This window comes from Cornus florida, unplaced genomic scaffold (assembly GCF_030987335.1).
Source record: "Cornus florida cultivar Cherokee Brave unplaced genomic scaffold, ASM3098733v1 CherokeeBrave_3.0.0_Hap2_Chr08, whole genome shotgun sequence".
NCBI lineage: Eukaryota > Viridiplantae > Streptophyta > Magnoliopsida > Cornales > Cornaceae > Cornus > Cornus florida.
The window spans coordinates 1,782,660-1,843,607 of record NW_026775578.1 but is presented as its reverse complement, the minus strand read 5'-3'; the positions used below and the strand labels follow the sequence as shown (position 1 = coordinate 1,843,607).

The 60,948-nt window shown below is 35.0% G+C and overlaps 6 protein-coding genes across 6 annotated transcripts; 3 read left to right on the top strand and 3 right to left on the bottom strand.

Annotated features, from left to right (window-relative positions):
- Positions 1-3,816: 3,816 nt before the first annotated feature.
- Positions 3,817-17,300, bottom strand: LOC132268824 (uncharacterized protein C57A7.06). Its single transcript, XM_059769675.1, has 12 exons — positions 17,084-17,300; positions 16,434-16,873; positions 12,817-12,982; positions 11,962-12,440; positions 6,891-7,112; positions 6,454-6,780; positions 5,798-6,151; positions 5,636-5,716; positions 5,441-5,557; positions 4,956-5,327; positions 4,305-4,436; positions 3,817-4,063 (listed from the first exon to the last, which is right to left on the bottom strand). Exons 2-12 carry the CDS (start codon positions 16,755-16,757, stop codon positions 3,944-3,946), a joined length of 2,694 nt encoding a protein of 897 aa, XP_059625658.1. The 5' UTR covers positions 16,758-16,873; positions 17,084-17,300; the 3' UTR covers positions 3,817-3,943.
- Positions 17,301-18,093: 793 nt separating this feature from the next.
- On the top strand, positions 18,094-26,680 carry LOC132268823 (poly [ADP-ribose] polymerase 2). Its single transcript, XM_059769674.1, has 18 exons — positions 18,094-18,316; positions 18,392-18,656; positions 18,743-18,867; positions 19,145-19,226; positions 19,617-19,852; positions 20,229-20,355; positions 20,703-20,758; positions 22,044-22,117; positions 22,392-22,438; positions 22,633-22,682; positions 22,943-23,005; positions 23,840-23,920; positions 24,129-24,239; positions 24,381-24,456; positions 24,547-24,689; positions 24,990-25,063; positions 25,931-26,036; positions 26,198-26,680. The coding sequence occupies exons 1-18, from the start codon at positions 18,233-18,235 to the stop codon at positions 26,288-26,290; spliced, it is 1,893 nt and encodes a 630-aa protein (XP_059625657.1). The 5' UTR covers positions 18,094-18,232; the 3' UTR covers positions 26,291-26,680.
- A 799-nt stretch (positions 26,681-27,479) lies between these two features.
- On the top strand, positions 27,480-34,078 carry LOC132268822 (mediator of RNA polymerase II transcription subunit 28-like). Its single transcript, XM_059769673.1, has 4 exons — positions 27,480-27,650; positions 29,962-30,227; positions 33,571-33,683; positions 33,800-34,078. Exons 2-4 carry the CDS (start codon positions 30,050-30,052, stop codon positions 33,932-33,934), a joined length of 426 nt encoding a protein of 141 aa, XP_059625656.1. The 5' UTR covers positions 27,480-27,650; positions 29,962-30,049; the 3' UTR covers positions 33,935-34,078.
- Positions 34,079-35,983: 1,905 nt separating this feature from the next.
- LOC132268821 (U1 small nuclear ribonucleoprotein A) lies at positions 35,984-46,804 on the bottom strand. Its single transcript, XM_059769672.1, has 5 exons — positions 46,626-46,804; positions 46,293-46,465; positions 44,878-44,971; positions 38,410-38,498; positions 35,984-36,598 (listed from the first exon to the last, which is right to left on the bottom strand). Exons 1-5 carry the CDS (start codon positions 46,708-46,710, stop codon positions 36,317-36,319), a joined length of 723 nt encoding a protein of 240 aa, XP_059625655.1. The 5' UTR covers positions 46,711-46,804; the 3' UTR covers positions 35,984-36,316.
- A 1,464-nt stretch (positions 46,805-48,268) lies between these two features.
- LOC132268820 (late embryogenesis abundant protein Lea5-like) lies at positions 48,269-49,159 on the top strand. The gene is made up of 2 exons (XM_059769670.1): positions 48,269-48,533; positions 48,712-49,159. Exons 1-2 carry the CDS (start codon positions 48,460-48,462, stop codon positions 48,902-48,904), a joined length of 267 nt encoding a protein of 88 aa, XP_059625653.1. The 5' UTR covers positions 48,269-48,459; the 3' UTR covers positions 48,905-49,159.
- Positions 49,160-55,956: 6,797 nt separating this feature from the next.
- On the bottom strand, positions 55,957-56,612 carry LOC132268331 (uncharacterized protein At5g01610-like). The gene has a single exon (XM_059769188.1). It carries the CDS (start codon positions 56,567-56,569, stop codon positions 56,072-56,074), a length of 498 nt encoding a protein of 165 aa, XP_059625171.1. The 5' UTR covers positions 56,570-56,612; the 3' UTR covers positions 55,957-56,071.
- Between the last annotated feature and the right edge of the window lie 4,336 nt (positions 56,613-60,948).

Below are 60,948 nucleotides of genomic sequence, written 5' to 3'. Positions count from 1 at the left end.
AATGGTTTGATTGGTCCTTCCATGGGTACACATGCCTACAAATAGTTTCTGCAGTCATAAATAAATAAATAAATAAATAAACAAAAATAAATAAAAATAGTAAGTGTATGATTGGATGCCCCTAAGGGTATAGCGGTGTTGGCAGAGATTCGGGAGGTAAGTCCTTAAGGTCTCATTTTCGATAACTTGATGGTCCGTGTGTTGTGGAGCCGATACACGTACTCAAAAAAAAAAATGTGTATGAATGGACATGAACATATATATATATATTCAATCAAACTCAGCTTAGCCTTGTTAGTTATATAGCAAAAGTGGAAAAAACCAATTATTATTAGGGCTAAATTCATAAAACTCTCACTATTTTTAAATTTTGATCATAAACCCCCTACACTTAAAAAAGTGATCAAATTGCCCCAATATCAGTGTCTGACCCATTAACCCTGTTGTGAAATTACAGGTTTAACCTTACTATTTAATGTTAAATTTAAAACTAAAAATATATATTTTTAAATTACAAGAATACCCTTTAATTATCTTCTTCACCACCCCCCTCTTTCAAACTCGCCTCTCTCTAAATTATTTTTTAAATTAAAAAAAATAGTTTTAAATTTAACATTAAATAGTAAGGTTAAATTTGTCATTTCACAATCGGGTTAACGGGTCAGACACGAATATTGAGACAATTTGATCACTTTTTGAAGTGTAGGAGTTTTCTGAAATAGGTTGGGGGTTTATGATCAAAATTTAAAAGTAGTGGGAGTTTTATGAATTAGCTCTTATTATTATTGTTGTTTTTATTATTATTATTATTATTATTATTACTATAAGATGTCCTTGAAGGGTATTATGGGTATTTACATCTATGATATTTTATAAGTTTTATATAAATTAATAAGTTGAGGTATTTAAGTAATTTTCACCATCTGGTTGCCGAAAAATGAGGCAATTTGTAACGTTCTAATAGTTTAGGATTCAATTTGCAACCAAGAATAGTTTAGAAGTGTTTGTTGTAAATTTAAAATAGGCCGAATTTTTTTTTTTTGCATTTTTGCCTTCTAATTAAATTTATCTATTGCAAATTACCAAAATAAACTCAAATCAATGCATGATTCACCAAATATCCATCGTGAACTATAATCCAATAGATCTTCCAACAAAAGTTCATATCCAATCTATTTTAAATCTGAATCAAAATTAAAATCCAAAATCCTTAAAAATTATCTTCAAATGGGATTGAATCTAAAAACCAAACTCACTCTGTTTTACGTCCTAATATACACACACACATAAAAAAAAAAAAAAAAAACTTATTGTATTTATTATCTTAATAAATTAAATTTTCTATTTTCAAATTAATAAATTCATCATCGTTAATGAGAAAAAATCATTATTAATTTTTATTCTACCATACAAGGCATGACTTGGACCTTCAACCACATTGTTTTGAGAGAATTAGAAATTTTATTTCGAACAAATTAAAACATGAATATGGCCCTTTATGGGAAAACTTACTAATATCAGAAAGTCTTTTGTTAAAGCTTCATAAAAGAAATTTTGGTAGACCGAAAAATGACCCCAAAAAAAAAAAAAATTTGCTAATATTTACTAACCGCTGTTTTAAAAAATGAAGTGACATGTAATGATATAATCTTAGACATGTACGAATATATTCTATGTTTGCAATTCAAGTTCAGTAATAAGGATTCCAAGTTATCTTCTTCAATTTTTCTTTTTTTCTCAATGTGATCCAAAACCTAAAGAACCACAATCTAGAGAGTGACTTCAAGATCAATCATCCCATTACTCGATTTGATGAAGTTATCTGAACAGTGTCTCTTCTACTTCGAGACCATTAGAAACTTTTTTGACTTGTTAACTTGAAAAACGTTTATTGATTGTAAGTTGATTTTCAATTTTATGAACTCTGTCCGACTTGTAAAGTTTAGATTTGGTAATTGCATTTTTTAAAAATACTTTAACTTTAATTTATTTTTTACTGACAAAATTATCTTTTATCCTTGACAACTATTGCAAGACTCTAATAAAAAGTGCCAAAAAATGCTTCGTGGTCGTTGTATTCCAAGTTTTCCTCATTGGACCAGAACAATAACAAACATAATTCCTTCCTCAAATTTTACTTAAAAAAGGAATGATATAGTGATCGTGTTGATTTATTGGCAAAATGTGTAAATGGTTTCACTCAACTTCATGTTATTTACTTATTGAAATGGTTTCACTCAACTTCCTGTTCTCTCTTATTCATACGGAGTGTATATCAAAAATCTCAACTCAAGCTCCATAAATGGAGTGGGACTAGGATGTTGTTCTCTCTCAGTTGCTTGAACTTCCAATATATATATATATATATAGAGTGGGACTAAGCTAGGGCCTCGGCTTCTTCCTTTAAACCCAAGCGAAGTTAATGCTTGTACCGTATCATAACACCTAAAAGAATTGATCCCTGTGAAAAAATAATAATAATAAATAAAATTAATCCCCAACCCAACTCAACTAAGCTAAGGAACAACAAATGATTTAAAACTACAAAAGAATTAAAGTTTTCTAACATAAAAGAAAGAGAGAGAGAAACGGAGAGAAAATATATAAAGTCGATTATAAATACATATTGACGAGAGAATGTAAAATTGGTTGTCGATTATGATTTTCTTAGTTATCAGAGATTGCCAATATCTTCGCCATTGGTAGAAATAGTAAATGGTAGTATCAAATCTGAAATGTGACATTCGAATCTTCTTAGACTTCTTAACAAAAAGATTCTCAATAATTACCCAAAACTTTTGGGACAAGAAAACTACACGAGTCCAACAATAAATTATAGGATAAAATATAATAAACTCTCCTAAACTATGTTTAAATTTACAAATAACCCCCTTAAAGTATATTTTATACATAATACCCCTTGAACTATCACATTTTGTTGCAAAATGTCCCAATGCTTATACTATTTTTTAATAAATGACCATAAATCCCCTTGTTATTGAATTACACTTGATATATTTTTCTTATTGAAATAAATTATGAAAAAAAAGTCATACCAATTGCATAAATTTATACACTTGATATATTTTTCTTATTTGATGACATATTCTCCATTAAATTTGCATAAATTTTCCTTTAATTTTTGAAATAAAAATCTTAAGTAGAAAATTTTAAAACAATTTAAGTGATTTCTTAAATTTTAACGAATATATTGCATGAAAAATAAGGTATTTTTTATTTATATAATTTATTAAATTTTAATGGATATATTATATGAAAAAGAAGGTATTTATTTACAGTAAAAAAGCTTAAATTGAGTACAATAAGTTTTATTATAAGTAGTAAAATTCTATTAAGTTAATCATTTTAAAAAATGGTAGTTTCAAAATTTTTTAAACAATAGTTCTATTTTTTTTTTTTTTTTTGCACTTAACCGTAAATTATATATTCCCGTTTAACCCTTAAAAGACTAAGGGTGGATGACATAAAGAATGAATAATGAAACTAATGAAAGAAAGACCAAGTACCCAGAGAGAAAATCGGACAAGTCAATATTATAAAAAGTATATGGACAAATGAGTAAAATAAAATGATTACGTGAAAAGAAAATTTGGTTTCTTAAGAGAAGGTTTTAAAAGCAATATTAATATTAATATTAATATTAATATTATTATTATTTTAGCATACCCTCTCAAAGTGGATGGTAACGGTTGAGCCTATAGGAGGGCAAAGCTAAGCGGTGGGGTGTGTATTTCTTGACACACACACAAAAAAAAAAGAAAAAAAAAGATGAAGATATTATCAATAAAAAAAGTGTAACCAAAAGTCGCATGTAATAAATATCCTCCTCTTCGGCACTGAAAAATTACTTCCTCGAGTTAAATAAGAGAGATTATCAGTAAAATTTATCCTTTTAAACAACATTGCTAGCTTTGAATTCTTTTCATACTTCTGCAACTACTTTTTTTCTCCCGTTTCTTCTTTTGTTTTTGTCTGCTTTTCCATGGAGATTCACCTCCTCAAATTTGATCGGCTCTATAATCACCCCGGCTTTCTTCACCACCTGTGAAGGACAAGTTAAGTGAGAATAATACACATAAATGCGTTTTTATTATTTGCTACTAATACAGTCATTACTTTTCTTCTTCACAATTAGATATACACAACCCAACCCACTCAAATGGGATAATAAGCAATGTAGCGGCAATGATATCGAATTGGATATAATCAAATAAACATGAAAGCAAAAGAAAAAAATGTTTCTCCAAGTATAGTTTAAACAAAAGCTATTTTGAGGAACTCACTTCTGGCCGATTAAGAGCTCCAACTGTGGTTGCGGGATTAAAATCGGGTCCAAGGGGCATTCGGATGCTCTGTTCATATACTTCGTTGGACGTGTATGGGTAGGGCAATTTCTTCAAAAATAGTTTTTCAGCCTGTGAAATCCATATAAAAGAGCAAAACTATATAAGAGAAGCTTCTATACATAATCAACAGGATATTAACGCGATTATAGCAGCACTAAGCAATAACTGGTATGACAATAATCTGGCAACTCAAAAATCCAAAGGGAAAAAATCTTTACAATTATTTTATTTTAATTTTAAATTTTAATTTTACATTACTAAATTTTGAAAGGAGAGGAGATATCAATAGGCCACAAGTCAAGCATGTCAGATTCTAAATTTTACAGATCCTCCAATTTTTTCTGCAGTGAAAATGTGAACTTTGACTGCATCATGCAATAACTGCCATGTGTTATCATATTTTTTTTTCCCGGAAGGTTAAATGTGTAATCATATTGTTCAAGGCAAAAGACCATGCAAGTTTTTTACTTTTTAAGTGAACCTGTGTTCTACCAGGGCAACTTTTTCACCATTACTTTATGATTAAAATCATTAGAAGCAGACTAGTTATTTGACATGTTGATAAACCATAAATTTAAGAACACTGACCTTTTTATCAAACTTCTCAGAGATGACTACGTGTTTAAGATGTGCGTCTTTCCTCTTTTTAAGAGCTTCTTCCCTCTTTTTTTGGGCATTCTTATGCTCTTCCAGCATCCAAGAGGGTAAGCCTTTCTTTTGTTGTATACGAGTCCATTGGCCCCACCCAGGGAGTAAAACAGGCTTCTCAGGTTCGGGATTTTCCTCGTTCAAGATATCCTGTTTCTCCTTCTCGAAATCATCCTCCACGTCATCTCCTGCAAAAGCTCGGTGTATAAGATCTGCTTGAGATGGAAGCTCATACGTTGACTTGGTGCCAGAAGACAATATCCCATCCACCATATGTCCTTCACTCTCTGTCTCACTATCATCACCTACTTCCTGCATAGAATTCAAGAAAAGGAACAGAATGCAAAAGTAAGGGGGAGGTGGAGGTAATCAAATTAATCAATCATGTAAGCAGTGCAAGCTTAACATATGGAGAAAGGTCCTACCCTTCTATCTTGGTCATGCAGGGAAGGTACTCCAACACTTGGAGACTTCTTGATACTGGCATCTACTCTCTTTTCACTTTTCATCTGCTCATTATCCTTCTTTGGTAACTTTTCCATCTGTTCATCATTTGAAGTTGGTATAAAATTACTGATCTTCTATTTGGGCAGAAAATAAAAATTAAAGACTAAACAAACCTTTTTCAAAGAGTCGGACGCAAAAATAGCAACTTCATACGTTGTATTGGGCCTTGGGTCTTCGACAATAGCATCAAAACTCTATGAACAACCACAATAAAAATTGTCACTCACTGAGTAACGAAAACAACTTAAAAGGAAGGTTGAGCAAGAAATTCTCACCTTAATCACAGGATCTTGACAAACCTCAGACTTCTCACGAAGTAAATCAGGATCAATGTTTACATCCCTATGCAAATTATTACTTCTGTAGCGTCCAATGTTAATATCTTCCTTGGCCTCAAAGTTGTCTTCACTATCGCTATTACCAAAATAATTATCTGATTTAATCATGTTATTGGACTCTTCAACCTGCTTTTTAGGAGCACCAAAAACCCGTCTACCACTTGAGATCCTCGTTTTTAGACTTTCTGCATCACTCTTATCCTCCAATTGCTTTAACGATGACTCATACTCTTGAAGAGCAAGCTTAGCTTCTTCATTAGCTGCCTCTTTTTGCTTTTTTAATCCACGAACCTATGCCAAAGCAATCGAGCAAAAAAAAACAGAGATAAATAAGTATCATTTAGGCAGTTTCAGTCCCAAATAAATATCTGACTCTGAAAGAGAGTGAAATGGGCAGAATAAGAAGCATTAGGCCACCTCTTCTTTCTTGTATCTGAATATATTTAAACCTACTAAATCTTTTTTTTTTCCCCCTAGTTGATAAAACCTCCTAAATCTTCTAATGAAGAAGGAGAAAAAAAAAAGGAAAGAGTAGAATGTCTATACGAAAGTGTAAATTTTTTGATATTGCAAGTAGAATGCACCAAGATTACCATGAAAGGTAAAGAAAGCACTCCCGATTTAGGCGATTCATCATCTTTGTCTATTACTTTAAGTGTCTTCTCTTTCGCTTTCTCCAACAATTTTGATGCTCTATCCTGGTCTGAACCAGATGCATTTTCATCACCATCATCCTCATTACTGCTGTCATCGCTGCTACTACTGTCCCTCATAGAGTTCATTTTCCTACTCAAAAGAGCATGTTGATGAAGCTGTTCAGATATAGCAGCTCGAGTTCCATCATCTTGTACATCCAAACCACGCTTCAGAATGCGCTTTGCCCACTTGGAGCTGTTTTTGTGCTTCAGTGTCATGCGTTCCTGAACGAGTCCATAGGGTTAAAATTATACAAATTATAATAATTAAGATGATAAAATTATACATGGAACACAGACTTTAATTAATCCAAATGCGAATTGATGCTAATTACCTCAGCCCTCTTAAACTCTTGCTTCATAGCAAGTTCTTTAGCAGCTTCTGGATCCATTTCCATTACAGCCTCTGCTGCTTTCAATCTATCTTTCTTCAAAAGACGATGAAATGTTTTGGACTTGATCTTTTTTATGCGTTTGGCCTTCACTTCATGATGAAAAAGAAGGCTACGCATTTTAGCCAGACGATTCTCGCGGTCAATCACATCTTTGACAGATATCTGTCAAATATTATCCACCGAAAAAGGGAAGAAAAAAGCACAATCAGCCAATTATCAGACATCCTATTAGTACGCAAACCAAGTCAAAATCTACACAAGTCATAAATATGCTAAATCAAAATTAGAAATAAACAAAACCATCTTATCAATTACAACTCAAATCCATCATAAACCTGAAAAGTATAAATTCTGTGCAGATCATAAAGAAGTTCAACAACCTGTAAAGGGAAAATTCTATGCAGATAATAAAGATTTCCAAGGATGTTGCAGATACTCATTGACAAACTCAAAAGCTTACCTAGATTGATGCCCATATTGTGCAGATGAACTTGCCAACAGGATATATATTTTTTTATCCATCTTTACAATTCCTAACTAGTATCATATTCATCTAAACCATTTTCTTACAAACCAATTCCTGTGGATTACCTTCTCCTCCATTGCAACATGGTTAGAGATTGCTGGAATTTGATGTTTGGCTTGTTTGGGATTCTTTGGGTTATGCCTGGATCCGTTAGAGGGTTGATTGAGGCTTGGAGAGGTTGCCATGTGGGGGCTCACATTGTGGATGCTTGGAGGGCTACACCTCTTTGTGTGTGGTGGTGTATTTGGCTCGAGAGGAATAGAAGATATTTTGATGGGAAGGAGTTGTCGATTTCTACTCTTAAATTCTCTATTATTTCCACCCTTTTTTGTTGGGTTTATGGGAGAGATCATAGATCTTTAGATGAAATTGTCAATTTTTTGGCTTCTTTGAAGGCCTAAAGGTCCTTTGTGGCCTTGTGTATATTTTCAGGGTTTTGCTCCCCTTTTGAGCGCTTTTATAAAATTATTCTTACTTATCAAAAAAAAAAAAAAATCTGTTGCAACAATCTCCTTTGATAATTCCACAGACTTGACAACAATCTGACGAAAGGGGGGACATTTTGCACAACTTGAAAGATGGAGGGTTTCTAGCTAAAATATAGTTTAGGGAGATTTGTTGACATACATTGATAGAACAGTGTTTTTTTTTTTCAAAGTACCCAGAATAATACCAATAGGTTAGAATAATAATTATGCCTTTTTTATAAATGAGTTAACATCTTATATTGAACAAAGATGTGCATGTTGATACTATGACCAACACGAGAACAACTTTAGAAGAAACAAGTGAATTTCCCCCCAAAAAAAAAAATGTAGATTTACATCAAGGATTAACTTTAAGTTAATATCTTTTTGCCTTGATTATGGATGATCTAACAATATGTATTAAAGATATGTCCATGGTGTATATTATTTCCTAAGTGCTATAGATTCGGAGAGAAGCTCTAAAATCAAGAGGATTTAAATAAGTAGGACTATAACTAAATAAACAGAACCTACAAACAAAAGTAAGGATGTAATGAAGATCAAGCTGAAAATATACCGAATAGAGAACATTTCCGCTAACTAGGCTTGATTATATACACAGGGATAAATTGGAAGCAAAGTTAATTATAGAACTAAAGCAGTATAATTAAATGGAGGAATGCTTCTAGCACATTGTATGACTGGTGTATGCATCTAAAATTGAATTGTGAATTTCATAAAAACAACAATTAAACAAACCAGACTTCAAAAGAGTTTCTGCCCACATATCATGAAATGAGAATGTTGTGATGGATGCGTTACAAAAAGGGACAAAATTAGAAATAAACTTGTTACTTTGATTGTTAAAGTTAACACCTATCAAAGACATGTCCAGCCACGGCCAATAACTACACCGACTAGGAGAAGTGACCTGGTCCTTATTGAGGGCAATGCTAAGGGAAGAGGAAGACCGAAACTAATATGGGTTAAAATGGTTAGGAAAGATACTATATCAACTGAGGGGAAAAAAAATTAGCTAGCAAAACAGGATTCATGCAGCCAATCTAAATAGTTTAAAAAGGCTTTGTTTCTGGCCTTAAGGTTAATGTTGGTAAGAGTATTCTTGTGCCTGTTGGGGATGTTCCGGAGATTGAGTTGTTTGCTCACATCCTTGGTTGTTGCACTAGCTCTTTTCCCATTTCTTATTTAGGATTGCCTTTGGGTGCCCCTTCGAGATATGTGGGGAGCTGGGATCCGGTTGTGGACAGAGTCGAGAGGAGGTTGGCAGGTTGGAAAAAGCAGTACCTGTCCAAGGGGGGTCGGGTTACCCTGATTAAGAGCACCCTTTCTAGCCTTCCTGCATACTTCTTGTCTCTGTTTCAGATTCCTTCTTCAGTGGCTGAGAGAATTGAAAGATTGCAGTGCAACTTCCTTGTGGGGGGGTTGAAGAGTTCAAGTTTCACTTGGTTCGATGGGAACAAGTGTGCCGTCCAATTCGGTGTGGAGGCTTAGGGTTTCAGAGGTTGTTGCCTTTTAATAAGGCTTTTCTTGGTAAATGGCTCTGGAGGTTTGGGATCGAGAGGCATTGGTTATGGAGGAAAGTTATTGCTCGCAAATTTGGGAAAAGTCGTGGTGGGTGGTGCTCCCTAGAGATGCGTGGTCCAAGGGGGGTGGGAGTTTGGCATTTCATTCGGAGGGGTTGGGATGATTTCTGCAAACATGTTCGTTTTCATATTGAAGATGGAAGGAGGATCAGTTTTTGGATGGATCTCTGGTGTGGGGATCTCCCTCTTGCTCTCGCGTTCCCACGGCTCTTTAGGATTGCTTCTACTGTCTTGGGATGTTCGTTTCAGGAGGCATTTTCAGGATTGGGAGATCGAGGAAGTTTCTCGTTTTCTGGAGTTGTTGTATAGCCAGGTGTTTTCTTTTGGGGGATCGGATTGGTGGTTCTAGATTCCTACCTCGCATGGCCGTTTTGAGGTTAGGTCCTTTTTCAGATGCCTTTCGGTTGGTCATGGAGATCCCTTCCCTTGGAAGTCTATTTGGCGGTCCAAGGCTCCCCGCAAGGTCGCTTTTTTTGCTTGGACCTCTGTTCTGGGTAAGATTTTAACCCAGGATAATCTGAGGAAGAGGAATCAGGTGGTGGTTAATCACTGTTACATGTGTTTGTGTAATGAGGAGTCTGTTGATCACCTCCTTTTACATTGTAGCATGGCCAGAGATTGTTGGGATTTGATGCTTCGTTTATTTGGGGTTCATTGGGCCATGCCTTTTTCCTCTAGAGGGTTGATTGAGGCTTGGAGAGGCGACTCTGTTGGGGCTGGCATTAGGAATGCTTGGAGGGCTACGCCGCTTTGTATCTGGTGGTGTATTTGGCTTGAGAGAAATAGGAGATATTTTGACGGGAAAAAGAAGCATGTTTCTATGCTTAAGTTCTCTGTTATTTCTACTCTTTTTTGTTGGGTTTCAGGGAGAGATTATAGATCTATAGAGGAAATTATTGTTTTTTTGGCCTCTCTGAAGGTCTAAGGTGCCCTCTGGCCCTTGTGTTCCTTTTGTTTCTTTGGGCTTCGCTCCCCTTTTTGAGCGTTTTTAATAAAATCTTACTTATCAAAAAAAAAAAAGTTAAGTTGAGTTAAACAAGGGAAACAATGTTCACCACTAGAATTCTCACATCTTATGTGCCTTTGGGTAAAAAAGGAGCTTACCTTTTAAATTTTAACCAGATAGATCTAAATATCCCTTTTCTTTTGTTTCTTATTTTTGCTACAGTGTGGATTGGGTATATCTCACGGCAGTGCCATACATCAATACTATGAAAATCTGTGCAAAAAAAAAAACAAAAATCATGGATTCTTCAATCATCCCACTAAGTGCAAACATAAATTAGACACTAGGGCACCAGTACCCTATAGATTTTGGGAAAATACTCCTACATTCCCTTATATTTATTAGCACAAAAATTGAATTAACTTTACCATGGAGTATAACTACAGTTAGTGAATACACAATTTTCTTTAAGCTAATTAATATTTAGGGCACATATCTTTTGCAAATGGGGAGAGAAATTTCACGGCTTTTGAAATTCACACGCACATCAAAATCAGAACAATTCAGCTATTCAAATTTATTAGAGCCTTGCATTATAATCAAATATCTTACACAATCAATAATGTAAAGACAATGAAAATTTATATATGCATAATTTTTATCTTAAAATTTTTTGGACAGGTAAAACACACATACACTCGCACACTGCAATGAAGACCTAAACTCTCAACCTCCCATGGGGGAAAAGACAGAGTTACAAACTTGGACTAGGCTCTTAGCAGTGCATATGAATGTATCTTATGATTATAGACAAATATATGATCCAAACGCTACATTATTATCACTACATAGGATGAATTAACATTTTAAACAATCTTTTTTTCTTAGAAGGTCGAGTAAAAATCAGTGAAAATTTTAATCTTACTAGATTTATACCGGTGCACCGCGTTTCTGTATGCTTCTTTTTGAAGTACTACAGTTTTGTATAATCGACATCTTTAATTTTGCAAAGTCAAAATACATCAAGAACTACATCAAAGGTAGAAATAGTTATTGAATCTTAATCATTTATTCGGAACCACTATATGAATTCCTCACCTACATATTATTTTTTGTATCACTGTAATTTTCTATCAGGACAAACTTGTAACTAACTGGGAACTGTTCACTCACTTCCTTTTTAAAACATTCCCTGATCAAAAGGACTTAAAATTATAATATATTTAAGCAAAGTATGAAAAAGTTCAACAAATCATACATCTCCAAGATTTCCACTCATCACAGATAATGAACAGTACCAAACATGTGTTCCTACATCCTAAATTTGTCAATTCTCCATGGAACAATTTCCATTCCATCAAAGAAATTCATAAGGAACTCTCACGTACCAGTGAAAATACGATAACCAAATATGACAGATGCTGGAATACCAAAATTGAAAAAGAAAGAATGTGTAGGACCTCCATACCTTGTTCATTGCAAGAAGCCTAGCACCATCTTTGTTGTGAGCTTCCAGAACCTCTCTGTTATTATACAAGGGAGCCATTTTCTTCTCAAATTCAGTTCTAGGTTCAAATTCAGAAGCAATTGCCCCGATAGTTGAAAAGCCCAGATCTACATCTTTGTTAAAATAACGAGTAGGGGCCTCCCTATTCCTCTTGACTAAAGGCCCCCACTTATTAATGTCCTTCTTTGATTGTTCATAAGTTACCTTCCTCTCCACTTTTTCTTGATCTGGTTTAGGAAGTGGGGCTTGAATGGACTTTGATTCTCTCTCCATTCTTTGAACACTCTTTCTGAGTTTACTGAAACCAGACTTCCCATGAAGGGGATCCAACAGGTCCTGAATACTAATGCGGCCATGACCATCCAGAACATCACGACTAGGATTAAATTCAGACTCTGGATATGCCTCAGATATGACAACATCATTTTTCCTCTTCTTACCTGGGAATTAATAGAAAATTTCAGATCAGTCATGTTTTTGATTGCTTAAAAAATGCAATGAACTACAAGTTTTAGATGTCACCACAACAATTACCTAAATGGGTATCACATGTTCTCCTTAATAGATTCTCAGAAATTATTTCAATTACCAACCAAAAAATGTGAAATTCTCCATACATATTCAGAACAGATGCCTAAATATGTATGTGCTACTTTGTTCAGAATAAAATGTTTGGTTCACAATTGCAATGATTGCACAAATACACAGGACTATTAGCACAAGGCACCTTGAATTGCCCTTTCAATAGACAATTATTCAACTTTTGAACACTTCAAAGTTACCCAAAAGCAACATAATTCCAAAGCACAAACTTACCTTCAAAGGCCTCACTGGGCAGTCCAGTGATTTCTTGTAACATCCTTGAATGTCTCCCATCATCTTCCTCTTCAGACACATCTCCCATCTGCTTTTCCCTACTACCATTCATATATCCATCATTGATGTCCTCGTCGCTGTCGTCATCTGATGCTACATTCTCATCCTACAATAAAAATACATATATACATATGTATATATATGAAAAACCAAGTTAAACAGATTAACAAGGAACACCTTAAGCTAACATATGCCATTCCACAATAAATAGCAAATCAAATCAATGAACATTATCACAATGCAGCTCGTTCAAGCTACCACCATCATTACAATGTAAGATTAGGAAAACAAGTGTTTTGGCCATTATTAAACAAATTCATAACAACTTATCACACTTTTAATTACTGTCGAAATTCATCCATTTTGGTTTGGTCCCTGATTTGATTAGGTTCTCAACTCAAAATGAGAAAGCCTCATCCAAACTGCTCTATTTATTTATTTTTAAATCCAATTTTATTGTGTTCACATTATTTTCTCAACATCTGCAAGAAATCAAAATCAATGTTCAGTTCCAAGGAAATTAAAGAACTCCACTGAGATAAGTTGGATATTATTTTCATTTCTTTTTTTCCTTCACTTTTCACATTCACCAACCATTGTAAAACACTCATAGTAAGGAATTTTTATTTTTTATTTTTATTATTATTTTTTTTCTCTCTCTTATCAATATGCTATTACCACCTAATCAACCACTGCTGTATAAAAGTAATCAAGAATTGGTGGGATATCATTAACTGGAAGAAAAAGAAGCCATTATGTCTAAATTCTCATACCTTTACTTAAAGGGTCATTCCCCTCACATTTGCTGGATAAAGACCTGACCGTTAGCGTTAATTGCAAAAGAGTGGTTGCTCTATGAATCCAAATACGAATTCTCATGCTTAATAGCCCTAGCTCTTAATTCTCGTACCTGCTTTTAATATATATATATTTTTAATTCAGATTTTTTAAGTATTAATGTAAGATAACTTTTTTTAATAACTATTATCGTAAGACAACTTCTCACTAACAGTATCCCTAATGTTGGTCCAAAATATTTTATTAGTTAGTATATGAAGAAAAAGGTGGAAGTTCTAAAGAATATACTATAATAAAATTTAGGGTAAATTACACTTACACCCCCTGAGGTTGGGTCATATTTCACCTAGATTAACATTTTTGTTTTAAATTTCATTTACATTTGAAATAGTGGTTTAACATTCACTTACCCCAAATGTCAAATTTTGGTGGGGTCATAGTACTTTTGAGGTGTTAAATGATTATGCTATCCTTTGACCTCCTGTTGACTATTTTTGTGACCAAACTACCCCCAACATACACGTTTCCTATTCTTCCTCCTCCTCAGACCATCATCATCCCAAATTCACCCCTCCAAAGATCCACCAATCCCACAGGTTCCTCCTCAACTCCACCCATCAACCCTGCTCATCCATCACCCAAATCCCACCTCACCAACACTGCTCTCGTTAAAAGACTCTCTTCTTCTCTCATTGTGTGTGTGTGTGTATATATATATATGTATAAGTTGTGCAGATCTGAGATGGAGGATTCAACAATAGAGGTGAAGAAAAACAGAGATCAAGGTGACCGGACGCAACAGTAGTGGTAAATCATTAAAGACGCGGTCGCGGTCGAAGTCTCCAATCAAGCGGCTGATTGAGCGACCCGTTTGAGGCACACGATGACTGGATTTTGGGCAAAGAAGCAAAGAGACAACAAGGCTTGTTATCTTCTTGTTTATGGTCGTCTTCTTCTTCAAACGGCGATGGCGGCGGCGAACTTGCTATTGGCAAGTTTGAACCGGCAAAAACCCACAAGTTTAAATCTACCAAATACCCACAAGTTTGAATATGCTATTATGAGTTCAGAGACCCAAAAACCCACAATTTCGAATATGCTATTATGAGTTCAGAGACCTAAAAACCCACAATTTTGAATCTGCCAAATACCCAAAAATTAATTCAAACCCAAAAAATCATATGTATATATATAATGCTTTTGATAACCCATTTCCCAAGTTTAATCAGTTGAGTTCAAGCATAACATAGTAATAAGTACTCTTTTACCACATAATCTAAAAGGTCCATATAAACAATATTCAACTAACATTGATCATCCTAATCAGCATTTACAAAGAAAGGTCAGTGTTACGTGAATGGTACTCATTGTCCAAATAAAAATATGATGTAATGTAAGGAGCTAGATCGTTGCAGGTATTCCACATATACAATACCTAAAGCACAGATAGATCCTCCTATATACATACGGATATATCTATGTAGTGAGTGTGCAGAGAGGGGGAAATGGAGCAGATTCTAGAGCGAGAAGGGGAAGTTTGGCCGTTCCATACGTTAGAGAAAGAGATAGAGGAGAGGTGAGAGAAAGAGATGAGACAGGAAAGACTCTGGCTCGCCACTGCAATCGCCTACAAATATATAAATATATACATATATATATAGGGGCTATTTAAGATTACAGATATTTTGTATAAAAAAATTGAGGGTAAAAAGGTCAATTCGCATGTGTCAGAGGCCAAAAAGTAAATTAGGGTGTAAGTGAAAGTTAAAACCAAAATCTTCTTCTAGCTGAAATATAACCCAACCTCAGGGGGTGTGAGTGTAATTTATCCTAAAATTTATGCATAATTTACCATTCGACATTGAAAGGGAGAAGAATGTCTGACTAGCCCAATTGTGGATAATCATAAGATTTATAATTAAATTGAAATTTGTTTTAAGTGGATCCTATTCAAGTAGGTGTCAGATTCAATCAATTATTTTTATGAATTATTTTTAAATAATGCACGGATTCTTATCACATTTACATTATGTTTAGAATGGCATAGAGATATTATCTTTATTCTTATTAACATTGAATTCGAGAGACTCAAATTAATATTTTAATTCAATTTGGGTACAATAATTCAGATGAATATATTTGAATTAAACTTTAGTTTCATATAAGTAATTGTATGTTTATAATTGTATTTGAAGAAGGTTAGGTAGACTCCTAGGCTTTTTGCCTCCTAGAACTTTGTAGAAAGGGGGTAAAACAGTTACAAGGGCAATCTCACTTAATGGCATTTCACTGAATTTGTAACCTCATGATTGCTAGAGAACGGATATGCAACCTCAATTTGTGCCACTATAGAAACAGATGCAAGTTTCAGCGTTCAAAAACCTTTGGTGTTAAGAGACAGTTCTAGTTATAAAATCAATCATCCATACACAACTAGGATACCAATAAATAATATTAATATCTTGGTTAGATGAAGAGTTGTTTCCTGGACAAGATTAGGCTTCCTAGGAATGCTGCAATTTATAATGGGCTGCATTTCAATTGCAACTTTAGGCTATTAGGGGCATGCTTCTGGTTGGCAGTGTTCTTAAGCAAGTATGTTCTGAATTAATGAAGTTCATTTATCAATTGTTTCTATGTGAAGTCAGATGGAATGAAACAGCCAAAGTAATCTTGCACTGAGACATCGAAGAAGAAAAAGCAAAAAAAGAAAAGAAAAGGTAGTGACATAAACTTTGCAATTCAAAAGAGAGAGGTACCTCGAATTCCTTGGGAAGCTCGTACTCAAGGCTGAGTACGGGATCATATCGGCGATTCTTTCTGGATTCTTCTTCAGGAATGGCTTCTTCGCACTCATACACGTCATTGGCATCATCAGAATCGATCAATTCATCACTGTCCAAACGATTATCAGCCGCATTCATGCTCTCGAGCTCCTTTCGCAACGAATTTGGTAAACGAGGCCCAGTCCTCTTCCTTCTCTCCCCATTTTGATCATTTTTTCTGTTCATTTTTTTCTTTTTAAACATTTGAGAACTCGAATGTTTGTGCGGATTGCTGGATTTCCTCTTCTTTGTCTCCATGAAGCTTGAGACAGAATGGACCAACTCTGGATTCCCTCTTTTTGCCTCTACGGTTTGCCCCCAAAGGACCGAGCAGAATGACAATATAGGGGTACCAGAGTTCCGAAGTGTAAACCCTTGAAAGATGAAATTACAATTTTGGGGCAAAAAGAAAAACAAATAAATTCTCTTAAAGATGTCAAGAAAAAAAAAAAAAAAATACTTCGAAACTTTGTTTTCGTACAATTACATGCATATATTACTATCTGCATATAGAAGCATGTGTATATAAGAATATGTGCATATATATATATATAGAGAGAGAGAGAGAGAGAAAGAGAGTTAACCTGGAAAAAGTAAGGTAATTTTGCTGGAGTAATAACAGCATAGAACGAAGTCTACTGAGGCGTTCAGGATTCTGACAGAAAGAATAATTAACAAAAGGGACGATACTGATACTTTCAGTTGGTCTCTTCGGTTCACCGCCTTTTGCTTCGGTTCTAGCTTGCTGCTCTTTCTTTCGCTCTACTAAACCCTAACGAGTTGACAGAAGCAGTATAACCTGTAAAAAAATGTATATAGTGGTCTAAACCTATATATAAATATAAATATATATCTATAAACATCACAAAAAAAAAAAATAATAATAATAATTATAATTTAGAGTATTTACTTGATGATATTAGTTATCAGAAAAATAAAACAGTAATAATATGTATTTAACAATATGTATTTATGTTTGAATAAATTATGAAAAAATAAAAAATTATTGTTTAAAAAAATAAAATTGATAATTTTTTTATTTTAGTTAATTTATTATAATACCATGACAAGGTGGGATTTAAATATTTATTAAAATATTACTATTATTTTTTATATTACTTAACACCGTCACTACCACATTATTGCCACAACTCTCCCCAACCGCGGCTGCCTTCTAATATCGCCATTGTTGTCACATTCTACCACCACCACCTGCTACCTTTTATCACTACCACCCAAACCACAGCTGCCCTCCATCATTGCCATTTACTTCCTCTAAGCTATTATTGTTGCCTTTTGCCACTACTAGTTTCTTCATTTCTTTAAAAAAGTATATAAAATAATATCATTAATTTAATTTATTTTGTCACTAAATAATATTATTAATTTAATTTATTTTGTCACTAAAAAATATTATGTAAAATTTAATTTAAAATTAATTTTAACCAAATCATTATTACATCAATTTATATCTCTAAGCATTATTTTTCCAATGATATTATTATTATTATTAATTTACAGAAGTTTGGGAACGGAACATTTCCTCCACGCGACATATTTAAAAAAATATCAACGGCGGCAAAGAAATCTTGCTGCGCACAGAGGAGATGGAGTGGAGTGCCTTAACTTTTTTTGATCTTTATATTTTCAATACTCCGTTCGGCTTTAAAAACCTCTTCCCTCTAAAAACGTCAAAACATTGCCCTTCTTTCTCTGTCTACACTCTCTAAAATATGGCAAACAAACTAAAAGTGGATGAGCTTCGGGACGAGCTCGCTCAACGCGGACACAGCACCACCGGAACCAAACCCACTCTGGTATCGTACCCCTCGTTCTATCTATATGTATTATATAAGTGCTATTTCTTGTCTGTTGATTGTGATGTGGCGCAGGTTCGTAGACTCGAATCGGCTATTCGCAAAGAAAATAAGCAATCAAACGATTCAATCAACGTTTCAGAGAGCAAGAAGAGACATAGGGTATCCGGAGATGGGGATTCAAATGGGGCCGAGAAAATCAAGGCGATTGACAAGTTTCGGGATATGGGAATCAAACAACTACGCGAACAAGCCACCCTTAGAGGAATTTTTACAAATGGCTCCAAGAAACAACTTCTTGAAACGCTTTGTGCCGATTCTAAGAAGGACAATCTTGAAGGTATGTAGATTTTTTGGAATTAATAGTTCTTGATACGTGGTGTATTTGGGAACTCTTTATCATGTTGTGGTAAATGGCGGCCAAAGGAAGAGAAGATAAAGATGAAGATGAAAGAAAGGAGAAACTGGTCACCGCGACCAAGAAGGGTGCGGCTGTTTTGGATCAGTGGCTTCCGGATCACATTAAGGCTCACTACCATGTACTAAAACAGGTAATTCTCATGGTTTTGACAAAAACATCAAATATGTAGTTCTGTGGGTGTGTTGTGTGGTTTTGACAAAAAACATCAAATATGTAGTTCTTGGACAAGGATCCTCTCCAGGAAAGGAGAGGTCCTGCACACCCACCAACCATTTCCTGGAGAGGATCCTTGTCCGTAGTTCTTTGGGTGCGTTTTGTGCTTTCGGAACATTTGTTTGTTTTTTATTTATATTTATTGTTACCATTGGTTTGACATTCTTTCATCTCTTTTATTTCCCTGTGCATAGGATGATGAAATCTATGATGCCATGTTGAACCAGACAAATGTTGGGGAGAACAATAACAAGTTCTATGTGATTCAAGTCCTAGGTATTTTCTCAACTCTTTTTTTTTTCATAGGTTACTTATCAACTCTCTATCTTTTTCCTAGTTTATTTTTCTTATATATATTTTTTAACCCATTGAAATGGCTTCTTAATTTGAAGAAGAGAGAGTAATTAAATCAACTTTAGAGCCTGATTTGAGGGAATTGGTGAGACACGACTATTCCAGTTTGTTATCCTTCAAGCTTTTTATAATAACAATTGGCTGGCATGGAATTATTTAACGATCTTTCTGAGTTCCAAATACAAGATTTTTTCAAACGTTGACATGCACAAATTGATATATCATGGACTTTGTCATGAACATATACGTTTATACTATATTCGACAAATAATACTAACATCTTACCCTTTGCACTCCAATAACTGGTAGCAGAATCTGATGATGGTGGTAGATTCGTAGTCTACAATAGATGGGGTAGAGTTGGTATAAGGGGTCAAGATAAGTTACATGGCCCCTTCACATCTTGGGAGAGTGCCATCCAGGAGTTTGAACAGAAGTTCTATGCCAAGACCAAGAACCATTGGTCCAACCGTAAAGAGTTCGTTTGTCACCCAAAGAGCTATACTTGGTTGGAAATGGATTACACTGAAAAGGAAGAAGAATCAGATGTGAGTTGTTCTGGTGCTAAAATATTGTCCAGCTTGATTGTTGAATACTTGACATATTAGCATTTATTTAAATTAGCTTCTCTACACTTGATTAAAATATTCCGCCCCACCCTGTTTTGTCGCACCCCCATTTCATTCCAAACAAAAGAAAGAAAAAAGAATCACAAAGCAGCACCCAAATGGTAAAGGGGCAATGTTTTTCAAATTATATTTCGTTATATAAAGTACGCTTTCAGCTCCTAATGCCCTTGACAAAGAGGGATGTCCATTTACCAAAAGTTGGTTTGTCTAACAATTATTGTTGTTACAAACTTCCATAATAAGGTTTAAATTTTGAGCACAATCTTGTCTGCTATTTTGAGATAACTACTATCAGGTCCAAGGAAAGTCTAATTCTACAATGGGAATACAACCTCGGGAGACGAAACTGGAGGCCCGTGTTGCAAAGTTCATCTCTCTTATTTGCAATGTCAGCATGATGAAGCAACATATGATGGAAATAGGTTTGCATTATCAATCTTTAAACTTGTACACTATGTAGAATGTAGTTACATAATTGAAAGAATTGGATTTTGTTTTTTTGGTGGATAACCTTACGAGTTTATCTGATTATCAACAATAATATTTTTGGTTTTTGATCATAGGAATTAAGAAATTGAATATGCTTTTAACCCATATTGCCTGTGTGATGGGTGGTCCCCTAAAAGCATGCCTATATCACAGGAATACTTTGATATGCTGTTTACATCGTACTTTTCATTTTAATTTTATGCTTTGATCATCTGTTTATCAACTTTGTTGTATGTTCTCAATTGGTTAATCACTAAATGTTCTGTTCATACTGTTATAGGGTACAATGCTGAAAAATTGCCGCTTGGGAAGCTAAGCAAATCGACAATTTTAAAGGCAAGTTTTCTGTTATGTACTCATGTTTTCCTTTAAACAATACTGTTGTGTCTGATTTAGTTTTAACATGAAAATTAAAGCTGATATACTAGTTATTATGTAACTAAAAGATTTTTCGCTTCAGAGATAAGTTAGAATGTGAAGAAACTTGAAGTTCATCAAAGGCATTGTCAAGATTTCTTAATATTTATCCTAGATCAAACATGAGCATGGAACTTCACACTGTAAAGGGACTAAACCAGATTCCTAAAGCAGATATCACACAAATTATGTGACTAAGCTACCTTAGTACCCGACCAATATTTACCTGGATTCCAGAGATATTCTGTGTGCAAATTTAGGCAAGTTGCATGGAAGGGATCAATGGTAGTAGAAATAGAGGTTTGAGATCTCGAGCGACTTTGTGTTGCTCATATTTAGCATGAGAAGGGTACACTGTGAGTAATGATCATATCTGGTCTGGAAGTTTTGGGTAGTGTCCGTCAAATCTAAAAGATGCTTGAAATGTCTGGATATTTTATTTGTTTTAAGATTATAGATTTGCTAGGTTCTTTGTGTTCCTTTATAGATCCTTTTTATTGCTCGTAGTTTATAATTGTTTCTCTCTTTTATTCATGAGGAGAATTAGATTTCTGAGGCGATCACCAGTTACGGGTTGTCTTAATTATGTACTTATCAGTTCATTCAAACTTGCATTATTACATTGGCTCTGATGGTGCTGTGGAACTAAATAGTTTTCCATCCATTGATTCCATACTTGGTACTGCTTTACTTGCTCAGCACTTCTGTTTGGCATACTACTCTCAAATCTACTTTTCAGAACAACAAGTAATTGCCACCAAATATGAATCTTAGTTATCAAATTTTCATTTGCTATGGTTGGATTTCCCATAATTTGCTTTCCCTTCTGCGTAATCGGGGGAGGGGGGAATGGGGTTTTATCAATAATATTTTCCTAAATTTCCTTCGTCCCAATCTAAGCAATTTTTTGAAATTATTGTTTCTTTTCTTTTTATAAAATATAAAGCAAGCTTTGGAGTTTCTATTATTACAAATCTATGTTTCCCCATCACTGCAGATTTGCATGCCTTCTTAGTTTCAGAACCCAAAAGATTTATCAACAAAATTCAATATTTATATTGCAGTTTTGTGTACTGCACTTTCTCACTTCATAATTTCATATTATTTTTATTGCTGAACTTCACTCCTAAAAAAAAGTAATGCTTTATTGTTCCCCTCTGTTCTGTTGAGCTGCTAACAGGCAACCTTAAATTGCTTTATGTAGGGCTATGATGTCTTGAAGAGGATTGCAGATGTAATTGGTCAGTCACAAAGGAAAAAGCTGGAGCAATTAAGTGGGTAAGAATTTGTTCATTACAATATACTTTGTGTAATGCTTGACTAAGTTTGGTTTGCAATTCCAACTGCTTTTTCAACATAATATTTATCATGTAGACATGCTTGTTTTGCTCTTTTTTCTTTCTTCTTCTTCTTCCTCTTTTTATTTTTTATTATTATTTTTTTATTGCTCATAATTACATTGAAGTTTTAATTTCTAACTTCAAGAAAATTGGTTATAACTTGTCATCATTGTTCGACAATATCTCATTTTGATAGACAATTTTGATTGCAGAGAATTCTATACCGTTATTCCTCATGACTTTGGTTTTAAGAAGATGCGTGAGTCCTTTCTATCTCTCTTACGCATGGTGACACGTGGTTTTGATGCTCATGGCAATCCATCATGGAGAGTTTTCAGAAATATTGCAACTGGCTTTACTCAACTATTGTTTTTCTTTCTTTTTTTTTTTTTTTGGGAGGGGGAGATGGTTAGTGACTTCTGATTTAACACAAAAAAATGCGTATGATGGCAGGTGAGTTTGTTATCGACACTCCTCAAAAGTTAAAACGCAAGCTGGAAATGGTAAATTTTCTTCTCTATGTTGATCATGCTTTGGGATGCCCATGTTGCCTCTGCAAGTTCTTGGTATTTATTTAATTACTTTTGGGGGGACAGTTTTTTCTAACTAACTTGGTAGCTTGATCTATGGTGATTGATGAAACATATAATCCTCATACATAACCTCTAGCGACAAATTTTTTAGTAAGATTTAATGTGTATTCTGGAAATTTATTCTGTTCATCTTAGTGGAGGCAATGATTAAATCTTCTGTTTGATTGAAGGTTGAAGCCCTTGGTGAAATTGAGCTTGCAACAAAACTGTTGACTGATGCTATTGGGATGCAGGTACTGCTTGACTGGTTTTCTCCTTCAAAATTAACTGTGTGGTGGATGCTGGGTTTTCCACCTGTTTAGATTTTTTCTTAACACAGGTTTTTAAGGATTAAAGTACACCACTGCAATAAATGGAAAATGCTGATTATCTTGCTCATATGTACCAATCAAATGGGTTGGATTTTTGCTGAAATGTATTATTGAATATCCATAATGTTCTGTTAAGCCCCAATTTTTTTGAATAGCATTTCTATTGGATTATATAAACCCTTATGTATGTTTGAGGGGTAGAGACTTGAGAGTCCTTCCACCTGTGGAGTGAGGCATCTAGTTGTGATTTATACACGTAAAGGATTTTCTTCACTCTAAAAACATGCCATTTGAGGATCCAATTATACACATTACACATACCTTCTACATTTATTATCTGTATTCCATGTGTACTCTCAAAGCATGCCATTTTAGAAAGAAAACCAAATTCATTTGACTGAGTTACTCTACAGTTTACATTTAGATCATCATCATCATCATCCTTTCCTTTATCCCATATGGATGGGGTCGCCATATGAATTCTGTTTTTTCATTCTTTCCTATTATATATCATGTCTTCACTTATAATTTTTTAAAGTCATTTTTTAGTACTTCAGCCCATGTAGTTTTGGTCGGCCTCTTAAATTATTGTAGTAGTGTAGCAACATCAAAAGCAAGTTTTACATCTCTTGTAGGGTAATGTTAGTGCTTGTATGTGGCAAGGATAATATGCAAAAGATGCTGTCTCATTTGTCATTCTACTAAATGACATGTAACTCGGTGTTTCTAATATAATTTCTTTTACTATTGTCACAGGAAGATCCCTTGTACTCTCATTACGAACGCCTTCATTGTGAATTGATGCCGCTTGAAGTTGATTCCAAGGAATTTTCTATGGTATTTATTATTTTTTCTTCTTGATGTTTTCCTTGGCTTTTGGCATTGAAAACTGAAACTTAATATTAAGCTCATTGCCTTTTGTTCCTGACCTTGCATTGACCCACAAACTATGATATGCTAGAAAGTGCCACAATTTGTTTGATTTATCCATTGGATGATCTTATCTTTGATATTGATTGGTGACGTTTCTGTTGTCCTTGCTCAGATTGCAAAATATATGAAGAACACTCATGCAAGAACACATTCAAATTATACTGTAGAAGTTGTTCAAATATTTAGGGTGTCAAAAGAGGGTGAAGGCGAACGTTTCAGAAAGGTGACAGCTACATTATGCATACAGAAATACTCTCTCATCTTATAATGGCTCTTGTAAAAAGTGTATACAGTTGCTCTTTGAATTACGTTATCTGTGAAGAAATATAATTGCGCATTTAAAGCCTACTACTTGTCTGAGCAGTTCTCTAATACAAAAAATAGAATGCTTTTGTGGCATGGTTCTCGGCTTACGAACTGGACTGGAATTCTATCCCAAGGTTTTTCATTCTTCCTTCTATAAGAATATATATACATTAAAAATTTATGCAGATTATCTGACTGCAAGTTGTGCAATAACAATCCACCAGGTTTGCGCATTGCTCCACCAGAAGCACCTGTTACAGGTTACATGTTTGGAAAGGGGGTTTATTTTGCTGACATGTTCTCCAAAAGTGCAAATTATTGCTATTCAACTCATGCAACAACGGCTGGTGTGTTGCTGTTATGTGAGGTTGTCCTTGTTCAAGTATAAAACATTAATTTCACGCATCAAGATCTCGTATTTGGATGGATTTGCAAATACATTTCACAATGTTCTACACTCATCTTTGATTTGGAATGTACTGAAATTGTCAATAGATTATTTTTATTGCACTTTTTTTTTTCATTTTTTTTTTATATAAAAAATGCCCCTAACATTGACATGCTTTACTTTGAAGGGCTGCATGTAGGCTTCCTAGAAAATTGTTGATTTATGTCTTTCTTATATTTATAGCCGCGCGTCTTATATAAAACTGTAGAACTTTCTTAGGTTGCACTCGGTGACATGGCTGAGCTGCTAACTGCAGACTACAATGCTGACAAGTTGCCAGAGGGGAAGCTAAGGTTTCATTCTCTTGTCTCTATTTCTTTCACTCAGTTGAATGTCTGATTCATGTTTACTGGACTATTGATGATGTTACATGGACTCTTATAGACAAGTGAAGTAGCCAAAATCGGGCATTCTAATTGGTATAGATATGAAATGCGTATGACATGTCTGGTTGGACATGTACCGAACAGTCATAAACTTATTATATAGTTGTACATAAAATGATAAAACTATTTTATTAGTTTACATTTTCAAAATGAGTGAACTGCCATTTTGAAAAATAAAATCACCATTTTAAGCTGAAAAATAATAGAACACTTAAATTATTTGTAAATGAAGTTACTAAAACCTGAGAGTATAAATTAATGCCTAGTTCCTCTACTAATAGTATCTCTAATCATTAATTTTTTTGAATGTTTAGCCTTGTTCCTGTATCTTTAAATTTGGGATTTGATAATCACATACTCCAGTCCATGTGAAACAAGTGGCTTAGTACTAGCCGATTATTTTATTATTATTATTTTTTTGTGCTTAATAGAATTACTTAATGAAATGGTCGAAATTATAAGATGCCCTTAGGCCTCATGTCATTGCCATATAGAATTCAATTGTTTATATGTTTCTTCTCTAATCATGACATTCATAAATAACTTTCATGGCAAAACCATGCTTTGAGTATGCACGTTGGTACAAAAATTCTGCCATCATCTGTTTCATCTTTAGTAATATCACTTTTGTTAAGTTATACTGCTAAGTATTTTTTGAGTTATGTTTTTGTAATGTTAATATTCTATGTTATGATCCATATAGTAGTCCGGCCAATATCAAGTATCACATATGTATTGCTTGGACCTTAATGTGGTTGATACCTAACATTGCAGCACAAAAGGAGTTGGTTCAACTGCCCCAGATTTCGCAGAGGTTCAAACACTTGAAGATGGTGTTGTAGTCCCCCTTGGAAAGTCAAAGGAGCAACTGGCCCCAAAGGTGCAGCTCGCCATCTCTGTAAAACATTTAGTGTATAACAGATTATATATATATCCTAAATTTTTATCTCAAATTTCTCTAGAACAATTTTTTAAGGGTGTTTGCATTGCATTGACTATCAGATTAGATGACCAAAAGATTGCATTCAAATGCTTTTGCAGGGTAGCTTATTGTACAATGAGTACATAGTTTACAACGTGGATCAGATTAGGATGCGCTATGTTGTTCAAGTAAATTTCAATTTCAAGAGATGATCATCAACGATTGTGATTTCCCATTTTTGTTTGTTCGAATTTGCTGCTCCGTTTTGCATCTATCACCGGCTGTATTGTGGTTAGGGAGCTGAGCAATGATGATTCAATTATGTAACTTATTAGTCAGTACTGCACAAAATCTGTACGGAGTATATATTATTAGAGGTAAGGTGAACTTTCAATGGGTCAGAAATAGAGAATATGCCGAGTGATTAACTCTTAAAATGGCTTAGGCATTAGGCTTATATGAATTCTTAAAAGTTTAAATCTTCTCATGTTAGTCTTTATATTTTCCACAATTCTTGTATTCTGTTCTATTGTACACAAAAATAGAATGCTTTTGCGGCATGGTTGCATTTTATCACAGGGTATTCCAATTCTTTATCTCCAGTTTGGATTTTGTTTTTTTTACTTCGCTTCTTTCTCCACTCTGGAGCAAATTTACTTTTATGATCGGATTAAATAAAAAAATGGCCCCACTTGGTATACAGAATGTTAGATGTTGAAGACTGGTCATTGAAGTTTACAACACTGCCATGCCATAGAATACCGATACTATTTCCATAATAAATGCTGCAGTTTGTTGAAATATTGGATAGCAGTGTTTTTTTTTTTTTTTTTTTGCCCCCTGGATGCTGCTTTTCTGAAATGGGCTGGTTTCCATATTTTTAACCATTTCATATTGTAGAAAATGACAATGAAAATAAAAATGAAAATGAAAATGAAAAAAAGATAGTTATATATTCTTTTCCAAACTATGAACTTTTGGTCAAGGAATTTGGACAATAATTTTGATTATTTCACTTGACTAATAAATAAATCACCCAACTATTCAATTTATTTTTAATTTAAATATGCATTTTCAAAACATAGTGTACTATTTTAATAACAAAAAATTGTACATATTACTTTAAAGATATACGAGTAATTATCATTTCAATTTGTTGGGAGTAATTTTTTTATTTATTTATATATATAAGTGGAAAAGTGAAACCAATTTCATTGAATGGAATTGGGCTATCAACGGATTCAACGAATACCTTTCTTCTAGCATGAAATACAAATGGAGTGACGTCAGTGTCAGTGTCAGATTCATAAATATTTTTCTAAAAATTGGGGTCTATTATATAATTATAGAAGCTTTCTGGGTTTCTAAGGATATACTACTTATAAATTAGTAAAACTTAATTAAATGTCACATGAAAAAATAATAATAATTAATTAAAAAAATAATTCTCTCTCTTGCTTTGTTCAACATCGAACGCCATACAAGGGAGAGAAGAAGAAGAAGAAGAAGAAGAAGAAGAGGAAAAGAAGAGAAAAGGTAGGAAGAAGCATCGCGCGACATCTAATTGACCAGGTATTTAATTTTTTTAAGTTTTAGGATTAGAGTTTTTCTCCATCTGTTCTTCTTCCTACTAATGTTTGGGTTATGATTGATGACTGATGGATGCTTATTTTGAGCAATTTCACTTTGTAAATTGTTACAATTATTGATTTCTTGAATGATGAAATGAGTTCTTATCATATCCTGACCGAGTTTGTAAACTGGATGTATAAAGAGCGAGCAACCTGTGGGTTTATTGGGTGACATTTTCCTTCCCATTTTTATGGTGATGGAATTAGAATACATCTAGTCAAGTTAGTGTTGTAAAAGTGATTCAACTATGTTATTTTTATGTTTCTACCAAGGATTTAGCATTGGTAAGTACTGGCAGAGTTACTAAATTTGGAATTGGGGCAGGGTATAATTTTAAATTAATTTGGATGTAAATAATTTGGCTGAAAAAACTCAGGATAAATTCCGAAATGTTTATGTACTTCTTCTGTTGTTTTGATAGAGAAATTTGGGGAATTTGTTTAAATTTTTATGGACTTATCTCCTTGTACATGAAACAAATCATTTTTCCAAACTCCTATATATATATATATATATATATATATATATATAATATAATTGAAAAATAGGTACTAAATGTTCTTGCTCTTTTTCCGCTTTTCTCTTTTGCAGCAGTAGATAGACTTAGTAGTCAACCCCAAACCCGTTGTGAAAAGGTTGTTGAGTTGTGTTGTGGCATTAAGTAGAATGAAGAGGTTTATATATATATATTTTTTCCTAGTTGGTACTCACACACTCTCTTCTGAGACTTGAACCCCTGACCTCCCTTTGGGAAGTAAGATGCCGATACCGCTAGACCACTGGCCCGTTGGTTTATTGCACAGTGGTGCAGTGGTTGAAGTTCTAGCTGTTTAGTATAGGATAACAGAATTGAGTCTGAGCAATCTTTTTGTGCAAATTATGCCAAAGTGTACGTCAGTACTTGGTTCACTTCTGCTGTACCATTGACTAACAGGGACCACATTGGGTAATGGCTTTTTATTAAGCAATGACTGAAATTAAGAAGTTCAGGGAAAATTTTATTCATTTGAGAATAATTTTTCACTACCCAAAATAAAATAAATAAAACCAGTAATTTATTTATTTTTATTTTTAGATTATTTTGATTTAATTACTAGAAATATTCCTTTTTTTTTTTTTTTTTTTTTTTTTTTTCGACATTTCATGCATTAAAAACTTAAAGAAGGAAAGAGATAGTTGTCAAATGAGGGCTCAGTTAAAGTGGTTTTGTTCATCTACTTCTGATCTGGCCTTGGTGACAGAAACGACTACTATTTCAAAAAAAGTAATAAAATGGATTGACAAAGTCTGTTTCGAAGTTGGATTCTTGCGTTTCCAAGACACTTTCTTACGGGCTCCCAGGAACCCCCCCTCTATGACTCCAGAAAGTCACACTTCGGAGTCTGTTACTCCCCCATAGTCTCGAGCGCTCTTTTGCCTGAAGGAGTGAATCTGGCTCCAATGAGTTTTTATCCATGTATTTATCTTTCTATTTCTCTATGCACTTATGTGTTGTGTAAAAAAGGGGAGAGATGGAGAGAGAGATGTGCGGATTCCCTTGGCTCACCCAATTTTCTGTTGATGATTTTTCTTTGTTGAATATCATTAAGAGATGTTAGCAATATCTCATATGTGGCAAAAGAAAAGGATCTAATTCGGTAGAGGAATTTAGCTAAGTACTTGTATCGGGGCGACCATGCGGGTATGTGTTTTTGTGTCAGACATCCCTAATTGCAAATTTTAGGATATAGGGACTCGGCTTGAAATGTGTCTAAAACTTAGATATGGGTACATGGACACATTTTGCATACTTAAAAACATAATGTGCTACTTAAAATGTAATATATCATACTATTTTCTTTTTGTTTTAAAAAAATACTCAATAATAATTTCCGTTATCCTAGTTAGAGGATTTAGATATCCAATTTGGGTATGTTTGTTGGATACATATTTCATTCATACTCATGTCCATGTCATGTCATGTTGACACGGATACGATGAGAAGAACAGGAGAGTCCAGGTAACATAGGTCTTACCGATCATTTTCATTTTTACATTAGTTAGCATACTAACTGTTCAGCGATATATGGACTCTCTGTAATGACCTTTGCTTATGTTGTATGTGTTACTGTCGTGGCCGACTTGTAAATATTGGGGTTCTGTATTTTTATTTTTATTTTTTGTAATAAAGAATTTCAGGCATTTCCTTATTTATGAGTTCATCATGTATTTCTTAGTGAGCCCACATGCATCTAACCTATATTTCATTCAGATTCTTGCAGTTTTAGGTTTTCTGACTACCTTGGGAGAAAGAGTACTTGCTGCATTGCCACTGTAATTGTTGTTTAATTGAGATAAACATGGCTGAGCGGCAACCACTTGATCAACAACATCCACTTGATCTACCGCTTCAATCTTCCATTCTACCAAGAGAGGACATGATTGGCTGTGTGATGGCACTGGAGGCTGCTTTGCTTCCATGCTTGCCCGCAAGAGAGCTCCAAGCAATAGATCGATCTCCTCACCCTTCTCATCAGAGTGAGTAATTATTTGACTGATTTTCTTATGTAAATCACTGGTACAAGCCTGCGAACTCACACCATTAATAATTACACTAATTGCTGACTTTAATGTCTACTTGTCACCAGGGGCGGAGCCAGGAATATTACTTTAGGGGGGGCCGAACTTGTATTATGTTATTAAATTTAATATATTTTTAAACCAATTGGATTATAATAATTTTGTATATAATATATAGTCATAGTACACATGCCTTACAAAATTCAAAAATTTAAAAAAATAAAAAAAAATGCAAACTAAATCAAATTTTCTTCAGGAATTGTTTTAATTTTTTTAAAAACATTTTGAGTACTTTGTTTTTGCTCTAAAATATATGTATATCATTATTACCTTGATGAAAGATTAAGAAACAAAATAATTTTAATCAAACAAAGTTTCCCAAGTTGTAAGAGAACAAAATTATTTCTTTAGTAACTTATACAAGAAGTAGTCATTCAAATTGTCATTTAGCATGTGACAATTAAAGTATAAGTATATATATATTTTAAGAAAGGACTACAATAATAATGAACTTAAATTTTGTTTCACAAGATTTGTTCTTTCAAGGGCATGGTTAAAATGGTCCAAATTAAAATTTTCTAATGGCACAAGTTAAATTCATTTTCAAACTCTTTATTTTATGGCCAATATGTGTGTTTTGAAAAAAAAAAGAAAGAGGGGGGCACCCCTGGCTCCGCCCCTGCCTGTCGCACTCGAACAGTTTTTCTCAATGAGATACTATTTTCCCACTCCTATAAGCATAGTATCTACTGTACATTTATTAAATAGTCTGGTTACGACACCATTAGTTGCTGTTTTTATATTGACTAGATTTGGGAACATTTTCATTAGTAAATTATATTTTTTTACTAGGATGTATCTCGAGAAGAGTAATGTGAAAAGAGATCATTTCTAATTATAACATTGCAGGATGAGTAATTAATTGAATATCAAGAATTGTGGTGAATAAGTGGAAAGTGTAAACTGTTGGAATTTGAAAGGAGTGATTAATAAAATTCCTTGTTGAGAACGTCGAATGAGTGTGTAGGTCTGGAGAAAGTTGTAAGATATTTCACCATTTTTTAAAATTCACAAGAAGATGTTTCTTTGCAACATTTGTGATTTGAATGATAGTTGCTGTCTCAAGCTGGCTATCACGAGTTTTGAGCAAGATTATATATTTGGGACATTCGAAGCAATAGGCGGAAGATCAATACAAATTGGAGTGTACCGGTTTCCTTTGGGAATGTAGGAGTTTGGTGATATACTTGGCTGTGTATTTAGGTTAAGCCTACCTTTACTTATCCGGTGTTGGAACTTGGAACTATTGATATGTGAAGGTGGTTTTCGTGTGATTTGGTTCTTTGCTTGAAAAATAATCTTCTGCCTTTACTGAAAAGCTCATTGCTCCAACTTGAACAGTAATCATAATTGTTATAATCTAGATAATCCATGTGCAGATTCATTTTAGCTGTATGAAGCACCAAATTTCAAGAATCTTCTTTAGTTAACTCATTTTGTTTGTTTGTTTTATTTTGCTTTTCCTCTCTGACCGGATTTGATACTGGCATTCCAACGTTTCAAAGAAGTCGAGGGAACTAAAGAGCATTTTAAGTATTAGACGGTGGCAATTGAGACTTGAATTTATGCAGCTCTATACATTTAAAGGTTAAGATCAGTAAAAAATATATATTTTTTAAAAACTACTTATACGTTGATTGGTGGATACAAGATGGAAGATTGTGGAGAAATTTTGCATAAGTAGGCAGTAAATATTTTAAACATTACAAAACTATTTGGAGTTTGTTGTCGAGAATATTTTGACAGTGGGTGGGAATTTTGTGTTAAAAAAATGCTAATCTATAGCAAGGAGTGAATTGTTAAAAAGCGTATGCTTTGGCAGTAAATCACAAGTTAGGAGGAAAACATCTTATTTAAAATCATTTTAAATAGAAAAAAAGAAGGGAATATAACCAAAACAAACAATACAAATATTATCAGTATAGGTCGTTGATTCAATAAGGCCAGCAAAGTTAATGGACCATCTTGCATTCATATAGTTTGCCTCAAAGAATGATTATAGCAGACAACTTAGGCAAGCCTACTCAACGAATCTAATAAGTTGGAACACATGCAAGTCAGATATTTCATCATTTTTTAAGGGTTACAAACTTGTATTCTTATAGATTTAAGATCCTTGGCTGTAACCATTTTAGGGGCTGATTGGGCCAACCATGTAAATTCCGTGTTTCTGGTGAACCGACTGTTCGTGGGATATTCTTATCATGGCTGCAGACTAGGATATTATTATGAGCCGTCATTTTTTTATTTTTTAAGTAGGATGAAAAATAAAAAGGGTAAACTATCACCTAACTTGAGGTATAACATAATTACACAGGCCTCCCTATTGATTCAAAATTATAGGGGACTCCGCTGAGGTTAGTACTTTGTAATAGAACACCTTAAACGTTAGTCAAAGGTTGAAATTTGTTTATATATATATAATTAAGTTACAAAATACTGAAATTTCCCTTTTACCTTTCAGCTTAACCCCACTTTTCAACTAAAATAAATTGATAACCGTTGAGGGAAAAAAAGTATAACAACATTCTTTTTTAATGCTGTCCAACAGAAATTTTGACGGGGATGTCAGTAAATTTTTTGAATCAGCAGAGAAGGTACTTGTAATTATGTTATGTTGTACATCAGGTGAGGTGAGTTTAATTACCTAAATAAAATAGTTACCTCTTTTACACAATAGTACGTTGGATTTTAAAGAGCAATATTGAATATACAGGATGCATAGAAAGATTTGTGACACTTAGCTCAATCTGGTAAAGTGCACCAATCTTAAGGATCTGTTGGAGTAATTGTGGATTCAACACAGATGCTGCGAACAGGCTAATGCTATGCAAGCTGTTTGTTTTTAGATGAGGCCTTAAACTATCCACTTTTGATGTTGGTTACCGTAGTTGTGGCTGCATGATGGGAGTTATTGTTGGGATGGGAATTGGACAGGCACTTGAATATATTTTAGATCTCTAAGAGAAACTTTATAGGAAATTTTTATGTCTCATTCATAAAATGTTGGAGATAAATGTAATACTGAGTTATAGATTTCTGTCAAAATTGTTTAAGGGATAAACCTGCATTTCGATGGTCTTTCTGTATACTCTGTTATGAAACTTCATGGCTGTCTTACTGAATGTCATAGTGAATGAACTTTGAATCAAGATAAGTTCTCTCAAAGTACATGCTTAATGTAATTTCAACATGCATTTTGGTGTTGCTAGAAGAGATGATTCTTCTTTGATTGCTGCAGTTGATGTTGAGAGGCATGCTAGAGATTTCATGGAAGCTGCTAAAAAACTTCAACTCTATTTTATCGGTCTTCAACGTGAGGATCAGCCAACCAAGGCAGGAACCCTTCAAAAGGTAATTTGCAGGTCACAATATGATAGAACGTTTTATGTATTTGTTCTTCTATTGCACAGATTTTTCAGACTTCAATGAAGTTATTTCTATAGGGTTATGTGTCATATTCTTAATAGGAGATTGCCGCGATGGAAGACGAGTTGAAGATTAAGACTGAGCTTATCAAGAATCGAGAAAGACTGATTCAAGGGTGGAGGAAGGAGTTGAAAGACCAATTGGACAAACACAACACCGAATTAGAGAGAGTGTAGTCAGTCCCCAATGTATTGGTGGACCACTGGCTAATGCCTTAGGATTAATGATTTTATGTACTTGCCAATGTGAAATCATCACTCTAGCTTTTAGATTTGATTATGACTAAACTATTCTTGAATCTGGACCAATTGTGCAAGGGATGTCATTATCATTATGTGGATTTGCCTGTGAGTTGTGAAAAAGGGAAAAAGTTGTCCTTTTGGGCAAGGGTTGTCAAGGAGGTGTTGAGCTCTCCTTTGGTCGTGGTGTGAGCATCCTGCTCATAGTTTTTTCCAAAGTTTTGTAGGTTGTTTGTGTAACCTTTAGCATATTGGTCACTTGTCCGTAATTAAGCTACTTTAGAGCAAGTCCAATGGTCCAAAATCCAGAGATTTTGGGCCAAATTCCGCAATTGGACTCCTCCAATGGACTCGCCAGAAATTAGGCTCCACCCATTGGGTTGGGGAATGGATTGCTGAAAGCAGCGACCCCTTCGGCGATTCGTCTCAGTTTTCTTTTATTTTTTTAATTCTAGCCCAAACAGTGTTTTATCCCATAACACTGTTCCTAAGGGCATATTTGCCTAAAAAAACAAAAGAAGGAAAAAAACAGATTTTTGGCTTCTTTTTGTGTCCTTTCTTTTTTTTTTTCCTCAAAATAATTGAACCAAATAGCCGTTAAGGCACTGTTTGGCTGACCCAAACAGTGCCTTAAAGGCTTTTTTAGGCAAAAAAAAATTTTAAAAAAAATAGAGAAAAGTGTTTTTCTTTTTTAAATTTACTTTTAAAAATATTCATACTGAAATATAGCCATTTTAGGCACTGTTTGGCTGATCCAAACAGTGTCTAAACGGCTATATTGGCACAAAAATCTATTTTTTGAATTTATTTTTTTTAAAAATAATTATATATATATTTATTTATTTAAAAAAAAAACCTTTCATTTTTTATTTCAAATGATATTAGAAACCTTTCATTATTTATTTCAAATATGATTATATATATATATATATATATATATATATATATATATATATATATGTCTTTGTTTTCATTATAATTTAATAAATCAAATGATATTAATCAAGATTTCATACATATTGGCTAAATAATTTAATCAACAAATAATTTAATTATTTATTTCAAAATAAAACATTACACAATAAATATTCTATTACATAAACTTCATAACAATTTAAAAATAAAATAATGCAACATAAATTAAAGTGCTTCACCAAAGTGGTTCCACAAATTTTCAATTAAAAAAATATATATTAAAAATTTTAAAAATATTAATAGTTTTGAACAGCGAAAATGTACCATTAGAATACATGCGATAGCTAAAATTTGGAGACTCTGAAAAGCAATGGCTATAGAAAATGCTGACATGGCTATAGAAAAATGTTGATGTAACAAATTCGGAGAGCCTAAATTTGGAGAGTCCATTGAAGATGTTTTTAGTCATTATCAATTCCAGATCCACTGCGAAGTGAGGAGTTCTTGATATTTTTTTTATTGATCACACATTTGCTGTTAATTAACTTGACTAAGGTGTTATTTGATAAATCAATTCAGCACCTTGACATGGCACCATAAGCGCCACCTTGATATCGCATGATTGGCACCACTATCAAAAACTCAGCACCCACCTTGATATCGCATGCCAATCACCACTATCGAAAACTCAGCACTTAAAATTCAGCTGTAACGGTTTTTAGATTACACCTATGGAATGTTATTGAGTGCATTCATCTAAATCGGTTACACGAATGAAATGTAATTGAGTGGTTGGTATGGGATACATGAATTACTTTATCCAAATCCTTCTGTGAGTTGAAGAAAACCTATATGGAAAGGATGCCGCAGATTTGTTGACAAGCACTGGACATTCGGAATAAAACACGATATATAAGACATTTGCAGTTGCAAGTCACAAACAAGAGACCAAACCACTGGAATCCAGGTTGCAAAGAACTTTGGAAAACACGAGAATCAAACATAATTCACTAGGGTTGCTACCCTAAACAGAATCCTTGCAATGCATTCATTCAATTAAACAGGCTGTGGTAGAATACCAATTTAAAATAAATAAATTAAAATAGGCCAGAAACTTCCAAAACAGTACTCAATCTAATTTAATTTTAAGGGGGGAAATATAAAAAGCTAGAAAAACAATAACTATTGATAAGAGAAAAAGAAGGCACTCAGAACTACAATGGTACACAGATTAAAAGGCCTCTTTCGCAACATAGGATGAAATGAGAAACACCTAATGAGCAATACATGATATATCTACTTTTGATGATTAACATCCTTTTAGTCAATGCTCCATGAGTGCATCTTTTCTTCTCTCCTTTTTTTTTTTCCTTCAGAAAATGGTAGGATCGGAAGATCATCCATCTATTTCTTTGCATAGGTAATTAGCATAGGGTTATCTGGTGTTATTGGGAAGCCCTGGAGTCCACGCAATGCGGTACAGGATTGTGTCTCATCCCCATACTCGACAAAGGCAATTCCTGGTTTTGCTTCCACCATTCTAACTTCCTTAAAGCCGGGATAATGGTAAAATAGCAGTTGCAGCATCGTTGGAGTTGTCTGATGAGGAAGATTCTCAACAAACAATATGTTATTTGGTGGAGCTGGAGGCTCTGGCACTGCTGATTTTGCACCACCCAGATATACCTGTGATAACTGCACCATATTAGAGAGAGAGAGCAGAGGGGGAGGGGGAGAAGTCATAGAAATATATAATTAAAAACTAGAAGTACCTAGAAATAAATACAAAGAACAAAACTTACAAGGTATAGCCATAGTCCCTTGATAAATTTGTGAGACAAGAACAAGTTGCATCCATTTAAAGCAAAAAATAAATATGACAACTCTCCATCAATGTCACCAGCAAAATCTCATGAAATCATTGCATCCAGAAACAAATTCAACTGCCCTTTATTGGGAATCATAGAAAAAGGAATCATTCCAGGCATGAGGCAGCCAATGTGCCATACATCATGCTGACATTAATTTTGTTTTAAATTGTAAACGGTCAAAGAAGGCCAAAAGTGGAAGTCACTGATGCTTTGGTCATTCAGTTGACTCCTTGCTGCCAGTCCGTGCTTGCTGTCATGCTGGCAAACATAAGCTGCTAAGGGTGGGACTTGGGTGGGCCTAACACGAGTCCCACCCGAAAAATTTAAGAGCATGGGCTGGTATTTGAAATCATGAAACTGGGACAGGGTTTAAATCTTAGAGCTCGAATTTATTTTGGGTGGGATTTGGTCAAAGGTTTCACCAAAAAACAAGAAAAAATATTATTATATATATATTTATGACTAAATATTATTTAATATAAAATAAGGTTAAGGTTTAAATTGGATGACTTATTCTTTGGTGGCATAATATTATTGGTAGTTATTAACCTAACTTGTGACACAATTGTTTTACAAGTTTGAAGTAAAATTATAATAATTGATAGTTAAATTTATACATAAAAAATCTCTGAATGAAAATGAGAGTTTTGAGTTAAAAATAACCTTATTCAAGGTACATTTTAAGTTACTAGAGTGTTTTAATGTATAAATTTTGAATCTTTGAATGAAAATGAGAGTTTTGAGTTAAAAATAACATTAGTCAAGGTACATATGAAGTCATTAGAGAGTTCTAATGTATAAAGATTTAATCTTTGAACGAAAATGAGACTTTTGAATTAAAAATAACCTTAAATTCTACTAATCAAAAAAAAAAAAAAAAAACTCTTAACTTCTAATACAAAGGAATATTGTTGAATCTCACAAGCTTGCGTAGTTTTATTTCAAGGTAACTGTCAATGGTTTCAGTATGTAATGCATATACTATAGCAATTTTCTTTTCAATTTTTTTTTGTCTAACTTTCTATTTATTAGTGGGTTATTAAAATTTTGAACAAACAGAGCAACCCACATAACCCGTACAGGACTTTGGGCTTGGCAACGACTGAAGTGTTAGTCCCGCCCCAACCTGCTTGAGTCCCACCCCTATATGCATCAGTTGTGGAAAACTTCTGAACCAATATTCAGATATCACTACCCATTAGCTTAAGCATCAAATGGAAATGATATCTTCCCCATTTGTGTACATCTGTTTCCCTTCCTAAGAAATTCACCAATTCAAACAGATTTTTTTCAATAAATGTCAAGCTATGTACACCTCTTCTCTTTATTATATTTCAATTTTATTATATTCCATGTTTACCTCCTTCCTTTGTCATTTATTCCTCTATTTTGTAATTGCTTAGTCAAAAACCAGACTCCTAGAAACTATCAAAAAAAATTCCAACCAAATGATCTCAGTATATGTTTCAAGTTAAAAGTGACCCAACTAAAAACTAATAATCTACCATATTTAGAATCAGAGTGATCCTCATCAAAATATATAGATGCAAATTTAGTGAAGTTAATTCTAAATTTTTTTCATAACGATTCCAGAAGTGATCCTTAGAAAACTGAAAACATTCTTACAGGAGGTGTTGGACCATAGGCACTAGGAAAAGCAGGATTCAGACCCATTCCAGCTTGATTAGCATCATGTTGGTCTTTTCGCTTCCTCCCTAATGCACAAGAGAAACATATTAATATACATGAGGTATATATGCGTAGTAAGAGAGAACAAAATGCCATATATAAGGAAACCAAATCTTTAAATCATATTACAGATGTACCATCTTGTCATCACATTTTCCCCAAATTTCATGCCTCTTACTTCTTTTTCCTTTTATTAAAAAAGCAACAGTTTTCATTTTTCTCGGTGACAATTGTTCAGTGTTCTTTCTTGCAACAGACAGAACAACAGAAAATTTTCCAGCAACTTCCTCACTTAGATATGGAAAACTTTCAGCAATTAGAACTCCTTATGACTTCTTGTCTCCCTTCCATTTCCTCTTCTATTCACAAAGAAATGAAATACCATCCTTCCTAAAATATACAAGGGGTTTTCTAAAAGAAATAAGACAGAAATAGACATGGTAGATGACATCTTCATCCAAAGATTTAAACCAAAATTGGTGATTACATGCCATTAACTATGGCCAGTTCATTTACAGTTTCATTTCACGGGTACAGTTGTTAGATTATACAGTCTTCTTAATTTCTATAAAGGCATGATTACTAATTCAAAGAACAATCAGAGTTATTAAAATCACCACGTTATCCACTGCTATTCTCAGCCAAAAAAAAAAAAAGAATCAAGTGGGATAAAATCAAATCCCAAAAGTTAAGAGAAGAGGCAGAGAAGTTTTCCTCAAGCTTCAAACTGACCCCAGCAGGAGAAATGGGGCCTTAAAGAATATCGTTTTCCCAGAAAATTTATCAACAATTGCCCAGTGGCTTGGGATTTCTGAAGTTTATTGTCGGGCTTACATGGGGTGCTGTGGGTTATGCCTCGCTCCTCGTGAGGACTGATTGAGGCTCGGAGAGGGTGTATAGTGGGTGCCCAAGCTCGTGATTTTTGGAGGTCAACGCCCTTGTGTGTTTGGTGGTGCTTATGGCTTGAACATAATAGGAGATCTTTTGAGGGAGCGGAGTCTTCTATTGGGGTGCTGAAATTTTCTATTCTTAGCTCTCCTTTTTGTTGGGTTCTAGGAAGAAATTGTAAATCTACGGTGGGAGATAGTTGATTTTTTGGACTCTATGAGAGTTTAGGGGCCCTATTAGGCCTTATGTAGCTTTTGCGGGATGTGTTCCCCGTTTGAACGTTTTCTATTACATCTTTACTTATCGTGAAAAAAAAAAAATTACAAACATTTTAATCAAACATAAAAAGAGAAACAAAAATTATTAGATAATGCACAACATTGACATACCATATCAGCAAGCACCTAAGGAAATAATGATGTAAAAGAACAGTGGATAAGGGCAAGTTAGAGAGAGAGAGAGAGAGAGACTGTTGTTATCTTGTCAAAAGACTTTTGGAGTAAACGTAATAATAATGTAGTGTTCTAAGAAACTTTTAGAAGAAAGAAGGAAATAGTGGAAATAGGTGAACGGGATATTATCTTCAGTCAACTTCCATGATGATGCACAAAGATGTTGCAATCTCATAGTGCATAAGTATTCTGGAGGGCTATGTGATCATTGCATTATCATCACATAAGGAAAACTTTAATGTAGTGGTAAAATGAGAGAAAGTTGGCCAACCTGGGGCATTACGTACAGCAACACTGCTGCAATTTAAGCAGTGTTAAAAAAAATGTATTAAAAAAAAATTCTCAATTGAGAGCATAAATTTCATGGATAAAGCAAAATGGTGAAAGAGGGTCTATGTAGCCAAACTAAATTGCAGTACGAAGGCTCTTTCTGATGCAATTGAGTACAGCTAGTTCTAAGTGAAGCACCATTTATGTATGTTTTAGATTTTTAGTTCAATGACAGCGAAGATAATGTTTAAAAGATAACTCAAATACAGTTTCTTCTACTTTGGCATCCTCTTTTTCCAACACGCCACCTATTTGAGCCCTTCAAGTTTTGAGCCTTTACTAAAACCCCAAAGGATTTTATGTTTTATCTTATTGATAGGAGTTGCCTTGTGCTATAGCCATTGAGGTCTTGTGTGGTGCCATGTGCTTATAGTCTTGAGCAGCTATTTTTTCCTTGTGTTTGTAGCCTTCTATTTTTACTTCACATTTCATGTTTTTTTTTTTTTTTTTGATAAGTAAAAATATATTAGAAAGACGTTCAAAAGGGGAACACGTCCCTAATACACAAAAACGAAAGAGCAAAATTTACTTCACATTTCTTTTGGGCTGTGAATATGATTACCTCACCATTCTTTTAAGTCAAGAGAGTAGTTTTCTGCACATCAACATCCTCTTCAACTTACATAACCCAAGAGGTCATTTTCCGACTTCATGTTGCTAACTTACTATTCTTCCATATTTTTTTTTTTTTTTTTTTTGAAAAGTAAGATTATATTGAAAACGCTCAAAAGGGGAGCGGAACCCAAACAAACACAAGGGCCAAAAGGCGCCTTAAACCTTCAAAGAGGCCAAGAAAACAATAATCTCCTCAATAAATCTATAATCTCTCCCTGAGACTCAACAAAAAAGAGTGGAAATGATAGAAAACTTAAGCATAGAAAAAGGTTTCTCTTTTCCCTCAAAGTATCTTCGATTTTTCTTGAGCCAAATGCACCACCAAATACAAAGAGGTGTAGCCCTCAAGGCATCCTCATTATAGCCCTAACAGAGACACCTTTCCAAGCCTCGATCAACCCTCTGGAGGAACAAGGCATAACCCAATAGACACCAAATAAACCAAGCATCAAATCCCAACAGTCTCTGGCTAAGCTACAATGCAAAAGAAGGTGATCAACTGTCTCCTCATCGCACAAGCACATATAACATCGATTGATCACCACCTGATTCCTCCTCAAATTATCCTGGGTTAAAATCTTACCCAGGACGGAAGTCCAAGCAAAGAAGGCTACCTTAAGGGGAGCCTCAGAACGCCAAAGAGACTTCCAGGGGAAAGGGCCTCCGATGCCAACCAAAAGACACCTAAAAAAGGACCTAACTTCGAAACGGCCCTAAGAGTTAGGAACCCAAAACCAACAATCCGATTCCCCACCAGTGATCACCTGGCAATACAGAACCTCTAAAAAACGAATAATCTCCTCAATCTCCCAGTCCTGAAAGTGCCTCCCAAACTGAACATCCCAAGTCAATCTCCCGTTATCAAGGTGATAACAGTCAACCACCATGGCCTGTCTGTGAGAAGCAATCCTATAAAGCCGTGGAAAAGCGAGGGCAAGGGGAGTCTCCCCACACCAAAGATCCTCCCAAAATCTGATCGTCCTGCCATCCTTGATCTAAAAACGAACATGCTTGCAGAAAACGTCCCACCCCCTTAGGACCACGCACCTTAAGAGAGCACCACCCACCACTGCTCTCCCCAAACTTGCTCGCGATAACTCTCCTCTAAAGCCAATGCCTTTCAATCCCAAACCTCCAAAACCATTTACCAAGGAGGGCCTTATTGAATGGCAATAAGCTCCTACTCCCTAAGCCTCCACTCCGAATCGGACGACACACATGATTCCACCGAATCAGATGATACTTGAACTCCTCTTCCCCCTCCCCCCCCCCAAACCCAAAAAAAAAAAAAAAAAAAGAAAGTTGCACTGCAATCTCTCAATTCTCTCAGCCACTGACGAAGGAATCTGAAAGAGATAGATGAAATAAGTGGGGAGGCTAGAAAGGTTTCTCTTAATTAGAGTGACCCGACCCCCCTTGGAGAGGTACTGCTTTTTCCAACCCGCCAACCTCTTTTCGAATCTGTCCACAACCGGATCCTAGCTCCCAAAGGCAACCCTAAGTAAGAAATGGGAAAAGAGAAAGAGCGACATCCAAGAATCTGAGCAAACATCTCGATCTCAGGAACATCCCCCACAAGCACAAGAACGCTATTACCAATATTCACCTTAAGACCAGAGACAACTTGAAACCAAATCAAGACACATCTCAAATATCTCAATTGGGACGCATATACATCACAAAGCACTAAAGTATCATCTGCAAACATCAAGTGAGAGATCTCCAATTGACTAGTAACATCCCTACCCACCCGAAAACCTCTAAAAAAACCCAACTCCACCGCCCCCTTCAACAATTTGCTAAGAGCCTCCATCACAAAAAGGAACAAGAAGGGAGAAAGCGGATCACCTTGTCTCAAACCCCTCGTACAAGAGAAAAAAACCCATCGGGGCTCCATTCACAAGGACAGAGAAACAAGCACTAGAAATGCAAAAAAGAATCCATCTCCTCCAACGCTCACCAAACCCCATCCTCTCCAATAAGTAGAGGAGGAAGCTCCAGCTCACATGGTCATAAGCCTTCTCAATATCCAGTTTGCATAAAACACCCGGAACCCCACTACTCAAACGGGAGTCTACACATTCACTTGCAATAAGAACGGAATCCAAAATTTGACGTCCTCCCACAAAGGCATTCTGAGAGTCAAAAATGATGCCATCCATAACCTTTCTCAACCTAGTGGCCAAGACTTTAGCAATCAACTTATAAAAACAACCCACTAAATTGATAGGGCAAAGATCCCTAACATCCATCGCCCATCCCTTCTTCGGTATAAGAGCAATAAAAGTGGCATTCAAACTCTTCTCAAAAGAGCCCTAATCATAGAAGGCGTGAAAAGAGCCCATCACCTCCTCACGGACCACCTCCCAGCACTCCAAAAGGAATCTCATAGAAAAACCATCTGGACCTGGGGCTTTATCCCCATTACAACTCTTCAAAGCAGACAAGACTTCCTCCTCTGAAAATGGCTCTTCCAGAACATAGCACTCTTTACTCGAAATAGAGTCAAAGTGAAGCCCTGCAAGCAAAGGCCGCCAACCAGCTGGTTCAGCGAACAACCTCGAAAAGTAATCAGTAAAGCCCTTGCAAATCTCCTCCTCCTTACAAAACATCACCCCCATCCACCCGAATCCTCTTAATGTGATTGCCCCTTCTGTGAGCATTTGCAAGTCTATGAAATTTTTTTGTATTATTGTCGCCGTCCTTGAGCCACAAAGCTCTAGACTTCTGCCTCCACGAAATCTCCTCCATAACAGTAATCTCAGCAAACTCTGTCTGACATTCCACCCTCCTAAACTTCAAGGGAACCGGCAAAAGGCCCTGACCCTCCATCCTATCGATATCAGCAATCTCAGAAAGAACCCGATTCTTCCTCCAAGTCAGATTTCTGAAAACCTCTTTGTTCCAAACTTTAAGATCATTCTTCAAAAGACGTAGCTTTCCGGCGAGAGAATGACTAAGAGTACCAACCACTCCATACCCCACCCACCAGGATCGGACTCGCTCCAGAAAACCCTCAGCCCAAAGCCACATATTCTCAAATCTAAAAGGGGACCTTCTGCTCCGCATCCCACCACAATCCAACATCCACCAAAAGAAGTGGATGTTCCAATGAAACTTGATAATCAAGGGATAACGGGGGGCAAAAAACCAATGGAATGAACTTCCTAAAGAGGGGTGCTGTCAGTATTATTACTAACTAAATTTTAGACAACCAACCCTTGCATCTTATTTGCCAAGTCACACTTGATAGAAAGAGCTCATGTAGCAATACAAGAAAAATCTCTCACCTCATATTATAATGTATTGGTCTGTGCACCAAAGAAGTCCATTACATGCTTTAGTACTAGCAAAAAAGTTTAGCTTTATTTTCGAATCTCAAGTGTTTAAGCAAACGCTTGTTTTGATTATTGAGTAATAATTACTTTATGTCTGCTTGTTCAGCACCAAAAACATGGTGGTTTTATCCCATCTAATGAGAGAATCAATGCTTTACAATGTGGAATAATCATGTCAGAATCAACTGGATCTCGCTTCCAAGTTTCCAACACTAGATGTTTCTCATTATGTATTCTTCTCTTACTCGTAAACAAAGTACATTTATTTATTTATTTATTTTGTTCAGGTAGTACTCACACACGCATTGCCCACGCTGGGGCACTAACCCCTCCCCTCCTCTTTGAGGGTGAGGGTAGGGAGGTTATACCACTGGTCTAATGGCCCATTGGTAAGGTACATTTATTTTTTATTGTAATAATGTCAATACTTATTTGGGGAGCAAATGTTACATAGGTTCTTGCCATTGTCAATCAAGTATATGATCCAACAAGATATCTTTCTAACCAAATGCTCATTATTCTATGAATTATTGAATGTCAATGAAAAGTAAGGATTTACACGTATCTTGTGTAGGAACGAATGTGATTCTTACATAAGATTCAAACAATATTGACTTATCCAAAAAAAAAAAAAAAGATTCTAACAGTATTGGAATAGTTCAAAACTTCAAATTGATTCCTTTAAGATCTATAAGGTCTCAAGGCACTACTCCATAAAATGGTAGAAAAACAAAAAGTATATCTCGGAGTGCACATAATATTGTGTAAAAAGAATATCTTACCTCTCTCATCGTGCCTCTTTTTTCTTTCTCGCGGAACAAAAGTACCATCAGCTCTTGCTACGATATCCGATTTTGTTTTTGCATATTGTATCCTCTGTGTAAATTACATATTATTTAATCATTTTGGGAACTGGAAGAGTGATTAATAGAAGAAAAGGAACATCATAAAGTTATAATATATAGGAATAATTCATACAATTCCAGGAATATAATGAGAAATAAAAAGTACGGAAAATCGTTCATTGTGTTTGATTGAACAATACTACAATACAAAAATATGCTAAATAGGAAGCCCCAGTAGCATCAAATGCAAGATAAGCCCATAAGAGCAGAAAATAATATCCAAGTGGAAGTCAAATTCATATCTGATGGAAGGATCAAGCACGCATCAACAATTAGGTAAAATAAAATTTGATAGAACCTAAGCTATAAATGAACTGTTTGACAACCGATAGTCAAATACCAATAGATTAATGCTTTAATTCTTAAGTTTTTTTTTTCATTCACAAATAATAAAATGCGAAATAACTAATATCTTTTTTAAAAAATCTGTTAATCCCAGTAGAACGCCTAATACACTCAATCTATATTTAGGGAAAAGAAAGTTATTTAGGAAAAAAAGAAAGATCGAAATAGGAAGAAAAAGGAAAGAAATTGGCAAGTGAAAGAAAAAGTGGAGAATGATACCCCGGTGGAATCATATGGTCATTTGATGAAAGTGAGATCATATGACATGGTTGAACTCTGTACGGAATATTCTGCTAGGTAAAGCCAGGCACAAAACCAAGAAACTAAACCAAGGGCTGCGGTTTACAATTGCCCTAGGGGACACAGAAAATCACTACTCCCACTACTTCATTCTTCTGATGGTCCGGTTATGCCTCTGCCAGCAGATGAGTGGCAAGCATCACTCACTGGAGCAGACAGCTCACAGCAACTTAAAAGAGCTTTCAGTTCAAAAGCCAAGGCAAGACAACCAAGACCCCCCGCTTAACAAGCAGTCAAACAATAATATCACACCTAACACTTGGGTGCAAGATCTGGCCTTTGCAAAGGTATTGAAAAAGTTTATCCTAATTTATCTGATGATATCAAAACTGGCCCATAAAATATATTCAGTAACTAATGTCATATGTTTGATCACATAACATCCATTTGAGTAATTAATTCTTAAGAGAAGTATGTTTGATTACTGCAACTGTATATTATTTGGAATTTGATATATAATAAGGATGTCATGGACTCAATCTCTTAAGTTTGTAGCACATAATCATAGTACTCAGATTACGCCAAAGAACAAAAGAGAACAGAAAAAAATAAAAATAAAAATAAAAATCAACCGAACATCAAAGTAAAAGGTAGGGTTCATATTACTTTAAAAAAAAAAAAGGAAGAAGGTTGGGTTCATTACATACCATGGGTTTGTCATAGAATGGAAAGCCCTGCATTTGGCGAAGCGCATTGGTGGCGGAAGAAACATCCTTGAAAACAACCCAAGCTTGACCTTTATGTTTCAGTGTCTTGAATGCTAAAACCTCTAATATCTCCCCAAATTGAGAGAACACAGCCTTCAGCGACTTCTTCAACTCTGAAATTTTATATCAGATTTCACTCTCCATGGTACACACACACACACACACACACACACATAACGAGAGAGGGAGAGAGAGGGAGGAAGCTAGGGCAAAAGCTCTACCAGAGATACATAAGATATATATAATTTATTTATAGAGAGAGCGAAGTAATACCTTCGAGCTTGATTTTCTCGTTGAGGTTGTTGATGTAGATAGTCATGTTCTGACTAACGTCGCCGCCGGTAGTAATCTCCGCCATCGTGTCTCTGAAATCAAACCTACGACTTCAAACTCGCTAAAGCATATACTTCAAAGCTTTGATTTGTCCGAGAGGCCCATACTAAACATTTGTTCCCCCTCTAGGTCTAGGACAATCTAGGGAGAGAGAGTGTAATTGGGTAATGACTTATGCCAGTCTGGCCCAAACTTCATATTTAAGCTAAAGCTTTCGGGATGTTGTGCCATTTCTGTTAAGTCTGTTATGGCTTTTGTTTAAAAAAATTCAGGCCAGGCCCAACCTTGATTAAAATTTCTGGGCCTAATTTTAGTTTAGGCCGAGTTCGAAGTTTACACCGACTCAAAGGCTCTGTTTTGCTCCAAGGGAAATAGGTGCATAAAGTAGAGCATGTTCGGGAAGGAAACCCATGTTTTTTATATGATTCATTTTCAATTATATTTTATTAATGAGGATTGCTAATTGGAGTCTGTGTGATAGGTTAAAAAAATTATTATAATTAATACACTTCTCTTATTTTTATGAAGCATTAAAATAATTTTATAATAATATTACCCTCTTTCTTGAAATTTATACTCTCTCCTCCGATGTGTTTGTATATATATATTTCTTCTTTCTTTTATTTTCTTACATGAGTGAAAATAGGAGCATGGGTGATGGGAAGAGTGGCGCGAAACATGAGAATAACACGACTTCAAACTAATTCGTGGTTTAACAAAATAATAATAATAATAATAGTAATAATTCATTCCTTTTTTGATAATTAAGAGAAAAACAAAAGAAACCAAGGGATATACCTCGGTCATACACAAAACAAAGAAACTATTTATAAACTTGACAAAGCAAAAAGTATACAGATTACAGAAGCTATTACACAATGAAAGTCAGCATCATTCATCATCACGTTTTTGACGAGGAAACCAAGTGTAAAAGTGACCCAATCACTAATAACCGACCTGATAATTAAATCTAAGTATCATTACTGTTTTGATGCCGAGAAGTTTCAATTATTAAAAATAGTGATGATACATGCGCAGAAACTGTACACAATAAAGATATACCTAAGCTGGGGCCCTTATGAACGTTGACTGAGGTGGGACTCCAGCGGACCACTTGACGACTTTGAATGGTGTACAATAAAAGATTCTAGAAACGACTCAGCAAGCCGCCTCCTCCTCCTACATATGATATTTGCACTTACGCAGATATTTCCAATCCCGGGACTTTGTATCTAGAATGTTTAAAGAGTCATACGAATTGATTGGAGAAAAAGTCGTAAAATCAATTAAGCCACATGCCAACTGTCTGTCTGTCTGTTATATCTTAGGTAAACGACGAACCCACGGCTCATGCCCGTTTGATTAGATTAAAATAGAGAAACTAATAACGTTGGCGCAGTAATTGTCACTCAACTTGAGGGTATTTAAGTAATTTTACTCTCAAACGATAAGGTCTCTCTGTATGCTTCAAGGACCAGGGTATCATCAATCAGCCAATAAGAGGACCTTGGTGGGCCCCCAACCCAAATAAATGAAGCCAGCACGGTGTTTCTCTCTTTTTCCCTGTAACCTCACGCGTTAAATCATTTCTTTCTTCATCTTCTTCTTCTATATATACTCCCTCTCTACCCAAACGATCTTCACAACTCTAAAGCAAACGAGAAGTGTTCATTTGCAAGCTACTGTGACAGAAGTTTTTCGAAAAGAAATAAATCCAAGAAGAACCAACTTCTTTTTGCTGTAGCTGGAGTTGAATTCCACAGTTTGATTCAGAATGGCTCGCTCTTTCTCAAACGCTAAGCTTCTTTCTGCATTCATAGTCGATAGATTCTCTGTCGCTGCAAGCAGGTACTTTAATATTCTTTATCTTTTGCTTTTTGTTATTGTATTTTTTTTGCTTAGCTGTCCTGCCAAAAATACAGATGTAAATGAAAAACAGGGGATGTATGAAATTCACTAATATAAGATGCTTTTATATGTCAAACTGTATTGATTGATTAACATAATATAATTATTGTATCTATAGGCGAGGTTACGCGGCAGCGGCGCAAGGTGGGAGGAGCAGCGTGATAGTGAAAAAAGGAGAAGAGTCAACAAAGACTCGTTCGTGGTCTCCAGATCCCATCACTGGATACTACAGACCAGACAATCACGCCAAAGAGATTGACGTCGCCGAGTTACGAGAGACGCTCTTGAACCACAAGATCAACCGCCCTTGAAACAAAACAAGTACCACTAGTAGAGGAAGATGATTTTCTCTCTCTCTCATCCTAAAAAAAAAACGCAATTGTCAAAGCTCTCTCTTGATGACTCTGCTCTGGTGGCCTGTCCAACGATTGTTGCTATCTATATCATTTTAATTTCATTTGCCTTAACGTTGATGTTCTATGTATTCCATCAACGTTTACAATTCAGGAACAACCTTGGTTTCTTGGAAAGAACTATATGAATAAAAATTCTGAACTTCTTTAGCATTGGTGGATCTTTGGTGGTCTTAAAATTTTATTATCGAGGATTAATGGCCACGCGTTTAATTTGTTGAGTGAAACAAAACAAATACCACTAGTAGAGGAAGATGATTTTCTTTCTCTCTCTCTCTCTCTCATCCTTAAAAAAAAAGAAAAAAAAAAAAGGCAATTGTCAAAGCTCTCTCTTCATGACTCTGCCCTCGTGGCCTGTCCACCGACGATTGTTGCTATCTATATCATTTTAATTTCATTTACCTTAACGTTGATGTTCTATGTATTCCATCAACGTTTACAATCCAGGAACAACCTTGGTTGCTTGGAAAGAACTATATGAATGAAAATTCTGGACTTCTTTACCATTGGTGGATCTTTGGTGGTCTTATAATTTATTATCAAGGCTTAATGGCCACGCGTTTAATTCATTGACTGATACAACCTTAAAAAAGTAAAAAGAAAAAAGAAAATTTGAAATTGAGGAATTTTTTATTTTTATTTTGCCCTTTTCTTTTCCTCTGCTCCAATCACAGCACAGAGCAACCGACTTTACTAATAGTGTAATTTACACAAACTTTCCTCTAATTTATTATAATTACACGAACTTCCTCTCTAATTTGAGAATTTATTTGGACCCACCATAAAAATAAAAATATCTACACATATCTTTAACGTTAGTCAAGGAACTTCAACGTTAATCAAGGACGAAAATTACTGATGCCATCCACTTAATTAAGTAAAATCTCTATAATACCCTTCATCTATCTCCCCTCCCTCATTTTCTCTCTCTACCCACTTTTTCTCTCCGATTCATTTACTGGCAAACCACCACCACTGTTCCGGCAACCTCTGTTAGCACCTTTGCAGCCATCAAAGTCATCAACAGAGATATGGTGATGAAATTGAGTAATAGTTATCAATTAGAAATTGAGTAATAGTATTTTTTTGACCTTGTTTTAGCATGGACATGAATTTCGAAACATCTCCAAATAAAAATGTCAATTGCCATTCCAGAAGTGAAATATATATATATATATATTGTCATTCCTACTAATAGTTATTGACAACCAAGCTAATTGAGTGATAAATTTTCAATAAACCTTACTACTATAATGAAAAGGAAGAACAAAGCATGACTTGAAATCACCTTCAAGTCAACCTCTTGTGGAATTTTCAATTCTTTTTGGACATATGACTAGAAAATGAAAAAAAAAAAAAGAACAAAAAGAAAAAAGGGATAAAAAATGGAAATAATATTATAGGAGTGAAATGTTAAGAGGAAATATAAAGCTGGGGTGTGAGCGCGTGTGAGAGAGAACAAATGGTAGGGGCAGTGAATCAGTGAAAAAACACATCACAGATCTAGAGAAGAGAAATCCAAACAAAGGGTAATACTCCAATTTGTGCAAAGCTTGCCCAAAAGCAAAAGAACTTTTGGATTTTGGTCTATGCATTAAATTCACAAACCCCTTTCAATCATTTATATCCATCATTGGATTATGCAATTATTCCACAATATTGCAATACCAACCAAAATCAAGCACGAGATCACTGTCCTACACCCCCAACATTGTCGAATTGAAGGACGTAAAGGCCACCAAGCATAAGATCTTCTTCATCATGGAGTAAAGTCGGTGGCGAACTTTTTGCCAAAGTCCTCAAAAGCAAACTCCGAGAAGATTCTGCTCGGAAATACTTCCAGCAACTCATTAGCGTCGTCGATTTTTGCCACAACCGTGACGTCTACCATCGCAACCTAAAGCCGGAGAACTTACTCCTTGACGACAATGAGAACCTCAGTCTCCGATTTCGGGCTCTCCACTTTGCCGAAGCAGTAGAACATACCTAAGAACCAATATCTCTCCACTTTGCCCAAAAGCAGTAGAACATACTTAAGAACCACTTCGTCGGCGCCTCTCTCTATGACGTCGCTTTTAATCAAAAGCTGGTATTTTAGTAATTTCAGATAACAATATGAGGGCATTTCTGTTATATACATATTTTGGGAAGTTTGTAAAAAATATATATTCTATAATTGGCAACTTTCGATGTCAAAACAAGTCCTAGTCGAATTGTAAATTCAAGTTACTATATCGGGATCGACAGCGACTGCGAAATTGGAAGGTTGTTCAAAGTTACCATAACTGAAATCATTTGAGAAAGGTAAGAACAACACTTTAGGAAGGAATCTTAAAAAAGTTATGATACATTCCATACTTGGTATATTTTCAGAAATTTTCAAAACAGGGTTTTTACCAAGTTAATTCAAATCGGCTAGATTTGAATCGGTTCAGCCCCATTGAACCAGTTCAAGGCCTTTAAGCTTGGTTTTGAATTCTCGCTGCCAATCTTGAACCGGTTCAGCATCCTTGAACCGATTCAAGAAGTCCTGACAGCAATACAACTTCTAGTTTCCTGTTTCAGATTTCTTTCCTAGTTGGTCTAGAATTGTACTAAGTCCTATGCACGAATTTTTTCATATGTTCAGAGGGACTAGGACATTCTAAACTCTATATAAACCTTGTCATACACATAGGTTTAGATACGGTTTTTGCATAAAAAAATTCAGATCTAATTGATAGCCTTTTGAGAGATATTTTTATTCAGAAAATCAATCTGATTTTTCTGATTTTATTTTTGAGAGCACACACACAAATAAGAGTGATTTAGCAGTGTTGCTCTCTATCTCATCGAAATTGAAGCATAATTGAAGATTCATAAATTTTGGAGAAGCAGAATTCATTCGTTCTTCGTCAAATTCAGATTTAGAAGAAAATGGGTGAAACAATCACACTTTGAAGGGGTTAGAGCATTCGTGGAGTGTTATTTGATTTACCTGCAACTCTTCTACAGAGATCAAGAGAAAGCTTGAGGTCGAGAGTCGCTTGAGGTCGAGAGTTGTTGGACGAGGGAGTCACAAAGCCAGGGATTGTCAGCAATTGATTGTTAGTAGAACTATAAGGTGTAAGACTGAGTCAAAATTCGGTATACTTTGCTTCAAACATGGTGAATCATTTATCTCAGGATTACAAAGTCCAACGAGATTTTTCATGTTACAATTGGTTTATTTTACAAATTGGAGTTTTCTCACTAAAATTCTGGTGTCATCTCTCAAATTATATTTACTTTACTTGCACTTTATTTTTGCTTTGTGGTTTGATTTTAGTTTTATTTCGGTAAAATTAAAATAAGTAAAAATTAGATAAAAGAGCAAGTTAAATATATTTATCATCCTCTAGATTATCTATCCCTATTATATTCCAAACCATTACGTTGCTTACAATCTCAACAATTTCAGACGTCTGTTAGTGCAATTGACGGTCCGTCACACATAAGGGAGGTCCATGTCCATGTAAAATAATTTCATTTTTAGGAAAAGTCCAAGTAAATTCCTAAACCACAGGAAATATTTCTGTAATTATAACAAATCATATAAGAAGTTTATGTAAATTATCCTTACTAATATTTAAATTAAGAGTGATATTTACTTTGTGTTCCCAATTTTCAAAGTAAACAAATATTATGGGACGGAGAGACTATTAGTTAATACCGTGGCTCTTTTATCACTTTTTCTAATGATCTAAACCCACCTATGTTAGAGCCATTGGTTTTAGCGCAAATTAGTTGGATTTATGCTCTTTTTATATCTAAACCCACCTATGCTATGTTTTAGGGTCCATTGGTTTTACTGCAAATTAGTTGGATTTATGCTCCTTCTAATTGGAAGGATAAAAAAATAAATAAAAGGGAAAATATAGGTATGGATGAGAAATTCTTAAAAAAAAAAAAAGAAAAAAAAAGTGTCTTTTTCACTTTTTATTTGGTTGAATGAAATGAATAGTATAAATGATAAATTTATATTCTTTATATATTTGTTTAGTTAGAAGGAATGAAAAAAGGCGTATTTATATTCTTTTTATTAATATACCTTATTATAAAAAGTAAATATTATAAAGTATATATATATATATATATATATATATATATATATATATATTACCTCATTTATCATTTATACTATTTATTTCATTCAACCAAAAATTATATTCTTTTTATTAATAATAAAAATTACATCTTTGTTAGGGGTAATCATTTTCTCTCTCTCTTCATCCCTTTCTTTCCTTCCCTTCAATCAAATACAAAAAAATTCTTCTAACCCCCCTCCCATCCCTCCTTAATCCTCCCCTCCAACCATTCCATTAAAGATTTCAGATTGTTGTCATTGTAATGTATTGGACTTTTAAAACAGCACTTCCTCTTAAAATGGTTTTTCTTAAAAAAAAAAAAAAAAAAAAAATACCCTTACCACACTGGTGATATCAACACCACCTGAATCCATATCTAATCCAGTTTCTCATTCTTACTTAAATCAATTATGTATAGTGAAAAAAAAAAAAAAAAACCTCAACTATGTTTGAATTTACAAATAAAATATATTTTGTACATAATACCTCATGAACTATCATATTTGATTACAAAATGCTCTATTATATTTCATTAAATGACCATAATACATTTTCTTATTAAATTACACTTAATCCATATCTCTTATTGAAATAAATTATGAAAAAAATTCATACTAATTTGATGACATATTATTTATTAAATTTGCAAAAAATTATATTTATTTTTAAAATTAATATTTAAATAAAAATTCTAAGTAGAAAATTTTAAAACAATGTAAAGTGAAACATGCTAAAACACCCCCAAACTTAAGCTGAGAATGACAGAAAGTAAAAAGATTATACCAGATGGGCGAAGCATACAAAACCATGTAATGGAAACTTAGCATTGGAAGGCGTACTCCCAAACTTAGACTCCAAAAACCTGTCTGAAAAGGCCACACTAGCAACTGTCAAGGCATATGCATAAAGTGATCCAAATGAGAGAGAAAATGTGCACAATTTGTTGGTTTTCAAAAGTTGAAATCGAGTTTTAGACTTTGATTTTGAAATGTGATTTGTTAAGTGTTTTAATGCATGATTTTTTTTGATAATTTCTTAACTTTTTATGAATATATCGCATGAAAAATAAGGTACTTTTTATTAATATTTTATGGAAAAGAATGTATTTTTTCACGATAAAAAGTTTAAATTTGAGTATAATAAGTTTTATTATAAATAATAAAATTTTAATAAAAAGTTAATCATTTAAAAAAATCCTAGTTACAAATTTATTTATTTTTCTTTTTTAATGAGAAATTGATACTAATAATAAAATTAAAGTAAATAATATAATAAATATTTAGATTGAAGAAAAGATAATAAAAATGACAAATTTAATAATAAAGAGTAAAATATTTTTTTGCGATCTTTAGGAATATAATTTATAGTTCAAGAAGGTTATTTGCAAAAGAATAATAGATAAAAAAGTGTTTTCACTTTATCCTAAATTATATCATAATACAACACACACTATTACAAAATTAATGAAATAACATTATGCAACACATCTACATAAAAAAATACAAACACATTTACATATAAAAAAAAAATGCAATACCCATATCGCAATACTATAGTCTATATCACTTTAAATTAAAAAATTTACATATTTACCTAATTATTACATTATCAGGTAAAATTATTTAAAAGCAAGACACGTGCTGGAGAAAATTTAGATTCAAAAATTTTTTCTCCATAGATTCAATTGATATTGTATATAGTATCACTGGGCTAACTAAATGTGTGTAGAGATGTTTATGGTATTATTCTTCGTGCTGGGTGTATCTTTTTTCAAAAACTCTCTGACCCATTGTTTGCTGAAGCGTTGGTTCTTCGTCAAGCATGTGCCTTTGCTATTGAATGGGGGCTATAGAAATGTGATTTTTGATTGTGATGCTAAAGGCCTCGTGGATGCAATTAATCAACTTAGTTCATGTCCTTCTTCTCTCTATGTGCTGGTCGCGGATTTCAGATCTTGATTACTGCAACATGAAGGTTTTTCAATTGTTTTTGCGCCTCGTTCACATAATATGGTTGCTCATGTGTTAGTTGAGAACGCTCTTAGATGTGAGTATAGTTATGTTTTTCTTACAAAACTTCCTATGTATCTTCAACAGTTTACTTGTATTGATGCATTACTCTCTGTTTGATATGAATACAAGTTCTTGCAGAAAAAAAATTAAAATAAATAATAATGATAATAATAATGTTGGCATTGCCGAAATAGTAAGTAAAAACAAATTGACAGAGACCGATTGCATGCTTTCCACGTGCCTGCCTGAAGAAATAACGGACACACAACTAAGGACACGATTGACTAACGCTTGTTCAATGCACAATCAGATTATTTAAATATTTTTCACAAAATTATGTATATTTCTAATTTATTATTATTATTTTTTAAATAAAATTGGAAACAATAATATTAGTTTACTTAAAAAGTAAATTACCGGATGATAAAATATGGATCCTTGCTAATAGTTGAAGCCATCCATGTGCTCCTCATCAATTGAAATCGTGCGCTCTACGCTATAACAAAATATACAAACACAATGACCCTCCATAAAAGGTGCCTTAAAAACGTATTAATTATACACACTATGCTCTGCCTATTCTTTATATATATATATATATATATATATATATATATATATATATTTGTTTATATTTCATTGTAAATATAGCAGTTTTACATCTCTTGTTTACTTCGCTCTTGAACATAATATAATCATGCTTGCCAGCACAAGACGTGCATTAAAATTTATTTAGTCTTCTACCACCTAGAAGCTATGGCTATGGGTTTATAGAATTGGTTTTGATTATATTGAGATAAGTAATTCAAATAGTAATAATAATAATATAAGCTTTCCAAAAAAAAGTGAAAATCTTTGTTTAATGGGTTAACAATATAAAATTTCATGGAAGATGAGAAGAAAATAAAAAGAAAGAAAGAGAAGAGTGGGTGATTAACTAAAATCCCCTAGGAAGAAGAAACAAACGGATTCAACTCCAACGTGTTCCCTTCACAGTCCAATCCACACCCACACTGCGGACACTCGTCAAAATTACTTACCGGAAAGCTCGCCGAAACGATCCCGACAGAGAATTCGATCTCAGCACCGTTCCGTTTGACCTCACCGATGTCCAACCACAGCAACACCACTTTAACCCTCACACCCTTCAGTTTCTTGAGCCTGTCTTTGGATATCACACCCTTAATTGTGGACTTGTACTCCAGTTCATACGAATTCTCAAGTTTGAAGCTACACGTGCCATTCAGATAAGCCGTGAACTCGCCGGTCTCGGAATTCAGATCGTAGCCAGTCGCACCTTTAGGAAGAAGGCCCACCGGAAAGTCGTATTGCTCTAGAACTTGGTACGCAGACAACGAGTTGTCGCCGGCGGCGGAGAGGAAAAAAAGAAAGAGGCAAAGGATGACCGTCGAAGAGACTGGTCTTAGCCGAAAACTCAAATCCATATTATTTTCACTCTCCCTCTAAAACTAGATCTCTTTGAAGGTGGAGATTTCTGGTATGTACGTGAATGCCCGTGAGGCTGTGTGTGTATATATATATATCAAACCGTAAAGACGATCTCTGTCGATGGTGACGGATGAGGGCATGGATGTTCTGTGCAACTTAGTCTAGAGAGACTGTTTGTCCACGTGTCGTTCAAAGCTTTTAATTGGACGAGACTTTCGGTATTCAGGTTGGTGACGGAAGTATAATTTGTGAAGCTGTCCACCTTAGTGTTCCACGTGCTTGCTTTTCTCTCCAGATGGCTGATTTTGGAAGCTTCAACCATTTTACCAAACATATTCTACTTTCTAGTTTTTTCAACCACTGGTGTTTTTTATTTAATTCTTTTTCAAAAGGTGACGAAAAATGCACTCACACAAGTTACAACACGGCTCAAACTCTAAAGCTCCTCTATCAATTCCAATTTCCAACATTGACTAATCTTATTTTGTAAGAAAAAGTCTCTGATGCAATGACACAATAAACAAGTGAACAAAGGTGCTATCCAGAATACAGGTATGAAGAAAATAGAGAAGACGTCTGGTGAAGGAGGGGAAGAAGACCGATCTTACAATATTATAATGGAGGTAGGTCACATATACATTTCTGATGGTTTATTTTTTTTTTTTTCATGCGATAGTACTATTTATAAACCATGAAACATGCTAGTCATTAACTAGCAATTCCTTGTGCGTCTCGCTCCTAACCATGACCACATGGGTAGTCATGATACCTAAGAGCCTAAGATGTCAAATTCTCTTATCGAGCCATGCACTATGTTGCGTCTCCCCCATTTGGGGCATTAAATATATATATTTCCATCATCTCGTTGATCGGACCTCGTTAGGGATGGAGGCACTTCTTTACTTCCCATCCACCGGTCCAAGATCCTTTTAAGTTTTCCAAAGTGAGGTCCCACATAGATGAGAACAAAGTGAGGTCCCACATAGCTAAGAAGGTCCTAACTTCGTTTCGTGCTATGTTTGGACTTATGGAGATATAACAATTTAAAAGTGAGCTCCCTGGGGTTCTAATGCCTCAGGGTATTGTGAGCCTCAAAGGGGCCTGTAGGCTGAGCCTTTGAGTACTCCTAGCAACTTAGTACGTTGCTAGGGTTTGTAATGCTCGAGGTCTGGTTTCTCAAGGCTTAGTGACCTGGTGTGGTACCAGGGTTTGAGTCACTCGAGAGTTAGTTCCTCGAGACTTATTGTCCTGATGCGATGCTAGAGTTTAAGTCGCTCGAGGGTTGGTTCCTCGAAGCTTTGATAACCTAGTGTGATGTTAGGATTTGGGGTGCTTGAGGGTTAAGTCCTCGAGGCTTGATGGCCTGGTGCGATGCCAAGATTTGGGCTGCTCGAGGGTTAAGCTCTCAAGGCTTGGTGACCTGGTGCGATTCGAGGGCTTAGGGGTGCTCGAGGGTTAAGTCCTCAAGGCTTAAAGGATTGTGTTGACTTTTAGATATGCCATGCCGGTGACTGACACCCACAATTATTAGTGTAATTTTGCAAATAAGTGTTTGTGATAGATGACTAAAACTAGAGGTTGATTATACTATCAAACTTCAAAATTCAGTTGGAGTTGAAACTAATTGCCTCGCTATATATGTATACATATTATACATATATCTCAGTAATATTAATACAAATAATACATAAGTATATGTTAGTAATATTAATACAAATAATACGGAGTATATTATTAATTACTTTTTATTAATATAGTACACCTCCTTATAGGAGTACAAGTAATTATAAATAATTAGTTATATCATGTACATATTTATTGGTTAATTATAAGTTAGAATGGTTAATTCAAAATAAGCTCAATCGTAATCCTAAAATTACACAAACTGTAGTCTACAAGTTGAAACTATTCCGATTTAATCCTGAAACTAGGCCAGATTGGAGGAATAATAGATCAATCTCGCCAGCAACCCACTAATAGGTCCACCAGTCAGCCTGGAATTGTCGGCCCACAGGATAGGCCTAGGCTTAGCAAGTATCTTTTTAAGGCCAACCTTGCTTAACCAATAAATATGTGCACCAGTGTCACCAATGCGCCCCAGGCATATCATTTCTCTGAAAAATTAAGTGGCTCATATGTGATACTTATCTTTTATAGTGCTAATTTCATAAAAACTCTCACTATGTTCAAATTTTGACAGTAAACTCCCAACTTGTTTTAAAAAACTCCATACACTTTAAAAAGTGATCACATTGCCCCAATTTTGTCACTAACCGTTAAATTGGTGTTAAATGACTAAATTAACCTTACTTTATTTTTAAAAAAAACACAAAATTTAATAATTTTCAAATTACAAAAATAAGCTTGGCGACATTTAGATCTGTCTTTGTTGTTGAATTTACACCCGTCAACACCCAGTAACTTATCTATACCCGGTAGCCTTGGTGACATGTAATTTATCAAAATCCTTGAACCTCTCTAACCCCCCCTCTCCCTGTATGTATGTGAGTGTATTATATATATATATATAAAACACTTCTGCCGCTAGAGTATAGTAGATGTATAAATTATTTTCTCTTTTTTTCTTTGCCCATCTCTTAATGTACGGAACTATGGGTGTTTGCCGTTGGCAGTGGAGATGGGTATGTCTTATATATGTGCTAGTTGGCTCAAGAAAAACCAACTCTTGGAGGAGGAGTCAAGCTGATGGAGATGGGCGTGAGGAAATACGACGAAGAACAATGTGCGTAAGATTGGGTGCTAAATCCTTCCCCCAATAAATTTGGGTGCTAAAAAATAAAAAAGAAAAGAAAAAGGTTGGTATTTCTTCAGTTTTTGTCCAACAAATCGGAAATCCCATCCCACACACTCCCCAAACCACCATGACCACCGCAGGCACAACCGGACGACCACAACCACCTCCCAAAGACACCCCCGACCACCTCCCAATAACCGCCGCAACCACCACCAACAACAATAAACTCACCCTCATCACCGCCGACCTTGTCGCCGCATACCCTGGCAACGGTAGCTTCGTCCTCTGGGCCCACCACGCCTTCTGACCCTTCGCCAGCTCCCTAATGGCCACCTGAAAATTCCTCTCCATCTTCATAAACCTCGTGACCTTCCCCATCCTCTGCATCGACTACCTCAAGAAAATCTTCCCCGTTTTCGCTTCCTGCCTCTCGCTACCTCGCAATCCTTTTCTCCAATCTTGCCCTCTCCTTCCTCAACTACAATAGCTTCACCATCGTCAGCGAGACACTCATCGTTGTCTCTCTCCTCCCCTTCATCCTTGCTGTGAAATGGCTTCTATTAGGGCTGCGATTGCATTTGTCCGAATGGAGGTGAAGAAGAAGGGATAGGAGTATTTTTGGAATAACGAAATTAATCAGCAGCGGATGGAAATCACGTGACCATCAAGGGGCAATTTCTCCATAAATGAGGATTTACAGGTGTACGTGATCATCACACGCACATTTAAAGTGGATCAGTGACAGAGTTAGGGCAACCACCACCAACAACAATAAACTCACCCTCATCACCGCCGACCTTGTCGCCGCATACCCTGGCAACGGTAGCTTCGTCCTCTGGGCCCACCACGCCTTCTGACCCTTCGCCAGCTCCCTAATGGCCACCTGAAAATTCCTCTCCATCTTCATAAACCTCGTGACCTTCCCCATCCTCTGCATCGACTACCTCAAGAAAATCTTCCCCGTTTTCGCTTCCTGCCTCTCGCTACCTCGCAATCCTTTTCTCCAATCTTGCCCTCTCCTTCCTCAACTACAATAGCTTCACCATCGTCAGCGAGACACTCATCGTTGTCTCTCTCCTCCCCTTCATCCTTGCTGTGAAATGGCTTCTATTAGGGCTGCGATTGCATTTGTCCGAATGGAGGTGAAGAAGGGATAGGAGTATTTTTGGAATAACGAAATTAATCAGCAGCGGATGGAAATCACGTGACCATCAAGGGGCAATTTCTCCATAAATGAGGATTTACAGGTGTACGTGATCATCACACGCACATTTAAAGTGGATCAGTGACAGAGTTAGGGCAATGTGATCACTTTTTAAAGTGGTGAGAGTTTTCTGAAATAGGTTGAGGCTTTGTGATCAAAAATTAAAAGTAGTGGGGTTTTTATGGAATTAGCCCTATTTTTTATATATAGATGTTGATTCACAACATTAATGGCAAACAAGGCATGATAGCGCACCTCTTAATCATCCGGACACAAGTTGAGCTAGAAAGCAAACAGGAATTCCATAATTAGCTGGCAAACCTAGTTGCATTAGCTGCTGTTTGTGTTATCAAATAAAAGTATGTGTTACCTTTCAAAAAAAATAAAATAAAATAAAATGTCTAGCAGCTACCAAA

What these genes read in the sequence shown, in the direction of transcription:
- LOC132268824 (XM_059769675.1), bottom strand. Translation starts at nt 16,757, where the DNA reads ATGGAGACAAAGAAGAGGAAATCCAGCAATCCGCACAAACATTCGAGT. An exon ending in GCCCAGTGAGGCCTTTGAAG is followed by an intron (nt 12,441 to 12,816) that starts GTAAGTTTGTGC and finishes ATTAATTCCCAG; the next exon opens with GTAAGAAGAGGAAAAATGAT. An exon ending in TGCATGACCAAGATAGAAGG is followed by an intron (nt 5,328 to 5,440) that starts GTAGGACCTTTC and finishes AATTCTATGCAG; the next exon opens with GAAGTAGGTGATGATAGTGA.
- LOC132268823 (XM_059769674.1), top strand. Translation starts at nt 18,233, where the DNA reads ATGGCAAACAAACTAAAAGTGGATGAGCTTCGGGACGAGCTCGCTCAA. An exon ending in TAAAACGCAAGCTGGAAATG is followed by an intron (nt 22,683 to 22,942) that starts GTAAATTTTCTT and finishes GTTTGATTGAAG; the next exon opens with GTTGAAGCCCTTGGTGAAAT. An exon ending in GTGTGTTGCTGTTATGTGAG is followed by an intron (nt 24,690 to 24,989) that starts GTTGTCCTTGTT and finishes GAACTTTCTTAG; the next exon opens with GTTGCACTCGGTGACATGGC.
- LOC132268822 (XM_059769673.1), top strand. Translation starts at nt 30,050, where the DNA reads ATGGCTGAGCGGCAACCACTTGATCAACAACATCCACTTGATCTACCG. An exon ending in TCCTCACCCTTCTCATCAGA is followed by an intron (nt 30,228 to 33,570) that starts GTGAGTAATTAT and finishes TGATTGCTGCAG; the next exon opens with TTGATGTTGAGAGGCATGCT. An exon ending in AGGCAGGAACCCTTCAAAAG is followed by an intron (nt 33,684 to 33,799) that starts GTAATTTGCAGG and finishes TATTCTTAATAG; the next exon opens with GAGATTGCCGCGATGGAAGA.
- LOC132268821 (XM_059769672.1), bottom strand. Translation starts at nt 46,710, where the DNA reads ATGGCGGAGATTACTACCGGCGGCGACGTTAGTCAGAACATGACTATC. An exon ending in CATTCTATGACAAACCCATG is followed by an intron (nt 44,972 to 46,292) that starts GTATGTAATGAA and finishes TAATTTACACAG; the next exon opens with AGGATACAATATGCAAAAAC. An exon ending in AAAGAGGCACGATGAGAGAG is followed by an intron (nt 38,499 to 44,877) that starts GTAAGATATTCT and finishes CTTGTGCATTAG; the next exon opens with GGAGGAAGCGAAAAGACCAA.
- LOC132268820 (XM_059769670.1), top strand. Translation starts at nt 48,460, where the DNA reads ATGGCTCGCTCTTTCTCAAACGCTAAGCTTCTTTCTGCATTCATAGTC. An exon ending in TTCTCTGTCGCTGCAAGCAG is followed by an intron (nt 48,534 to 48,711) that starts GTACTTTAATAT and finishes TTGTATCTATAG; the next exon opens with GCGAGGTTACGCGGCAGCGG.
- LOC132268331 (XM_059769188.1), bottom strand. Translation starts at nt 56,569, where the DNA reads ATGGATTTGAGTTTTCGGCTAAGACCAGTCTCTTCGACGGTCATCCTT.